General features: G+C 32.6%; 2 protein-coding genes across 4 annotated transcripts in view; both read right to left on the bottom strand.

Annotated features, from left to right (window-relative positions):
• Nucleotides 1–21878: 21878 nt before the first annotated feature.
• LOC147392872 (glutamate receptor 2.7-like) lies at nt 21879–46645 on the bottom strand. 3 transcript variants are annotated; one of them, XM_086456257.1, is made up of 5 exons: nt 33115–33327; nt 24831–26170; nt 24427–24742; nt 23647–24053; nt 21879–22669 (listed from the first exon to the last, which is right to left on the bottom strand). In XM_086456257.1, the coding sequence occupies exons 1-5, from the start codon at nt 33311–33313 to the stop codon at nt 22163–22165; spliced, it is 2769 nt and encodes a 922-aa protein (XP_086312383.1). In that variant the 5' UTR covers nt 33314–33327; the 3' UTR covers nt 21879–22162. The 3 variants fall into 3 exon arrangements, with proteins under 3 accessions (XP_086312383.1, XP_086312385.1, XP_086312384.1); XM_086456259.1 differs by lacking the exon at nt 33115–33327 and adding an exon at nt 46416–46645 and having other exon boundaries at nt 21882–22669; XM_086456258.1 differs by lacking the exon at nt 33115–33327 and adding an exon at nt 29437–29632 and having other exon boundaries at nt 21882–22669.
• A 23059-nt stretch (nt 46646–69704) lies between these two features.
• LOC147392871 (glutamate receptor 2.2-like) overlaps nt 69705–72089 on the bottom strand; it is a 2593-nt gene continuing 208 nt past the window's right edge. Inside the window, 3 exon segments of the mRNA XM_086456433.1 lie at nt 69705–70150; nt 70512–70844; nt 70891–72089. The exon segment at nt 70891–72089 is cut by the window's right edge and continues 31 nt beyond it. Coding sequence (XP_086312559.1) covers nt 69705–70150; nt 70512–70844; nt 70891–72089 — 1978 coding nt within the window.

The following is a 72089-nucleotide window of genomic DNA, read 5'->3' as shown; positions in this document are numbered from 1 at the left end:
AATGTACTTTCAAATTGATGATGTATCCCTTGCTTTTGGACTTCCATGGAAGATTATTGTAAAACAATCGAAACACCATCATTTTCAATCTTTGCCAAGAACTCTTGATTTTTCTCCAAAAATCCATTATCTTAAATTTTTAAGGCAAAATGTTATATCATCATTTCGAACCATAAGATAAAGTTTCTATTTCTCTTATGATCAAATCTCAAGAGCAATGTAGGATTTTGGGGGAGAAGACAATAGCTTAGGGCTTTTTCCCATGGTTGAAGACGAGTTGAAAGAGGTTAATAGAATTTATTTGTATTTTTTAGCATCCTAGAGGTTGAAGACAATGGGTTTTGGAAAATAAAAATCTAGGATTTTTGTCATGAGATTGGAGATCAGGATGTTTTGGTCACTTTATATTTATATTTCAAGTAAGAGCAAAGTCAAGAGGATGTGTTCTCTCTAAATTTAACTAAAACCCAAAGGGTACCTCAAAATTATCGTTTAAGATTTGGTTCGATTTGAGGTCCCTAGCAGTGTATATTTTTTGAGTTGTGCTAGTGTAACATCGCGTGGGGGACATTGGCTGACGTGGATGGGTGCTAGAACCATAGATGCTTTTCATGAAAAAACGTGTGAGATCTCGATGAAAACATCTATGATTCTGTGCACATCAATGTCTCCCACGATGTCCCTCACAATGTTACCTCAGCATTACTCTTTTTTTTTTTTTTTTTTGTCTTCTTTAAAACTTAAAGAAAGAAAGTTTTTTTCTTTTTTAAAGGGTTGTCCAGTTATAGCTTATTTCAATTGTAATATGATAACCTTTAAATATAAATGGGTGTTAGTGTTGTTCCTTGTGATAGAAGATGTAGTTATCAATAAAGAATAGAGATTTCAAGACATTGGGATCTGTCTCCCCCCATATATACTGTTATTTGTCTCATCTTTTCTTTCTCACCTCTTTTCTCTCCACAATCTAAAAAAAAATTCATTTTCTTCCTTGCTTGTCATTTTCATGTTATGTAATAAAAATGAATTTTGTTTCATTTTTAATGTATTTTTTGTTGAGCTTTGCTAGTGTTGTCAACGGGGTGGTTTTGGTTCAACTTATTACTTATCTAGAATCAGAACTGTCATAGTTTCCTTATTCATCTACTTTTTATCGATTCATGTTCTAAAATAAGTAGAATCAAAATCAGAATTATCAAGAACCATAAATACCTACCGGTCTCATTCTCAAGAACGACTTAAGGCAAAGTCAACTCGAGTGATTGTAGGATTTCATCATCTTTACATACAAATCCATTTTTAGCCACAAAATATATTTTAAAAAATTGAGAATAGACCCACAAATTATTGCAATGCTTATCCTTTCCCATATAAAACACAACACATTATCTATAAAAAAAAAAAACCAATAACATAATTACAATTTATCATTTAATATTTTTTTTTCAAAAACTAAAATCATCATGGAGATTACTTACTTTAAGCTCAAATACATAGTTTGTATGGAAACTTACAGAAATTTGTGCAATATCTATTATTTTAAAATGTAGGAAGCCTTTGGCCATCTATGATATAAAAACAAATTACAAAACAACTCAATCATTATTATGTGAAAAAGCTCATATTTGACGGTCTTAGCCCGTCAAATTTTGAGAAATTTGACAGACCCTCCTGTCAAATATGTTTGTTAAATATTTTCTTGTAAAAATTTATTTTTTGACGGTCCTAAACTATCAAATTATTGGAGAATGAACTTAAAAAATATATATATATAAAAAAATCCATAGAGTATGACTGTCGAATTTGGAGGTTTAACAAACAATAACACTATCCTCTAATTCGCCAATCACAATAAACTAAATAATAATAAAAAAAATCAGAAAAATAAAAAACAAAAGAAAAATCATAAAACAAGTTCCAATTATGGTACTCACGAGTACCTACCAGGTTGAACATAATTGGTTGAAATTCCTTTCGGTCCAGTTCCTTCTGTTCATGCTTTTAAAAAATTATATGTATTCTTTTGCTAAAGTCGTCTAAGATTTCTTATTAATTAGGAAAGGGGAATACGGTTTTCTCTATTCTTATTTTTGCTAGTGATCTCTATGACTGTAAACTTGAAAGAATAGTGTGATAGGATTTTGATCTAATCCGTGGACATAGGGATGTTGCTGAAACACGTAAATCCTTGTGTTTTGTGTGCAATTTTTATGCTTTCTGTTGTTTTAATTTTTTACAAAAAATCTAGCTTTAAATAAAAATAAAGGATATTTGTGAGGGTATAATTACGTATAACCATGTGGAATAATTGTGTGGCCTCTTCGACATCAACAAGATCACTAGGTGGGTGAATGGTTCAATCGAGTGACCCATACGCCATCTTAAACTGACTCCTAGATAGGATTCAGTCTAAGTGGCGCGTGTAAAAGTCCAAAGCACTTGACCTGATATGGCAATGTTCATTAAGGAAAAATCACAAAATTAGTAATTAGAGAAGGAGATTGGACCTTGGATGGAGGGTTTTCTAACGTCTCCAAGATCCTAATTTGAGAAGAATCCTTGAATCAAATTAGGAGGTTAGCACAAGAAAGAATTGTGATACACAAAATCAGTGAAATGAAGATAGAAAGATCCTAATTCAAGTAGGATATGAGAATGCATGCCGTATTGTCAAGAAGAAAGCTATAATTATAAATGTGAGAAGAATTCTAAAAATCTATATATAAAGGCCTTAAACTCTAGTAAAGGAATTTTTCTCATGTTCCAATTTTGCCCCTTAATTGTCAGAGGGTATTAATCGAGGAAACCCTCCCATATTTGAGATTTCTTGGGGGAACAAGAGGGAGATCAACCTGGAGATATGAGTTTGGGAGTGAGGTAATTTGTTTTTGCATACAATAAATAAAGGTAAAATTTTCTTGATTGATTTGTTAAGTTCCAACTAACAAAATACCGAAAATTTGATTTAAACAACAAAACATTGAAAATTTGAGGATTAGAGTATAGTTGAATAAGCTTGTGGTCCGGATCTTGAGGTGTGCAGAGTTCTGGAAAATCATCATACACATACTATGTCTTAAAATAAAATATCATATAATGACAGGAAAGCTCATAGCATCTCATTTGAGTATGAGTTCTGAGAATATGACTTGCCAGGTGGCATACTCAATCAACTCCCTAACGTGACAAGTTCAGGAACTATATATATATATGCCTCGGGATATACGTATGCCCTTCCCCATAAAAAAATGTATCCCAAGAAGTATAGATCTACAGGATCCCGAACTTTTCACTTTAGGGAGTCGATTGAGTATGCCACCTGACGAGTCAAATTATCACGACTCTTTTAGTATTGTTCTTGCACTTCAATTTCTATTAAGAAGTTTCTGGATTACTATGTTTAAGATGGAGACAAGAGAAAAAGTCACTTTTTATGGAGGTGGGCATGTCCTAGTTCTTGGAATCCCATGTCTACATGAATTTTCAATGTGATATAATTTCCTAATTCTTATTAAATTCAAATGTTCGAGCAAATTTGTAATAGATTCCTAATGGGTCATGATTAATCCAAATAGTCCCTGATAATGAAGACCACGATCAAATAATTGAAAAAAAAGAAGAAGAAAGAGCTTACTTTTCTATATCTAGATCCTAAAATGGAGTTACAATGGTATATATAAAAGAAGAAAGAACAAACAAAATCTAGTTCTATTCTAATTTTATTATAATTGGCGTACTTTAGGGGTGTCAATGGGTACCCCTTTAATTGAAATCGAAATTGGAACCGAAAACCCCAAGTTTGGATCTCTTTTTATTGGAACCAAATAGAGCCGGGTCTAAAAGCGAATCGAACCGATAGGAATCAGAACCGTTAGGTTCTATCCAATGGGTATCCGTGGGTATCCGAAACGGATTTATTATATCATTTCTTTCCATACTATAAATGATTTAAGGTATTTTTTAATTCAAAATAAATGCATGCTATATAAAATTCTTCAATTTTTCATCTAAATTATTGATTGGAGCTTAAAATGAGTTATTCTTCTAAAAATTTATTACTTTGAACAAAGATGACTTTCTATTTTTGAAAAAAGTCATTAATTTGTGTCTTTAGTATAACAAATTATAACTAAATTAATAATTTTGTTGATAATAATGTTAATTTTTTGAAAGAAAATCTATTTTATAATGATTTTTTTTTCTCATTCGATTCTTGAGAACCGAAACCGATGGGTACTAGTGATTTTTGGCGGTTGTTCATGTTTCATTTATTTTGAAACCAGATCCAAAACCGACAAGAACCAGAATCGAACTAAATATAATGGTTATAGTTCTAAGTCCCTTAGGAACTGAATCGGAACTGATCCATTGATACCCCTAATGTACTTACTAAAAATAGTAAATACTATTTATAGTAAATCTAAAAATGGTAAAATACTAATTACTTTGTATTTAAATTAAGAATCTTAATCACATAAAAACTCTCTTCTATCATAATTTTAGAATTAGGATAAAATTAGAGTTATTAGTGGTCAAAGATTCTATGAATAGAAAGTTCAACTTTGACTTTGATTTCTAAAGGGTAAACGACGTCGAAATGCTTTTGTAGGTTATGCTCATGTGAAATGAGCACCTAGGCATTTGGTTGCGTAGCTCTCTGAGTCATCTTTCTAATGTCTTTGAAATTGTCGAATTTCGAGTCCGTATGGCAAAATTATGTCAAATTTACTATAAACTATGCATGTAGATCCCTATGGATCAATGATGCATGGCCGTATATTTTGTTGTTCAATATCAATTTTGAATAACTTCATCAAAGATGTAGATGATTTATTGATAAGTTTTTGTGAATTATGAAGTGGTTTATATACGATTTTTCATTTGCTCTTTTTAAAATTATTTTTCTTTATGACCATTATTTGTAAATAAGATTCTTTTAGGGTTCTTTGAAGGTCGAAGTATCACAATTTAGCACTATAGATCTTTGGTTTGTACCTCTCATATATCCATGACCATATATACTACACTTTATGAAACTTTACTTTCTATGTTCTTGATCCATTCGGCATGAAAACAATTCACAACCATTGGAGATCAATCCCCAACTATTGGCTCAATTTTTCTCACAAATTTTTAGGCTTAGTAAGGTTCAAGATTCCAAGGATTGGTTTATATAGAAAAATCTAATAATACTTCTAATATAACACAAAAAATTATTAATCTTAGTTAATTTTTTTATGGATTAATCTTAGTTAATTAATAACTAGGTTTGGTTATTATACAAGTTCTAATTAATTTAATTAGAGCATATGAGATAGTCTCTCGTGAGTGATTTTTTGCTCATAGAATTTCTCATCATAGTGCTCATGACTCTTTAGCACATGCCGCATCAAGTTTAACGAGAGTAATTTTGTAAATTGGGGATGCCATTCAATACACAGTCTCATGTAGTGGGTGAGTTCCTGATTTTGTAGGCACTGTGAGCAAGAATTCTTTCCCCTATTCACTCCTCTTACCCATATTTCGGGAGATATAGAGAGAAAACCAACCCCAATGAACTTCCAAAATCCTTGTGCATTATAATTTCCCCCATTTCCACTGCTTTTTGCATTGTACTCAACATTGTGCTGACTTGGTATTATTTCTAGAATCATAGATTTTTCTCCATAAATCTGGAAGAAAAAATCTATGGTTTGGAGGATATTGCCATGTTAGCACGTTGTCGAGCGCAACCAGTTTAAAGTAACCCTATTAGTATATTACCATCCTACCCATTTACCTTTGTACCACTTATCTTATTAATGACATAATTCAACAATAATAAATAATTAGAGGACTCTAAACAGTTGAATATTTTTAAGCAAGAAATAGTTTGGAGGACTCAAAAAAATGGAGGAAAAAAATATAGAGAAAAAAAAGAAAACAAATGTGGTATTTATTTAATTTTTAAGTAAATAATTTTTTTTTTATTATCTATTTTAAAAATGAGATGTACTTAATTGAAAACACGGTATTTTTTAATAAATATTAGTTTTGCACTAGAGAAGAGAAAATCACCACAACCACTACCCTTTTAACAATAGGTAGGCGTGGAGCTTGGTTTCCTAGGAATACGATACATGGTGTTTACACTCCTAATTATTCGATAGAGTTGTGATAATCTGACTCCTACACATGGCATACTCAAAATACTCTCTTGACGTGGCATATGCTAGAATCATATATATTTTTAGCTCGGGATACACATCTACACATCCTCATAAATATGTGCAGTTGTGTATCTTGACGCAAAAAAATATATGGTCCTTGCATATGCCACATCAGGAGAGTATTTTGAGTATGTCACATGGGGGAGTCAGAAAATCATTACTCTATTCAATAAGGTACCATTCAATAATAATTAAAAAAGAATTCTATTTTTATTTATTTATTAATGCCTCCATCTGAATGAATAGATCCATTATAAAAGAAAATTTAACTTTTGAAGGTATTTTCCCAACATTCTTTTGATTCATTAGGTGAATGTAGAATTTCAAGTTTCAACTCTGTTTAGGTAGACAATGCTCATCGGATACTCGATGACATGCACATGGCAGGAATGTTTAGTACTGCATCCGTTGATGGGCCTGTATGGTGCATACGCACATGTGGTTTACCTTTGTTTGCCTTTCTTTGGTGGCCCACAAACCACATGCTACAACTCTAGACTCTCGATTGTGATTGATTGAAGGCTGTTTAATCAAAAGAGATAGACTAGCCTGACTAACCTAGTAAGATCTAAAATCTTACTAAGGGTCGTTGAGCCCACATGGATTGTCACAATCCAACACCACAGCCTTCTTGCTAGATTTCATGGGGAAAGTGAGATTCAAAAAAAAAAAAAAGTATTTTTTAAACTTGATCCTAGGTGTTGAAAATGGACGACAACTGAACTCTTAAATTTAAAATTAAAGTTCAACAATGAAAAATAACTATTTTCTAAAAAAAGAATATATAAATAATGATTAAGTTCTTAGAATTTTATCCTCTACAACATTATTGCATCTGATCACGTTTTTTGATGCCACAAGGTGATGTAGTCAAGAAAATTTTCTAACTTAGTGAGTAAAGTGTTTTCCTTATAAAAAAAAGGCCGAGTGTTTTATTGAAGAATAATGTTGAAGTGACCTTTGGCCGAAACCTGATATCGCACTTCTTGACGTGAAAGTTTATGGGAGCCATAGATGCTTTTCATCGACATACACTTTCACGCCAAGAAGTGTGATATTAGGGTCTAGCTTGAGATCACTCTAGCACGATGATTCGATGAAAAGCATCTATGGCTCCCATACATTTTCACATCAAGAAGTGCGATATGAGGTTCTAGCTTGCGATCACTCCAACACAACTCTTTATTGAAATTACCGACCCAATCCCATTATTGAAATATTTACCAAAATGATCATATATTGTTTTTGGTATTTATTTATTTTTGAGCAAAAGGGATATATGCCTATAGACATTAACCTCGAATTGGTTAATTGAATTTATCTTTATACTCCATATTTCAACCTTAAGGCTATGTTCGGATTGAGAGAAGTGGAGAGAAGAGAAACTTAGTAAGAAAAGAGAAGAGAAGAGAGGAGAAGAGAAGATAAGATAAGAGAAACTCTTCTCCTTCGGACCCTTGCTCTTCCCCCCAGCTACTTATTACCTTGCTAAAATTTCTTCTTATATCTTATACTTGTACCAGTAAGTCAGTACGGTGGACTGTGAGTCTTGGAGCTCGGCAGGTCGGAGAAAATCCCTGTTGCTGATAGTTCCTTAAGCCCTTCTGTGATCCGATGAATCAGATCTTGACTCGCTTCTCAAAGAGAAATAGTGTTTCTATAGTGACCGTAGTAGCCGTGTCATATTACATTGACCCTCACTAGAAAAAGAGTATATTTCATCTATGCGGAGGTATGTGCTAAAGAACTAAACTCATGAAATTTCTCTCCACCAGATTTGAATTGACAAGAGAGAACTTGGGACAACTTTGAAATTTTAAAAATATCTTAAAAGAGATCTAGGGACATAAATTTTTTTTCTCCTCTTCTCTCTAATTCTGTTCTCTTCTCTCCCCACTTAACAATCCAAACAAGAGAAATGAAGAGAGACTCCTTTATTTTCACGTCTTATCTCCATTTCTCTCAATCAAAACACATTTTAGTAAATAGTTTTGGTTTTTTTTCAGAATTTCAAAAGAAAACATGATCTATCATTTGAGCTTCACAAGGAGGCTAAAGAGATAAAATCATAAATGTGATCATATAGTGGATATCATCATTTTGGTAAAACTAAATAAATATTAAAATTGATATACGATTCCTTTGATAAATAATTCAAAAACATGAATTCTTTTGTGTTACAATCACTTAGTTTTTTTAGAGCTAGGGTAGTAACAAGTGGATATGGGATAGTCTTGGCTGTATGGTTTCAAAAATCGATTTTGACATCTAGTCATGTATATGGACGATGCCGAGTTGTCTTAAATAAGATAAACCATTTAAATAAGTGGAAATTATATATATATATATATATATATATATATATATTATATATATATATATATATATATATATATATATATATATATATATATAGAGAGAGAGAGAGAGAGAGGAGAGAGAGAGAGGCAATCTTAGGGGGACAACGTTGGGATACGGATTGGGATGATATTTTGTGATGATGGTCTCTAAGGTGAGGAGGTAATCCTCACAAAAAAATCAGCCCAATCATAAACTTCTAACCCTGTCAAAAGTGATTTACAAATTAACGATAAAAATAGTCGGTCTACAATTCTTCATATTGGGATGATTTTTTGTAAGCCATATAGGACAAATTGTGTCTCCCAACATTTTCCCCCTAAGATTGTTTGCCAAACGCTACCCTATATATATAAGTTAGAAGTTTTGGAATGTGCTGAGTTTTTGTAAGGATGATCTTTATGGTGAGGAGATCATATTCACAAAAAATAGGTCCATTATGAAACTTCTAACCCCATCAAAGTGGTTTACAATAATTGACGGTCCACGATTCTTCAACTTGTAAATTGGGATTAAAAGTTTTAGAATGGGCTAATTTTTTGTGAGGATGATCTTCTCAACATAGATATCTCCCTAAAAAAATCATCCCATTTCGAACTTCTAACCCATATAATAAAAAATGTTTGGCACAATGTTTGACTCTTTTTCAGGCCTCTGAACACAACATAAAAAAATGCCATCTTTGACGGCCCAAGGCCATCAAATGTCATAAACTTCGACGGACCAAAGCGTGAAAATTTTCATTGTTGAATTTTCATTTTCGACAGACCAAAACCGTCAAATTAATAGAAGATGGGAGAAATTCAACGGTTCTAAGCTGTTGAATCAGAAAACATAATTTTTTTTAACAGTCATGGACCGTCAAAATTCGATTACTAAAATTCGTGGGCCTTGGCCATCGAATTTTCCTGTCAAAATTTTCAATTTTCACATAGTGAAATGCTTCCCCATTTATATATATACACATATACTAAAGTTTGTCCGTGTCGTAGGTACAAGCATCCTCTTTGGGGTTAAGGGGGTAAAAGAGAACAATAATAAAATTGAAAGGATATTGTTAAAATATCTATAAGGTTGAAGGGGTAAAAAAGTAAAGATAATAAAGTTAGAGGGGTATTATTGAAAAATGAAAAGGGGGAGAGGGAGGGGGGAGAGTAAAGACAATAAAATTGAAGAATGTAAACTCACTTAACCCATACACATCCATACCTTTTTGCCAAGTGTCACTATATCATTCACCCTCCCAAAATCAAAATACCTACCCCCTTTTACATAATCATTCTTCCAACTAACACCCATACCCCTTAACCTCACTTAACATTCAACCCATATAAGTAATCCATTTCAACCCCTTTTTATCAATGTTACCCTCCCCTAATCACAAATTCTTTACACGTCATTTACAAATCTCAAGTCATTTACCATCATTTTTTATTTTCACCCCCTTTTATCCCTAAAGAATCTATAAAAGCGTACCCTTCTCTCACAAACCTACCAAGGCTTGAACCCCCTATCAAGCTTCAACTCTCTCAATCTCCCTAAAACCTTTATAAACCCTTACTCAATTCTCCAAAAATCTAATAAAAATATATCATCAAGAATAATTCCACCAAGAACTTAAGAAGAAGAAAAGAATGAAGAATATAAGCTTCAAGGTAAGGTGTAATAAAACCATGTAATTACCCCCATGTCTTCCATTTTCATCTCTTTTTCTTATTTCTCCTCATTTTTTTTGGGTCTTAGAAGTCTATTTTTATTAAAAAAGTAAGATTTGTAGGCCTAGACACAATGAGGCCTTCTCATAATGAGGTGACCTCCATGTTTTAGTCCAAAATAAAACCCTTTGAAGTTTGAGGGTATGAATTTTCTTTCCCTACTAATTTTCCCTTAAGAATGTATAAAAATGAAAAATGACTATTTTTAAAGGTTACCACCTATGATGGAAGGAATAGGGTGTCTAATATCTATCCTATCCCTTTACATGGACCCTCTTACCTATATTTTAGGTAGACCAACACCCTTATCCATACGAGAGTCACTATAAATAAAAATAAATTTTCGAAACTATTTTTTGGATGCCCATTCACACCATTTTCTAAAAAAGAATGGTGGGAACTTCAAATTCAAGTAGTAGATATCTTTTTAAACGAAAATCCTATGTCTATAGGAGGTGCGCATTTTTTTATTTTTAACGTTGCATTTATAATAAAATGACTTTACAAAGTTTTATTTATTTATTTTTTGCGTATAAATTATAGAGAGGTTTATAATGTCGATTTTTGCAAAAGTCGAAGTACAAAGCCAATTTTTTTTTTTTTTTTTGCACAAACTCTATAAAGGTATAGAACGACAAAATTTTTCACAAATTGACGTTATACAAACATTAATATTTATCAATTAACTATATAAAACTTTTCTGTGGTTTCAAATAAGTTTTTCTGTGCTCTGACCCTAACCCTAATTGCATATTGCAAATCATGAAGAAAATAATTCTTTTTTATCATTTCTTTGTGATCATATTGGCATGGAAGGGTTTAGGAAATTGTGACAGTAAACTTCAGTTTGATAAATGAAGAAGGATGAAAAACAATGTGCAAAAGCAACCACTGTGTTGCTGAAGTTCCAATTTCAAGTTATAGAAGAAGAAACTGTTTAAGGATATGCAAACCTACAAATAATTACTGAAGTTTGTGGGTAATAAAGAATGTAGGATATTTCTGGATTAATGTTGATGCCAAGAAAACGCAAAAAAGAAGAAGATATAGTTTTGATTTTTATAAAAGTGGACGTTATATGGTGATGGTAATTTCGATATTTTATATTTTATTATAACGTTGGTTTTTAGTAAAACCAACGTTATGGATATATTTATAACGACGATTTTAATCGAATTGACGTTATATTGCTTTTTAAAAATTAACTCATTCTGTCACTTTCATTATGTTCATCTTAAGTTCTTTATCTCAAGGTCTTATATGTCTACCTCTTGATGTTTCTCATTCTACTAAACTCTCTCATTCTCCCTTTCCAACTCTCTCAAAACTGTTAAAATAAATGTTAATAAATGATGATTAATATTTGTTTAAAATTGATTCAAATAAAATTAATTTGGTTTATTTTAAAATGATATTTGAAAGTTACTTTATGGTTGGTGTACTTTTTGTTAAAAGAAAAGTAAGTATTTTTTAAAAAGAGCATTTCTATTGGTTGATAACTTTTCACATGGATTGGAATTTGTAAAAGTTCTTTTGGCTCCTTTTTTCAAATTTTTATAAATCCCACATTGCCTTTTAAAATGTTTTGGAGGGATTTTTAAACCTATAAATAAGAACCTATTCTCAACTCTTTCTTCATTCCAAAGACTCTCTCCTTGAGAGCTCCTAATGGCTTCAAGCTATATGAAAATTTAATAATTCTTTTTTATTTTATTAATATATATATAAAATAAGAAAGAAAGAAAAGAAAGAAAGAAAGAGAGAGAAAAATTAAATATTTAATAGGGCCGTCCAATTTTGGATAGGCACCAAGGTCGAACCGAAAGGTGTCGAAGGGGCTTAAGGGTGCTTAACGGACTCCTTGATTCGAATAGGTGCCTAGTGGTTCCAATGGGTTTCATACTTATTGAGATTCAAAAACCATTTACGAATGGGTGTGATTTTTAAAATTGATATATATTTATGGAGATTAATTCTGTTAAAAAAATAACTAATTTTAAAAAAAATTTCTACAAAAAGAGGCATTCGTGTATCCGAGATTCTGAGTGACAGATTTTCTCAAAATAATGCAAATTTTGAGAAAATATACAGTTGTGTTAGAACTGGGCTCTGTTGTATCCTGAAGATAAGTTCGCCAACAACCCATCTGCATCTTCGTGTTTAATCGGAGTGGGGGCGTCTATTGTCTATAAGACAACGTAGATTACTACATGTCTCAGAGCAATACAATTTAAGTTCAAGTTCTATTATTCTAACAATTTATAGACAACAGATTATTGCTCTAATGGCACAAAACATCAAGTTTATGAATCAAGACCTTGTAAAACTTGATCGTTTTGATGGGTCAAATTTCAAACGATGGCAACAGAAGGTGTACTTTATGCTCTGTCAATTTAAGGTCGCTTATGTGTTTACAACAGCATGTCCAACTATTTCAACGGATGCAACTTCTGAACAAATCGACGCTCAACGAAAATGGCAAGATGATTATCTGGATTGTCGAGATCATGTATTCAATGCAATGACTAACAGATTGTTCAACTCGTTTTGCAAGTACACAACTGCTAAAGAATTATAGGATTCACTAGAGAAGAAGTATTTAACCGAAGATGCGGGTACAAAAACTTTTTTAGTTTCTAAATACTTCGATTTTAAAATGGTAGAAAATAAACCTATTCTTGAACAAGTTCAAGAGTTGCAATTTATTGTTACTGAGATGGAGGAAGAAAATATTAAACTTCCAGAAAGTTTCCAAGTGGGTGCAATAATCTCTAAATTACCACCCAGTTGGAAAGACTATAGAAAAATCATGTCTCATAATAAAAATTTGCAAACTCTAGATGAGATTTTCAAAGGTTTAAAAATAGAATAAGAAAATAAGATCAGAGATAAAAAGGATGATCGCTCTGAATCAATTAAGGCTCATATAGTTGAGTCTGTAATTCAAGAAAAGAAAAAATACAACAAGCCTTTTACCAATAGAAAATCATTTAAGAAATTTATCAAGAAAAATGGTCATGGTCAGTTTAAAAAGAATGAAGGCGACTGTTATGTGTGTGGGAAAAAAGGACATTTTGCAAGAGATTGTAGAAAACGTCAAGGTAAAAAACCGAAAATCGAATCTAACATGGTAGGAGATGTAGTGGTTGCCGTTGTATCCGAAGTAAATATGATTGAAACAAAAGGACATTGGTGGATCGACTCAGGTGCAATACGGCATGTGTCATTTGATAGATCTGCTTTCAAATCATACAAAGTTCAAGATGAAGGACAACTTTACATAGAAAATTCTTCTACCATCAAGATTGCGGGATCTGGTACTGTGGAACTCAAACTCACTTCTGGAAAGACTCTCTTGTTGAAGGATGTTCTATATGCTCCAAAAATTAGGAAAAATTTAATTTCTGCTTGTATGTTAGACAAAAATAGGTTCAAGTTAGTCCTTCATTCTGGAAAACTGATCTTGACCAAAGATGATATTTTCATTGGTAAAAGGTATGTTGTAAACAATATGATTAAGTTGACTGTAATCAATGAAAGTTCTTTTACTTATATTGTTGAATCTTTTGATTTGTGGCATGCTAGATTAGGACATTTAAATTCTCAAGCTATAAAAAATATGATGAATTTAAACTTAGTACCTAAATTTAATAAAGAAAATGATGATAAATGTCATATATGTATTCAGTCTAAAATAGTAAAGAAATCACATCGTAGTATAGAGAGAACTTCTACTATGTTAGAATTAATCCATTCAGATTTATGTGAATTAAATGGGATATTAACTAGAGGTGGTAAAAGATATTTTATCACTTTTATTGATGATTTAGTAGATATTGTTATATATATTTGTTAAGAAACAAAAATGATGATTTTGAAGCTTTTAAATTATATAAAGCAGAAGTAGAAAATCAATTAGAAAAGAAAATTAAAATTTTAAGAAGTGATAGAGGAGGGGAATATTTTGATAACGATTTTACTGTTTATTGTGAAAATTTTGGAATTATACATGAAACTTCTACCCCTAGAACACCTCAACAAAACGGTGTAGCGGAACATAAAAATTAGACATTAATAGAAATGATAAATTCTGATTTGGCTATGAATTTATGGGGTGAAGCTTTGTATTCTGCATGTCATATTTTAAATTGAGTACCGTATTATAAAGTGAACAAAACACCACTTTGAAAAAATAGAAAATCGAATTTAAAATATTTGAGAGTATGGGGTTGTTTAGCCTATGTTAGAAAATCAGATGATAAGATTAAAAAATTAGGTTTTAGAATATATAAGTGTGCTTTCATAGGATATGCTCAAAATAGTAAAGCTTATCGATTTTTAAACTTAGATGATAATGTTATTATCGAATCTGTAGAAGCACAATTTTTTGAAAATCTTCAACATAAAGATAATGTTTCTGATTTAAAAAATAAAACCCATTCTGAACAAGTGTTAGGAAAAAGACAAGAAAATGGAGAACTATAACTTAGGAAAAGTAAGAGACAAAGAAATGATCCACATTATAATTTTGGTCCAGATTTTTACACCTATGTTTTAGAAGCAGATCCTAAGACTTATAAAGAAGCTGTAACATCTTTAGATAGTGTGTTTTGGAAAGAAGTATGGATGATGAAATATAATTTATTAAATCTAATAGAACCTGGGATTTAGTATCTTTACCTCCAGGTTGTAAAGGTATAGGACATAAGTGGATTTTTAAAAAGAAACTAAAACCAGATGGTAGTATAGAAGAATTTAAAGCAATATTAGTAGCCAAAGGTTTTAGGCAAAAAGAAGGAATAGACTATTTTGATACATTTTCTCCTGTTGCTCGATTAACCTCTATTAGAGTTCTTTTAGCATTAGCATCTATTCATAACTTATATATACATCAAATGGATGTAAAAATTGCATTTTTAAATGGTGATTTAGATGAAAAAATTTACCTAGAACAACTAGAAGATTATGTAGAATCAAATAAAAGTAATTTGGTTTGTAAATTGAATAAATCTTTATATGGTCTTAAACAATCACCAAAACAGTAGCATGATAAATTTGATAAAAAAATTAAAGAATTTAATTTTAAATCAAATGAATGTGATAAATGTATTTATAGTAAGGTTATAAATCAAAGTTATGTGATTGTATCATTGTATGTAGATGATATGTTAATTTTTGGTACAGATATTGATATAATTGTAGAAACTAAAAATAATCTTAAATCATCTTTTGATATGAAAGACATTGGAGAGGTAGACTTTATTCTTGGAATAAAAATCATAAAAGAAGATAAAACCATTAGTTTATCTCAAGCACATTATGTTGAAAAAATATTGAAAACATATAATATGTTTGACTATTCACCTTCTCCTACTCCTTGTGATTCAAGTAAGAAATTATTTAAGAATATGGGTAGAGCGGAATCTCAATTAGAATATTCTAAAATAGTTGGTAGCCTTATGTATTTAATGCAATGTACAAGACCTGATATAGCTTTTATAGTGGGGGTATTGAGTAGATTTACAAGTAACCCAGGACCTAAACATTGGGAAGCAATTAGAAGGGTCCTGAAATATTTAAAAGGTACTTAAAATTATTGTTTACAATATAATAGTAAACCTGAACTAGTAGAAGGGTTCTCAGATGTTACATGAAACTCTGATTCTCATGATTTAAAATCTACAAGTGGTTGGATTTATACTTTAGCAGGATGAGCGATATCGTGGGGGTCAAAGAAACAAACTTGTATTTCTGCTTCAAGTATGGAATCAGAATACATAACATTATCGGTTGCGATAAAAGAAGCAGAATGGCTTCGAAGTTTTATTAAATTTATTCCATTAACTCTTATTCTAGATTATGCAATTACTATTTATTGTGATAATAAAGCTGTGTTAGCTATTTCAGGAAACAAAAAATATAAGGGTAAATCAAGGCATATAGGCCTTAGATATAACATTGTTCGACAGATGTTGACAGATGGGGTGATCGTGCTTGAGTACGTACCAACTTCAGAAATGCTAGCGGATCCGTTAATAAAAGCACTACCTAGAGAGGTAGTTTTGAGAACATCGAGGGGGATGGGCCTAAGACCTATATCCATAAAAACAGAGTAGTGGAACCTCAACTTAGTAGATTTGGAGATCCCATTTTTTAAGTTCAAAGAGATAAGAAGCTACTTTACTATCTTTGTAAGTGCACATAATATTTATATTAGCTATCCCTATGATGTTATTTAGTGCACATATCTTGTAATGTGAAAAGGATGAGTTAAACTCTTAATGAATTTGTAGGCTATTTTAAGCTTGGGTGTTAAAGAAGTTACAAGAGCACTAATGACAAATTCACCTATATGAGTATACAAGTTTAACTACTTTAAACAGAGAATTGGTCATCTCTCTGAAATACTCATGAAAATCAGGATTTAAGCGCTTGACTGCAAAACGATATTCTTTGTCACTAATGAGTTAGATTATAATAAGTGTATATATAATTCCAGTTTATTACATAGAATTTAAGTTCAAAGCTATAAGCTACTTAAATATCTTATAAACTTTGAATTATATATATAAGCTAAAGGTTCAAACCGTTAGGTACCTATGGTTATACTTATTATGATCATTCTGATACACATTCAGTTTGCTTCTATTAATTAATTTTTTTTTTAATCAAGTGAGGGATTGTTAAAATAAATGTTAATAAATGATGATTAATATTTATTTAAAATTGATTCAAATAAAATTAATTTGGTTTATTTTAAAATGATATTTGAAAGTTACTTTATGGTTGGTGTACTTTTTGTTAAAAGAAAAGTAAGTATTTTTTAAAAAGAGCATTTCTATTGGTTGATAACTTTTCACATGGATTGGAATTTGTAAAAGTTCTTTTGGCTCCTTTTTTCAAATTTTTATAAATCCCACATTGTTTTTTAAAATGTTTTGGAGGGATTTTTAAACTTATAAATAAGAACCTATTCTCAACTCTTTCTTCATTCCAAAGACTCTCTCTTGAGAGCTCCTAATGGCTTCAAGCTATATGGAAATTTAATAATTCTTTTTTATTTTATTAATAGATATATATATATATATATATATATATATAATAAGAAAGAAAGAAAAGAAAGAAAGAGAGAGAGAGAAAAATTAAATATTTAATAGGGCCGTCCAATTTTGGATAGGCACCAAGGCCGAACCGAAAGGTGTCGAAAGGGCTTAAGGGTGCTTAATGGATTCCTTGATCCGAACAGGTGCCTAGTGGTTCCAATGGGTTTCATACCTATTGAGATTCAAAAATCATTTACAAATGGGTGTGATTTTTAAAATTGATATATATTTATGGAGATTAATTCTATTAAAAAAAAAAAAACTAATTTTAAAAAAAAATTCTACAAAAAGAGGCATTCGTGTATCCGAGATTCTGAGTGACAGATTTTCTCAAAATAGTGCAAATTTTGAGAAAATATACAGTTGTGTTAGAACTGGGTTCTGTTGTATCCTGAAGACAAGTTCGCCAGCAACCCATCTGCATCTTCGTGTTTAATCGGAGTGGGGGCGTCTGTTGTCTATAAGACAACGTAGATTACAACGTGCCTCAGAGCAATACAATTTAAGTTCAAGTTCTATTATTCTAACAAAAACACTTTCTAAAGAACTCATATCTCTAATCTTCTCCATCTTTCTCGAAACACTCTCCACAAAAACTCATATCTCCCACTCCCCCTCTCTCATTCAGCCTTTGAATCTCTCTCAATCTCAACTTCCTCTCTTGAACTCGATTAACTCAAATTTGTGGGTGGTGCCACATCTACTTTGAACACTCGTTGCAGGTACGATCTCTCTTTCTCTCTTAAATCTATGATAATAGGAAGAAAAACTTTAAATGGGAGCCCTAACTTTCTTTGTCTTTCTCTGACTTCGTTTTAGGATAAATCAATCAAAAGAGATTTCTAACCAACTGTTGTGGTGATTAGGTATCTTTAACAGGTTCGTTGAGTTTTTTTTATAAATTTTTTTAATTTGAGTTATTTTCTGATTTTAATGTTGTAGACGTAACATGATATACTGATATATGTTTCAATGGAAGACGCATTAATGGAACCCTTATATTTTTGTTGGTTTCTGACTGCTTAATTTCATTTGTTCTCCATTTTTTTCTCTTTTTAATGGAAGACACATATGCATGGTTTGTGAACCTATAAATGATTGACTTATATAGCTAAGAGCCTTAGAGTATACTTAATATGCTTCATATCCTTAGAAACTAATATTTTGAAATCAACGTATATAAATTTAAGTTTATAGGTTTCTATTTATGCATTTTTGTTGTGGTGGTGGTGGTGTTGGTGTTTATGGTGGTGGTAACATGTTTCTATTTTTTTGCATTTTTATTTGTTTATGTTTCTATAAGTAGCATGTATGTTTCTATTTCATTCTGTCATATACGGACAGGGCACAACCTAGAGAAAAAAAAAACAAAAATAATTATATAAAAAATTTTAGATATAATGTCGATTTTTTATGAAACCAATGCTATATATTTATTATTTACAATATATATTATTATTGACTTACATTTGACGACGACATATAAAAGATCGACGTTATTTCAAACATATAATGTCGGCTTATAACCGATGTTATAACCCTGTATTTAAGACGTCAATATATTTAACGTCAGTTTTTTAACCGATGTTAGAGACAACTTTAAAAAACAATAATTTGATTTTTCCCTTAATTCGATTCAGGTTCAGATTTATTTAAATAACATTATTAAATTATTATTCAATATTTCAATATTTATAAAAATTCGTTAATTTTATTTTAACTAACAAAATTTTAGAGAGATACGTTGAGTTTAGTACCACATCAAACACTCATTGCTTTGTCTCTTTTCGCCTATAAGCTCTTGGGCCTCTCAACTCATTGTCAATTGGTTTTGAATTGAACCTCCAAATTTATCGTGATATTAGAGCAAGCCTTTCACTCTTGTTCTCTCTCCTTATAAGTTCTTGGGCCTCTCCACTAATGTCAATTGGTTTTGAGTTTTGAGTTAGACCCCCCAAGCATTTCAAGAAATCTTAATGACATTTGGGGAATTTAAAATTGATCCAAACTTGGTTGGGTCTAGTTTCGAATTCAGGCTCAATCTCTGGGTCAGTTTCAATTTAGGTTTTGGGTTCAAATGCATATCCCTAATTTGAACACAGGAGTGGCTAGTGGGATTGATGGTGATTAACCCTCTACAACCATTTAAAACAAAGGTTTGTGAGGTGTCAGAAGAAGCTAGGAAGAAAAGTGAAGGTGGGAAGTCCTCGTAGACTTGGTAGGTTTACCAAAGAAACAAAGAAAAAGTCCAAGTCAGAAGTGGAGACCCCTTACCAACCTCAAAAGCCAAAGTCAATCCCAGGGTAACGATTGTACAACTAACTCTTCATTACATATCAACGTCTACTATATAGGGATTTGCTGTGTTTATAAATTACAATTTTAATCTTTTCAACCAACAGAAAGTAGACACGTGGCATATGAATGTTGATTTGTTAACTTGCAAAAATTCACATTACACGTGGAAGCTTATTTGTGGTTGATTCAAACTTTTCATGCACTCTGCTACGAACGCACTTCATCAAACAGACGGTTCAGAACTCGAGATATAAAAAATAAAATGTTCTTAGAGATCTGTCCCTATATTTTAGAGAGACATTTTTCTTGGGAATTTCTAGCATCTTAACGGTCCGTTGAAGCTAGTGTTTTCTTAGTTATTTATATTGGAAGATGCTGAAATAACATTAAAATTGACATCGATTGCTCACATTGCTGACATGGATGTATTGAAATCATAGATGCTTTTCACCAAGATACGAGTGAAAAATAACTATGGCTATGTGTGCACCTCCACATTGGTAATATGAGAATCGAAGTCAATTTTAATGTTACTCCAACACGATTCATTTGAATTTGATGATTGATATTTATTCTATCTGTTGGTATTTGTTTACTATTAGAAAATGACTCATAAAAAATCACAAAATCCTAACCATAAAAAAAAATGACATGCAATGATTGGGATTTATTTATGGGATATGTGACATATTGTTGAGATGAGCAATTCTTTTTAGAGTTTAAAAACGAGTCCTAATAATATTACTTACTAGGTGGCATGCTTAATCGACTCCCTGACGTGGACAAGTTCGGAAATTGTAGATCTGTACGCCTCAAGATATATGACTCCCTTGGGATACATTTTTTTTTTTTTAATGGGAAAGTGTGTTCGATGTAGATTATGATAAAATAAAGAACAAAATAAAGACCTTGGCAAGGAAACGTCGATCCACAGAGACAACATTAATCCATTATTCCTTTTACTTCAAACCCAATTTAATTTTACGTAACCGATTAATTTTAGATAATAAATTATCTACAATAAAACACTAAAAGAAAATAGTTAAAATATTATGAAGAACTGTACATCGGTCTGATCCACCATTGCAAGTCCTGTTAATAATTTTTAGATGTCCTTTATTTCTCTCGATCCACTAAACAAAGTTAATGTTTGTGGATTGAAAAATCGATCAGTTATATTATGAATGAAATAAAAAATATGTAATAAATTATTAAGTCAAAATTGTAAGAGAAATATTGTAGTTTCTTTGCCAGGCATGATTTATTTTGAACTGATCAAAATATAAACCATTAAAATAGTTAGAATAATCAACATTCCAACCGATAAGTTTTATTTAAGAATTTTCACAATAAACAATAAAACATAAATATGGGAACAATAAAAAAGTGCTAACAGAATCTTGCTCAAGTTTCCTCGACCTATCTAATAGAAAGTTTAATCGATAGTCATTGCAAGAACAATAAAACAAAAATAAAAGAAAGAAAACATAAAAGTGAGATAGTAGAGATAATAGAAATAAAAGTCTTCTTTATTGCTTCTTGATTCTGAAAAGAAAAACACTAAGTAAAGCTACTAAAAAATTTAGATATACTTTGGATATCCCTATTTTACCGATATCCTTTAAAGTCAAGGATTCTTTGATAATCAGAATGAATTACATTATAACTTAAAGATTTATATTGCAATAAAGGTTGATCCTAAATAAAAACAAACTCAAGATAAGGAAAATTAATTTGATATTCATTTTATGATAATAATACACCTTATTTCATTGAATCATAATCTAATATTCTAATATCATCCCTCAAATTTATGGTCATCAACGATTATCCAAGAGTTTACTGGAACCAATAATCTCAAGGAATGTTTTTTTTTTTTTTACTTTGGTGGGCCACACATACCAATCACCCTACATGTGTACATCAATTAAAAATAATAACTTTATTGTCAAGTATTTATCACAAGAGTTGCATGGTGATTTTCTACCCAAGAGAGTGGATAGATCACATTGTTAAATGTGTAGAAGTGGAGTAGAAAATAGCTCAATTCAAATGGACTTCAATTGAGCCATGATCAATTTAGACTAGATCAATACATGACTGATTTTACTCCGAAAATGATTATAAATGATCTTCCAATAGACTATTAAATCTTTGTGCTTTTGTTTTTATTTGTTAATGTCCTTGTAAATATTCCATATCACATCTATGCATGTTCCCAACACTTCATCATTAATAGAATGATGATACATCCTTAGAATTTTTGGCAGAAAAAAAACGAGCACTGTGGACAAAGTTTAAATTACTAAACTTTGGTAATAAGTAACAGCCATCAAATAATTTCAAGTAATTGCAATCCTTGAAAAGGTCATTTAGTTCATTCTCTGAAACAAAATGTTACATAGCAATTGTTACACTAATACACAAATTATGGATCAATTTGACAATGTTGCATGTAATATCTATAATCAATTAAATCTCAACCTCTTTCATCAATTGTATGACCTTGGATGGTTAATATTTCTGGGTTTGATTTGCCAAAATCGGTGGAGGGTGATCCGTGGTCTTCCAAGGGAGTGAACGTTCCTTCTGTCGGTTCAACACTCATAACCTCTATGTTGGGCAGATTTTGGAGTTCGGTTTTCCTTAAAGTTTGAGAAGACAGATCTTTTTTGTTGAATTGTCTTGCCATGATACAAATTTTTTGCCATATTGATGTTCCGGGATCAATGTCTCTCCATATATGCTTATGGTTGTAAAAGAAAACAACAAAGTATATAAGTAAGGCTAACATTGAAGAGGTACCAATTATGAGAAAGAGACCCCAAAAACTATCTAAAGTGAGACTATGTGAAGGTCCCACGTCTGAACAACTTGTATTCTGTCCAAACCATGTGTTCACAATTTGTTTCATTTTATCTCCCTTTGTTACATCTACAATTGCCCTCGAAACATCGCGTACTAGAGGAGAACCTTTTGGGAAGGCCTGCAAAAATTATAAAAATTTTATCAAATCGACCTAAGATTTAAATACATCATTACTTAAATATGGGAAACTCTTATCATCCAATGCAAGCATTATAAGTTATTAACCTCAAATTTCTTGTTTTTTTAACCCATAAATAGCCCTTAAAAGGAAATTCTATTTTGTCTTCCATTAATGAAAAAAGCAAGGACTTTATTATCGTTGTGTGATGATATTTTTTTAAATATCATAAAATCATATAAAGTTGTTTAAAAAACCCTTTGTAAAACTCCTTTCATTTTATTATTAAAAGACCAGGAAAAAAAGTTACATTTCAATGATTACGTTGGAGAAAACAATGATTGTATGGGACATTAGCATCCCCCATATTTACGTACCTATATTTATATGTTATAAATTTGGGGGTTAAACTCAAAACCAATTGGCAAAGAGTGGAGAGGTCCAAGATCTTATGAAGAGAGAGACAAGGTAATTTGTGTCTAATGTGGGACTAAACTAAACATGCCCCTGCGTGTGTGAGCCAAATTGGGCTAAAGCATGTGGAGATATGAATTGGGTGATGTAAAGAAGAGAAAGGCCTACTCTGATACCATAGTAAATTTGGGGTCCGACTCAAAACCAATTGGCTATGAGTAGAGAGGCCCAGGATCTTACAAGGAGAGAGACAAGGCAATTTGTGTCCAATGTGGGACTAAACTCAACAATATGGATTGGAATCTGTAGCCTCATGGAAAAAAATAAAAAAATTATAAACAAACATGCAATCCCAATCCTTAAGATGCAAAATCCAGTCGTCGAGATATTTCACAAGGATAGATGATTATTCATAGATTATAGATGTGTGTTTTATCTTGACAGTTGGATTTCGTGTTTTAAGGAAGGGATTGTATGTTTGTGTGAGTTTTTTATTTTATGAGTCAATGGATTCCAATCCTATTTATGTACAGGTGGTGGTGGTCATAGAGAGAGAGACTTACAAAGCCAAATCCATTGCTCTGATACGTGGATCCAACTATAGTATACTTTGAGCAATATTTGGTGAGGAGGAGCTTTATGTAGGGGATTTCATCAAACACAGCGGCAACACCACCATTTTGACTCCCTTTTGATAAAGCTTCGTCGTACTCTTCTGGGGAAACATAGGCCTTGAGCTTAGATTCATCAAACTCCATTTGTTTCAAGATCTCAAACACGAATGAACGTCGTTGGTAGCCAACGAATTCGTGAGCCTTTTTAAGTTGTTTGATGTCAGTGATTGTTGGCCGAAGTTGTTGAACCGTCAACATTGATGTTAAACTTGCTGTGTAACACGAGTTGAGTACGAGCACAAAAAAAATCCATAAGATCACCACAAACCTAGCCAAGTTGCTCACTACCTTCTCCCCTGCACTCATCAAAACAATTATTGAATTATCAAAAAATAGGTATGGAGGTGAGCTTTAGGCTCTAAAATTTGTAACAATGTACCCATCAGCTTAATTCATTAAACTCCATGAAAGATGATAGAGATGCTGAACTAATTGGAAGGCTGCCTCATTTATGAAAAAAACTTGCTAATAAACAATGTGGGATCTATATGTATTACCCATGAAATATTTCATAAATTGGTCTAATGGTGTGATAATGTATTACACCAGACTATATTATGTCGAAAGACAGTTCCATATAACATTGGTTCTTTTGAACCGCCGACTCCTCGAAGTCTATTGAAACCTACATATAGTTTGTAAATTATAAAGAGATGGAAGAAATATTACTATGGGCATAAACAAGTGTCGAGAAAGAGAACCATAACATCACGCCCAACTGATTAGTTGTTGGCCCCCTAAATTCATCATTTACTCGGTGTTCAAGGACCCAAATCACAAAACCAGTGAAAATAAAGAAGGCCCCAACTGTTAACCAAAGATTCCAGGTTAAAGGCTTCAAGAAACTCCATGCATTGTTCTTAATCTCACGATGTTTGACAGGCACGAGCATTGCAATCCCAGTCTCGGTATATGGTACTGTAAAATCTACATACAAGGATCGGTTGGCTATAATCGTTGTATCTCCAACGACGGCATCAAATCTCTGTTTAGCAAGCAAAAGTATTCCCTTTTAAACACAAAGATAAAAAACTCACTCAAAAATACTAATTGAAAAGTATATTTGAACTCACATGAAGATACACTTGATAAACCAAATCGTTGTAAGTCCCAGCAGTTGTGCCATCAGCCTTCTGGAATGGGATGAACTTGTAAGGGACGGTGTATGGTAATGCATCCATAACAGCATTGAACACATCTATGCAGTACCCAGTGAACATCATTGAGTTGGTTGTATGGTCCCTTGTCATCACCTGCACAAATTCATTAAAACCATCCTTCACTGGAACTCCAATCCTCAATTTTTTCCCATTTGTGGGAATTACCCAACCCTTCGGCACATCTGTAGAATCTCCAGGCCATATGATGGCTCCGAGATTGGCTTTAAAATCCGAGTAAATATTTCTACTAGTCATGTTCAATCTCCTCAAAAGTCCGGATGTTGGAGTCCAAACACCGATCTCTCTCCCCCCATTGCCAATCACATTAAGTATCTGGAAGGTAAACGATTGTAATTGTCCATCGACGAGATTGAATTCCCCACTCAAGCCTTTAAATCTAGTATTTGAAATTGCTTGCAAAAGTTCAGGACCTCTCTTAGAGACTCCCATCGTTTCAAGATCATTCGAGTTGTTGTTGACTTTTGGCTTCACAAAGTGGGAGTTTCCACACCCAACTTTCTCTACTGCCAGTGCTAATGCCCAAACTGTATCATATGCCCATAGCCCAAAAAGGCTTAATTTGGCTCTTTTGATGTTTGGATTCTCTTGGAGGAACTTCTTTTTCCATCTAACTCTGAAACTTTTAAGTTCTTTCGATTGAGGAATGTAAGGCTTTACACCCAAAACACCTTGCATCAAATCAATAACAGAAGAATCCATGGTACTTAAAAGATTAGTTAGTCCATCTGTGATGATCCAAGAGTACCCATTGCTCATCATTCCAACCTCTTTTGCCTTTAAGAAAAGACGTGAACCAAGAGAGATTGTCATGTGTACAATATAGACTCTAGTCTGCATTGTCATCAACTTGTAAAGCTCATTAAGTATTTGATCATCTGTGGCTGAAAGAGGAATGACACTTCTGTAGGGAACTTGGGTATTGATATTTTGGAAGGAATCAGTTAGATAAGGTATAATTCCATTTCCATAATCTGTGTCTTCGTAGATGGGTATGGCTTCCCTCCATCCAAAAGCTTGAACAATGGCAGCAATGGCTTTTACTTGAGCGGAGTCGTTTTGAGCTGTTCGAATGAAGTAAGGAGTTCGAGCAGAAGAAAGAAATGGACTTGTTGCAGAGAAAGAAACAATGGGCACTTGTGTTTTACTTCCAAGATCAACCATGAAGTTGGCCTGTGCTGATGAGACTGGTCCTATGATGGCTTGCACTTCTACATTTTTTAACAGGTCTAGAGCTGTATTTGAAGAAAGAAAAGCGAAATCAAGGATTTCGAATACAATGTAATTTGGCTTTCCATGCAATATCGAACAGACACTTTAGTAAAATTTTCATTGTTTTTGAAGATTCAAGTTATTTTTAAATATATTCTAATAAAATGTCTCATTTCAAAAAAAATCTATATTATGAACTAGCTCAATTGTCATCAAACAATGAATTCGTATTTTAATAATCTCAAGGGACAAATTTGCTATTTTTTTTGGGACCGACTAGTTGCACACCATCCATTACCAATTGCATGCCATCAATTAAAAATTCCCATTTGCACTCCAATTGGATGATTACCCAAAAATAGTTTAAAACAAATATTGCACTCCTTTTTTTTTTTTTTTTTTTTGGTTCTTCCTTAGCTATGCTCAAATAAATTATTGCTAGTTCAGTAATTTTTGCAAGAAATATTTTTTCGTTTCGGAACCATGTTTTCGAAATTACATTCTCTTGAAATACACAAGTTCAGATTAAATTTTAAATAATGATTAAAAAAATCAATGACTTAATAAAGTTGAGTCAAAGAGAACTCAAACAATATCAATCACAAAACACGATCAAAGTAGAGCACGAGCAAAGAATACAAAACTACAAGTTAAAATAAAGCTTAAACCCTAAAAGGTTAGGGCCGTGTGGATACAGGAGCCATAAGTACTTAAAACATAGGTACTCCCAGAAGTATTTTTTGAAGTACTCTCTGAAGTAGCTGGATACGTGTTGTACGTTTGGATGTAGGATCTGAGAAGTACTGTCAGAAGTACTTCTCACAGAGTTTTGTGTTTGGAAAATATTTTGGATTATATCAAAATGACTAGAATGCCCTTATATAATAATTATTGTTTTAACGTCATAACTCAATAACTTCTGCTAAAAAAAGTAACAATTACTGTTTTTATTAAATAAGAACATTATAACATCATTTTAAACTCAAATATACTTATTCTTATTTAAAAAAAATTCGATAGAATTCCCCTAAATATTGGACATATGAAAAATAAAACCTGTATAAAAAACATGACAACTATCATATAATAAAACATGTATCATCATACATAAAACCATATGTAATAGTCACACCAAACATGCTAACAAACAAAGTAGATCTAAATCACCATATAATTTATCTCTTCATGTTGTTAGAGCAAAGTCGACACTCATACCCCGACTTATTCTCAAACCTTAACTTGGTGAATATGCTGACACTCAACAACACATGCATTTTAGGTCACAATTATGTCATATTTAAAGAAAATAGCTGTTTATGTCCTTGATCTACATCCAAGAAGCCCTTTGGATATTTGTAAACTGCCTGTGATTTAGAAGTTTTTGGGCTTGTCACAGAGTCAAGTTCACTTTGTAAGTTCAACTACATAATTGATGAATTGTAACTAACTATTTTCCTCTAGGTCATGTTTCATTTACAACGCCCTACCCAAACTATTTGTAGCTGGCAGCATGAATCCTTACTCTCCATTCAATTCTATCTTTGTGGGAAATCGAAACTGTCTATATCTCAAATAAAGATCAAGGAGAAATCCTTTCTCTCAATGGATACAAATAGAAAATGAAACTTCCTATTTATCATTTTTTTGATTTTTTATCCAGTGTTAAATATTGTCAATTTTTAAAAAAAATTGCAATTCTAAGAATTTGTGATTTAGTCCCAACTTACTTGCGATGTTTTGAGAATGCATTTGTATATTACATTTTTTATGAAATTTTGTTTAATATGGGAAAATACATTTTTATGATATGAATTATGAAATTTTGTTTAATACATGTTATATATGAGAGCTTCTATTGCCACACCAACTTTTGCTAACGCCACCACAATGTGTGTTCTAATTCTTTAGTGATTTCATATGAATTGGGGTGGCGTTAACAAAAGTTGGTGTGGCAATAGAATCCATCGTTTTATATATTTTTATATTTTCCATAATTAATTATGAACATTTTTTTCCTGAATTTTTGCAGACTTTTCCCCCGTTTTTCTGAATTTTTCCCTGGCTAAAATTTTCATGAATCTCAACTTCACTATGATTTTAGCTGAGAAACAACCTTACTGGTTGTGACACAAAGCATTGTCCTGTTAAGTCACTCAGCTTAACACTGATTTATCTTTTTGCTTCCTTTTAGAAATTGTTATACGGGCAACCTCATAGCTTGAGTTAATGGGATTATCCAAGCACAATGTTGATCATTCAAGGCAGTGCTCAGTGTTAAAGAATCAGAATTTCATTATGGACTGAATGACTAAATTACATATGGTGGGCTCAGCATGTTCACCTAATAGTCTTAGGAACAGTTGTCTCAAGGTTCTGTGGATGATAACCCTTTCAGAGTCTCTTAGTTTTGTTTCATTTTTGAGTTTATAGTGTTTTATCCTTGATTTAATGTTGTCGTGGCATCTGTAATTTTGAACCTTCTCGGGCTAACTTAAACAGTTCCATATCTGTACAATATTGGATACGAAGAACATGATTCTACTGCTAATATGAGTGTTCACGAGCTTCAGTTACTTTCTTGTGTACAATGTATAACATGCAAACACAAACAGTACTAGAAATGCAAGGTATGTGTCTCATGAAAATAAAAATGTATTCACTCGGGCAAATTACAAAGCACATGTGAGTATCATTCAGAACTAAAAAGTGGGTATCTCATCTACAGAATGTTAAATAGCCAAGATTCAAATCACTCAAATTAGATGATCGCATTTCAGCATTAAAACCAAAACCCTTGCTGAAATTCCCAAAGGAGGCTTCAGATTGACTCAACTCAACCAAAAATTAAATAAATAAATAAGTAAATTCAACCTCATCCATGAGCAAGCAATATTCAACCACTCTAATTAGTTACACAACATACCAGCTCAAACATGCAAGTAATGAACTACAAAGCAGGAACCCACTTCACCTCAAAACATTTTTGAAAAAAAAAAAAACACTTCACAAGAAAACAAACAAAGAAATAGGGAGATTTCCATCAACAAAAAGAGATTGAAATCAAAGAACCAGATCAATGAATCTGATTCCAAGCTAAACCCCAAACCAAAAACTAAAAAACACAAATCCTTAAAACTGTTAAAAAAGGTTAGAGAATCAGCTATAGAAGAAACACCCAATTGATAGATACAAAATTGGACTCAATTCATTTGAAGCAGATAGAATTCAAGATCTTTCAACTTTTACAAACAGATTGCGTTTGATAAATCTGAAACAACACCAAAAATACCTTAAGGGTTCTGTCGAGGGTTTCAAAGATTAGAAATTCAGGGAGAACTCGCCGCCGCAGTCTCCCGAGGGAAAAGACACTGTCGGAGGGTTCTGTCGTTCTGTCGAGGTTCCAAACGAGAGAGGGTTTTGTTGAGTTTCTAAACGAGAGAGGGTCTGCCATTCTGTCGAGGTTCAATTGAAGTTCCAACTTCCAAACAAGAGAGGGTGTGAGGTTTATGTTTATATTTCGTGGGGTCGAAAACCTGTTAAGGGTAATATTGGAACCGCACAAAAAAATTTGACCTGTCCGTAAAAATGAAATTGGGAAGCATCAATTTCGATATTTCTTGTAAAAATATTATTTTGATTCTTTTAAAAAAATTATTCTTTCAAAAAGCATTGAATGTCCAACAGAGTAAGTGCTTTTGACTCCTTGTCAGAATTAGAAATACTTAAAGAAATCAATCCAAACAGACTCTTAAGTGTCGGAGTGCAAATAATAGGTTAAAATAGAAGTTATAAAAATATTTAAAAAATAAAGAATTTTTTAGGTTGGTGTGCGATGTATAATTAGTGGAGTGCAACTAGTTGGTCCTTTTTTTTTTTTTTTTTTTAATAACTTAGAAACGAGATTTCTGTTTCTTATAAATGCCATAATTTTTAATCTAAACATTTATTTGACTATTATTTATACGTTTGTTAGGTGGAACAATGCCATACTATCATACCTTGATCCTGGCATATGTTTTTGCCTTATCGGTAACTCACACTAATATACTCTAAAAGTATATATAGCATTAGTCATTTGGATGCCTTACTAAAAAATTATGGTGTTTTTAAAAGTCACAGACTAGAAATATTTTAAATGTTTCACAACTTTTGATCCTAGCTAGCCTGATGTTTTTAAAAGTCACGAGCTAGAAAATTTTAAAATTTCTTAACTTTTGATCTTAGCATGTTTTACTATCTATTATAAATTTTTTTTGGGTAGTTCGACCAATTCGACCAAATAAGCCAAACAAAATATTTACATTACCATTTTGACAAGCAACTATTATTAGTTGCATAATTCTAACTTTTTTTTTATTATTATAATGAAAAGTTAATTTATTACTATATCCCTATTTTTTAAAAAAAAAGAGAGATGGAAAATGGAACTTCTATGCTTACTAATGTAGTAAGACTCCCCACCCTCACCAACATTTTTTAGCATGCCAAGTGGAGGAAAAAATTGGCTATAGCTGATTTCTATGGCTCGCTTGTTCTCAACGCGGTGCACCCAATGGTGTTAGTAAGCCACGGTGTATGGGAATACCGTGACTATATGAACCTAACTCAAAAAAATAAAATAAATGATGATGTTCATTACCCTCATTTGATAACAATAATCCATACTTCCAAAGGAAGGGTACACCAAGGAAAGATATTACAAAACTAAGAGGGCGTTTGGTTTGGATTATAGAACTTAATTCTTGATTTGAATTGTAGAACTTGATTCTTGATTCTGTTATAGATTGTAAAAATCAGATTGTGCAAACTATTTTCAAAATCTAGAATCTCATTTGGCTAAATGTTTTTTAAAACCTGATTTTGCAATCGAAAATCATAATCTCAATTGGCTAACATTGTTTCCGGAAATTAATTTTATTTAAAACTCTACCAAATTATATTTTTCTAAAATAATGGGATAAAAATGTATAAAAAAATATGTTAAAATGCATCCTTAAGCTTTGCCTCCTCATTTCGTAAATTTTCAATCTCGACATTTGAACATGAATCATCGAGATCAACATTCAAATTTTCAAGATCAACGATTGTGACCTTGTTCCAATAGTTGATTTGGACATTTCAACATGAATCATCGAGATAAGATGTTGACCTAACGTTTGAGTCGTCAATCTTGACCATTCTTTACAAGAAAACTCTAAGCTGATTAACACATTCAAAGTCCCCCTTCCATACGAACATTTCTTGGTGTTCCTTATAGACATAAAACTCTAAGCTGGCTGACATTGTCAAATTCCCCATTCTAAGGTAATATTTACCTTTTTCCATGCTGGGTTTTTTCCATATGGCGCATTCAGAAGTGTTGGTATGGGTAAGAGGGTGACTATTTTACTTAGACCAGTCTAACTCGAAAAATAAATGATGATGATTTAAATGCCCTCGTTCATTAACAAAACCAAGTGAAAAATACATCCTTTACCTTTGCTATTACAATGAGAGAAGGTGGAGTAGAAGTGTTTCGACAACAAAATTTGGGTGGTCATAAATGCCCCCACTTTTATATTTCAATTAAATATAATCAAAGTCATTCTGGTAAAAAATAAAGAAAATTGCAACCCGCGTTTGTTTAGTTTTCAAAATTACAAAAGTATCATTTTTTACAATCTATTCTTTAATAACCCTTAAACCAATATTTTAAATTACAAATGAAGTCTTTTTATACATCTGTGTTTGCACATGCCACCAAGTAGTTTTTAAATAGAATTGTCCTAGAGTGACTGTATAGGACACTACGTTAGACACCGAATTGACATGGAGGTGTGCACAACACCGTGCATAGATGCTTTTCACTCGTATATATTGAGGAAAAGCATCTATGGCTACATGCACACCTCCACGTTAGCTCAGTGTCTAATGAAATGTCCTGTGTATTTTCCTTTTAAATAACAAGGAAGGAAGGAACAACAATAACAAATTATTGTTTCTTGAAAATCGAGATTCAATTTGACTTGATCAGGTAGGCCTAGAGTGGATGGGATAACTCTTTGATTTGACTCAAAAAATAAATTAAAACGCGTTATGTGGAACCAACTATATTTTGGGAAGGAAATAAATGTTGAGAGGAGAGAGAGGAGAGAGAGGAGAGAGAGAATGCAATAGGTATTTGATAGGGGTGCAACTTGGTCTGGTTCAAACCGAGAACCGAACCAAACTAAGAGTTTTGGATTGGATTGGTTTGTAATGAACTTCGGTTCAGTTCCGACTTAACAAAATAGAGAATCGACCAATTTGGTTTGGTTCTTGGTTCATGCCTTATAAGAATTGAACCAAAGAGAGATAAATCTTTATATTAATAAAATTAAAAATAAATATTATTAATCTATTTAATAAATTATACCTATTTTTATGGATAAATTGATTATTTTTTTATAGATAGATTAATGACATTTTTTTTGGATGAATGAGATTAATGACTTTCTTTAATTGATGAAAAAACTATTAACCGTTTTTTTTTAATGGATTCATGATTTTTTTTTATTGATGGATAGATAAATGACTCATTATATGAGATTTTATATTTTTATCTATTTATTTTTATTAAAATATGTTGATTCAATTAGGTTGTTAAGATATTGGCATCCATAGAATCGAGCTAAACCAAATTGACCTTAGCTCGGTTCGGGTTGATTTGATTATATGGAAATTTGGTTCATTTAATGGAATCGATCTAAGTCGGTTGATTCCAATTTGGCTTCATACCGAACCAAATCGAATCAAGTTGCACCCCTAGTATTTAATTTAAAAAGTGGAGGGAGGGTTATGTAGTATTTAATTTTTTTAAAAATGATTTTGGCTCCCTTAGTTCAATAAGGAAGGTTTTGAAATAAAAATGCAACCAAAAGTCTGGCCTGTTAATCTCACTTAAAGTTAAAATTAAAAGTATAAAAAAAAAATAGTAAAAAAAAAATACCTGCAGAAGCAGCGCCAACGACATCTTTCTTTGAGTCCCTAGTTTGGAGAACCAATCTTGTTTTGTAGAAACTGTGAGTAGTGTAGAAGTCAGAGAGTGCCAAGGACATGCAGCTTAAACCATTCCTTCCCACTGAACTTTCCTTATCAAGGACCACTCCAACATTAAACTCCAACCGAGGTGTGTGTTGATGAGCCATGACCAACAAACTACTGAAGAGATCTTCCAAAGAGAGTAAGAAGAAGAAAGAAGAGAGAAGAAAGAATTTGGTTCGAGTTCTTCATGTGGGCTGAGAAGAAAAAATTCAGTTAGTTATGTTTGGTGAGAAGAGAAAAGGGGGCCGCAAGAAGGATGGTTTTCTCATAATGCCTAAAATGCTCTTATATATACATCTATGGAGAGAGAGAGGACTAATATTTGATCTGGTGAAATTTTGAATGCAACGTGATGGACGGGTTTTAAAGGGTAATGCTGGGGTGACACGTATTCTCCCACCCTTTCGCTAAATGGGCCAGTTGATTCGGGCTGGCCCTGGCATTAGTTTGGAGATTTTTTAGAATAAAAGCAGAAAAAATCTAATTATAAATAAAAATAATTGATAATATAAAAGAATTTTTTATTTAACTTTCAAGTTTACTTAAAGACCAATACAAGACTAAATCAAATAAACTAAGTAATAAATAAGAATTTGAATAAGTACATCATTTTTTGTAGGGGCGAGGAATTGCATCCTAATAAATTGAGTACATCCCAATTAGGTTAAAACTCGCCAACTTATCAATCATTTGTATTTAGATCTCACCAACTTATAAAGAAAAAAATTTATAATTCGTTGTGCATTGCCACATCAGTGCAGAGTTGAGTACAATGTCGAAAGAAGTTTGTTTAGAACAACTTTTTTTTTTTTATTATCGATTCCAAACATTTTTCATTATTATGGGCAGAAAGTTTCGGAATGGGATGATCTCTATGGTGAGAAGATCATCTTTACTAAAAATCAAAAATTTTCTTATCATATAAGACAAAACTTTATCTAACGAAACACTCTATATGTATGTACATACAAGTACATCAAATAAATTAAGTAATAAATGAGTGTAAAAGCAAATTAATTACCAGTTACTGTGAAAAAAACACTTACCGTTTTGACAATAACTGTTATTTACCAAAAATGTATTTTACAATTTTCAATGCACTTGATTTTAAATAATAGTGATCATGATAGTGTGATAAGGACTTTAATATATTTTTTTTTCAGGAAGAAGGATCAATAATCATTGGCCACTATTAAGTTTTCTTCTCTAGCAAGAAACGCGTGAGTCATAGAAAAGGAGATCATTCATATTTTTTAGAGTGCCAATGACTCAGTCATTGGACATTAAATGCAGAAGACTAAGAAGAAGCACGGGAGTCGTAGAGAAGAAGGTGGTCATGCAGGCATATTTTTCAACATTTCCATTTATCTTATTAAGGACATAGATATATAATTTGGCTCTTTGGTCTTATTATATTAATTCGTTTTTGGTCTCATTCATGATTTTTAAACTCGGTATTTCATCTCATCTCGTTCAGTTCTAATACCGAGTTGACTCGGATGATACATCTCGTCTCATTCAACATTGAGACAATGGTTTTTAACCATTTAAAAAATCTGAAAAATTCTGAAAAAATTCAGAAATGATTCTTATTAAAAAAATGAAACAAAAAAAAAATATATATAAAATTAAAAAAAAAATCTCGTTTGTTATTAGTCGAATGAGCATATAAATTAGAGCAACTTGGTAATATAAAACTTTCTTGAACCAATGTTCTCATGAAATTCTTTGATTAACTTTCCCTTCAATCTTTTGCTTCAATCTCCATAATAGGATCATATGATATGTAAGATGTTTGTTTTAATAGATAGTTCCACTAGTCAGATTCAACATTCACGTAAATTATATTAAAAAAGGCAAAGTAAATGACTTATATATGAAAATCTTAGTAATGGACGGGAAGAAGGATAATATCTATAGCTCACCTTGGTTCTTTGGTTCCAAGAAGAAATATAGCCACAAAACAGCACCCAACAGAAATTGATAAATATGCAATCCAACTTAACTCGTTTGTCTCGGTTGACTCGGACGAGATTTTCAAAATCTCGTCCGATACATCTCGTTTAACTCGCGAGTTAAACATTTTCTGCGTTGTCTCGTTCGTTTCGCCCGAGATATTCAAAAATATCGTCTGAGACGACTCGCTTATCTCACGATACACGGTCGTCTCATAACACTTTGTAAGTTGATCTCGTTGGACTCCGATACCGAGTTAACTCAGGCAATACGTCTCGGTCTCAGATGAGTTTAAAAACCATTGTCTCTTTAGAGCAACTCCGTTCATGCTTTAAAACTCCAAATATGGAGGCTCGAACAATCGAACCAAATTCCAACTGTGCTCTCATTTGAAGAAAGTGCATTTAAATCACTATTCTTTACTTCATATTTTGCAAGATTTATATGCAACTTTTTATAAATACCAATTTTGGCCTCCTCTTTTCATGTAGCATGATTTAAATGTCACTTTTGTCTTTTATAAGTTTTAAATTCTTTTCATGTAATATTTTAAAAATCAAACCAAATCAATTAATCGATCAAATTCGATGGAAATTTCTCAAAAATTATATTTGATTGTGAATCACCAATTTTACAAGATTTTCTTGCATATGAAAATAAATTAAGGTATATATATATATATATGTTATTAAACATAATATGATCCAACCAAATTGAATAATGGTCTGACCGCGGTCCAAACAATTTGAATAATGCTTGATTATTATTATTATTAATTATATTTTTTTGGATTTCGAATTTTAAATGAGCCTAATCATAATTGTAAACAACTGTAAAATTTGTTTGAACAAGTATTATAATGTTTTGTAATGTTAGGATTATAATTTGAGACAAACCTTTGTAATGTTTGGAGGGCATGTTAATTTTTAATTGGAGTGTGATAAATAATTTAAGAAATTGGGGGTGCAATAAGTTAAAGTTTGGGTGCCAATAGCAATTCTTTTTTCTCTCTTACTTGGAGTGCAATAAGTAAAATCTGGAGTGCCAATAGTAATACTTATATTTTTTTAATTTTTAAATATGTTTGAATAGTATTTTAAAATAATGAACAGTGATTTGAAGTTGGAACAGTTGGTGTAGTAAAAAAGGCTTCGAGTCTTTATTTTGAAATATTTGAAGGCATTTTTAAAACTCTTGGTCGGAGTTGCTCTTAGAATTATAATTGTCCACATTTGCCACTTGTCAATTAAAGTCCATCGTTCATCCAATAGTTTTACCCATGCTAGTCAAAAAACGAAATTTCTTGATTAGATCACATAGTGGAATGATCCAATACCACATTATTGTAGAGGAAGACATTCATAATTGAAAAAAATTTCATTTGAATAGTATTTTAAAACAATGAATGGTGATTTGGAGGTGGGACAGTTGGTGTAGAAAAAAAGGCTTGGAGTCCTTATTTTGAAATAGATGTCAATTTGAAAGCATTTTTAAAACTCCCGGTTGGAGTTACTCTTAGAGCTATAATTGTCCACAATTGCCACGTGTCAATTAAAGTCCATCGTTCATTCTATAGTTTTACCCATACTAGTCAAAGAACGAAATTTCTTGATTAGATCACATTGTAGAGGAAGAAATTCATAACCGAAAATAATTACAAAATTTTTTTTTATCACCGTTGAATTTTAATTTTAAATTTGAGTGCTAAGTAGTTGTTAATGTTCAAAACCTTGAATCAAGCTTGAAAAAAATTTATTTTGTGAGCATGAGTTTTTTCATGAAATCAAGAAGGTTGCATTGCCAATATGATAATCCATGTGACACCACAAATATTTTTAAAATTTGTAATCTTAAAATTAAAATTTGTCGATAGATGGATATAGAAAGAGACAGAGAGATAGGGATAGAGAAAGAAGGTTCTCGGAAAGAGGAGGAGAAGAAAATATCTCCATCGTTTAATAGTCGAGTGATTTTTCTCTATACTGATATACTTTGCGATAGAGGGAGAGCCACATCACCAATTCACAAATATCTCCATCGTTTAAAAATTAGAGGTTATGGACCGTTCATTTGAAAAGCCTTTATCAGACTTCAAAATTTGTCCTTTTTCTCAATTTTTCTTTTATTTAATCTGATCTAAACCATGATTTACACAAAGGTGATGAATTAGATTTTGTTTTCAAGATGTAAAATCTCTACCACTTAAAACTACGGAGAAAACCCACTAAAAGGATCTGTTCCATTTCTTACGGATATCATAAGAAATGGGTCCGATGAGTACCAGACTAGTACATTTAAGTCTTTACTATTATAATTGAGAGAAGAAAGAATAAAAGTGATTTGACACCAAAATTTGAATTCTAAAAATGCCGTCACTTTGATATTTAATCCTAATATACTAAGAGTCATTTTAATAAATAAAAAAAATCATGAACATTGAAATTGTGCATCCTTACATTCATATTAATGTAACTTCATTATTGGATTATTATTTGAGTCGTGATAGTATGACTCACCAGGTGGCATATTATGTAGACAAGTTCGAGAACCATAGATCTATAAGCTTCGGAATACATGATTGCATTTCCTCATAAAAAAGTGTATCCTGAGACGTACAGATCTATGATTCCTGAACTTGTCCATATCAAGACTCTTATTATTTTCTTGAGGTACAAAAGTGTGATTAAACTGTTTAATCTACTTAATTGAATAAAATCAAACTTTAAACGTTAAGTGGATACTAGTCAACAGCATCGGCTTTTAGTCAAGGGAGGGGTACGTAGTCCAAACAATGACTGAGGGCTGAGCTTAGTTGAGCTCTAACTTGGCCGTAACGAGTCCATGCTGGACTTGGAGTTGATTTTCAAATTCTATAAGGTATAAATCCATGCACTTAATTAAAATCATTTGGAATCATTTGATAATATTGCTGTCACCAAAATAGAGTTATAATATCTACCGTTGTTAAAAAATAAAAGGGGACAATTATATTATGACACCGTTATGTTTTGAATAAACAGCATAAGTAATCTTATTATATGGTGTAATTTCAAGATCAAATCACTTAAAATGTTTATTTATGACATAATGGTGTGGTGATATCATTATTGTAAAAACAAATAGTTAGAGATGAAAGTAAATAATTTATTTATGATGTATTTTAGTTATTTTCGATTATAAAATCATACATTTATCTATACATTATATACACATATAACATATAATAACTGGCTGGATTTGGGCATCATTAGGCCCTAACCTGGCTGAGAGTTAATTGTCAAAAAAAAATAAAATTCGAGGTCTACCCTATCTTTCAGGTGTACTCAAGGCCCTAACCCTTCTCTTCTGAGGTGGGTCGGATGGGGTTAGCAAGTCAAATGGCTCAGTTGACACCTCTAGCTAGGGGTGTAAAACTAAATTATCCTTTTTTTAAGATTAAAAAAACTAATTTTGATGATGATAATCATATTTTGTTTTTCTCATGGCATGTTATAAAAGCAAATTAATTATTAGTTACTGTAAAAAAAATTACCATTTTGAAAATAATTGTTATTTATCAAAATGATATTCCCAAAAAACTAAAAATGAAGAACTACGGAGACTCATGGAGGAGAGATTATTAGATATTGTCTGGAGTGTTAACCACTTAGTCATCCCAGATTAAATGCAGAAGACCAATAAGAAGCGTGGGAGTCATATTTTTCAATAGTCCTTTCGTCTTATTAAGGAAGGCTGACATAGACTCTTTGGTCTCATTATATTAACTCGTTTTGGCCTCTTTAGAGTTATAATTGTCCACCATTGCCACGTGTCATTTGAGCTCCATCTTCGATTCCATAATTCGACCATGACTAATCAAATAAAAATCACCCCAAAATTTATCATTTTGCAAAGAATTGTGATTTTTTGACTCCCCCTCATTCATAAGTCCAAAGAACTAGCAACCAAGCAAGAGAGTGAACAGACCTGATACTGATTGAAACGTTTATTTAATTGGAAGCCCTCTAGATAGTCCTAATTAATTTAAATTAATTTAGTGAATGTTGAGTTGTTACATCTAACTAACATGATTGGAGTCCGTATCACATGGATACTCATAATTACTACTCACAATATCTGAAAGACTCATTTATGAGAAGAGGGTACTGTGTTGGAGATGCTCTAACTAGGGTGATAAAACTAAATTACGCTTTTTATGATTAAAAAATTAATTATGATGATAATCATATTTTATTTTCTCATGGCATGTTATAAAAGCAAGTTAATTACTAGTTACTTTAAATAAATAAATAAAAGTTACCATTTTGAAAATAATCGTTATTTACCAAAATGGTATATTTTTAAAACAGCCCCCACCCCCCCCCCCCTCCCCTTTTCCGTTCAAAAAAAAAAAAATAAATAAAATTTTTCTTTTCAAAAAAGAAATGCATGAGTCATATGAATTGAGTTCTCGGGTTTGTTCGATCAAATTGCGGTTTCTATAACATATATCTACACTACTCCTCAACGTCATCATTAATAGATCTTCAAGATATATATCCTCATATGTCCCATAAAATCCAATGACGGTGCTCTCGGATAAGTTTTGTAGAATTTTTTTAATTTTTATTTTATTTCTGTTATTGCCATTTTTTTTTACTTTTTGAGATTTTGGAATGTGAAGGCAAAGAGCAATGTGGACTGGAAGAATAGCTTATTCTGTATCTATGTACATCATGATACAAAATAACATAATCTAATACTCTCATAAATATAAGTTAATCCTATTAAACTTATAAAGAGTCCCTCTCTAATCAGTGGTATGACACCTATCAAATAATCTTCGATGCTAAAGTCAAATTCACTACTAAAATTCAACTGGAGTCAATTAGTCTCATATAAACACATTCATCTTCATTTATATTTGTGAGCCTTTCTCTTTTTTTGTAGGCATGTTTCCTCCATGTTTTTTTTTTTTTTTTTTATATTTCTTAATTTGATTCTATATTAATGCCTCTTAGAAGATTCTTTATTGTATTATGTCACGGGAGTATGCACATCTGTAGGAAGATCAATCATAGTCCCTTCGTGTAGAATTATACTCACATAATATAATGTTTTGGTATATCAATGTATGAGTAATACAATACAAAGTTGATTAATCGTCAAAGGTTAAATCCCCATAAGTCCAAGAAGCAGCGCGTGAGTCATAGAGGAAGAGATCATAAATTTTTGAGTCGTGTTATGGTGACATAGGATTTACTATGATTTTTACAATTCTGACGTGGACATGCATACATAACCGTAGATGATTTTTACTCGTGTCGCGAGAAAACACATCTATGGTTATGTGCACATCTCACGTTAGACTTGTGAGAATCGTAGTAAATATTTTATGTCATTTCAGCATTTTTCCAAAATTTTTTGTGTTGATGACTCAACCATAGAGTAGGTGGTGGCCTTGCATACTTTTCAATATTTCTTTTCGTCTTAATAGAGTTGGAGGAAAAAAAATAGTTGGACTAGAGTTTGGTCTTACCCCAAAGGGTTGGTGAGATGGCCAAGGCAAGTCCGAGGTCTTGAGTTCTGATCAAACCCTAAGGGCCACTATCATGGACCTATCCCAAAAGTCACGTGGTGTGCGTATTGGGTGGGGGGGGGGGGGGGGGGGGGAGGGGGGACGGCACGTGATTCAAGAATTAATTGGGTGCAATCAGAGGCTTGGATACCTCACTTTCCAAAAAAAAAAAAAAAAAACAAAAAAAAAAAAAAAAAACAAAACAAATAAATAAATAAGAATGCATGCGGTTAGGTGCGCGGCTGACGTGACTAAAGCACAGAACCGCACATATTTTTTTCTATGTATCCCGATGAAAAAGATCTAAGATTCTATGCCTTTGCTAGGTCAGCCACGTACCCAACCACATCCCGAAACCCAATCGCATCATCATTTAGTCCACATTACTAAAGCCCGTGGGTCCACTCATACGGTCAAATAAAAATATTAAATGTAGTGAGTTGTTATTGGCAACCCAACTTTTACTTATTTTCAATAATTGACTCTCTTTTTTTAGACTTTTCCCAAAACGTGTGAAACTTATGTCCAAATTCTAATTTCGATACACTGTTTATTTTAATTCCCAAAACATGTTTTACCCCTGAATTCGTCACTTTTATAATCAACAAATTTGTTGACAAATTATTAGTAATATCATTGATAAGGTAAAATCACTGGTATTTTATCAACGAATTCGTAGACTATAAAGTGACAAATTCACGAATTTGTAGATTATAAAAGTGACAAATTCATTGTAAAAGCATGTTTTATGAATTAAAATGAACAGTGTACCCAAATCGGAATTTCGTCATATATAGCACACGAAATGGGGATTCACCCTTTTTTTTTTATGTTAATTGGGGTGTAATGAATAAAAGTTGGGGTGCCAATAGCAGCTATCTAAATTTATAAGGATAATTTAGACATACACCTCCACTTCTTGGTGAATATTTGAGATGCCCCCAGCTGCTTTCAAACTATGATGTAACCCTTGACCTCAATCTTCATTGAGAGACTTGTAGAAAATGACTTAAATGCCCTCATCTTCATCCCTAGCAGGAATGACCCTTCATTTTTCTCCCCAAAGCCAATCATCTATCACCTTTAGGTAAAAGTTTTGTACCCTCTTTAACTTTAACATCTATCTCTTTTTTAACTCATGTACAAGATAAGTTTTTTTAGGAAATAGAAATCCATGAATTTTTTTATAGAAAAATCAAGGATTTTTTTTCAAGATGTTGAAGACAGTTGAATATAGATTTTAAAATAAAAGGGCATGAAGATAATGGATTATTTGGATAAAGATCAAGCATTTTGAAAATCGAATTTATGACAACTTGGCGCCTTTTTTAGTTGACTCACTTCAATTGACCTTGGAATGTTCCACTGAGTTTTGGAACTGAGTCACCTTGAAATCCAATTGAGATGAGTTGACTTGAGAAATTATTAAACTATGATAGAGGAAAGTTATGGGTAAGCCATGTGCCATTTTTGTCACAAAAATAAGATACTTTACAAGAATCTAATGACAAGAATTTTTTACGATAAAAAAAGTCAATCCGAGATTTCATAGAATCCCAAATTGAACACCATGTGTGTAGGACCAAAAAAAAAACCTACACTCCATGGGATTAGTTAAGTTGTCAAATCAAGACATTTGGATCCGGTTCAACCCGATCCAAATCCAATTATCTAAATGGTTCAAATATCCAATGGATCCGACCCATCAAAAATTAATACCTCAACCAGTTCAACTACAAAAGGCTCTAACCCCTTTGATCATTAAATAAGATGGTTTGGCATCCATTAGGAGCCAACCCCTTCACTCATTGCATAAGGTGGTTCAACCTCCTTTCGGGGTTAACCATTTCACTCATTAATAGAAGATGGTTCAGCCTTCTTTGAGCCAACCCTTTCACTCGTTACCTCATAGGGTGGTATGACCTCCTCAAGGAGCCAACCTCTTAACCACTTTGTTATAACATGGTTCCACTTTCTCAAAGAGCCAAACTCATATTAATTCATCATAAGATACTCTGGTCTCCTCGATGAGTCAACCCCTTAATATAATGCCCACACAAGGATCAATCTCTTTAGGAGAGTCAATCTTTCTATCAAATATTACAACTTACAATTACTTAAGTACTATCAAGGGAAAAAATTATAATTGAGAGCAATGTTGGCAGAACAAACCTTAGGTATATAACATAACTGAGTCAACTCGAGGAATTGAATAACTACCGAGTTGAAGTAGTCATATTGTAAAAGTCACTCCTCTTGTTAGTTATGAAAGCCAAAAAGAGTGGAGCTTTAAGGCCATTAAGAGCCTAGGAGAGTGGGTCTTTAATTCCATAATGACATCATAGGTTATTAATGCTAGACAACATATACATGCTCTGAATTAATGGGCCAACTATATATATAGGGGGCTTCTCCCACTCAAACCTCACAACACTCTACAACTCTCTACTTCTAAACTTCTTCTCTTTGCTCTGTATTTTCTATCTAGAATTAACTTGATCATTGAAGGCCTTTTGGCTAACACTACATCAGTGTCTTTTTAGTTGAAATCAATGGAGAAAACTATCAGAAAATAAAATTTAATCGAAGAAGACGACTGGAGAAAGTGAAAAAGTCAATGTTCAGGGTCTAGAAAGTTGTTTCTTGGGTCCTATCTATAGAGAATTTAATGGGGAATAATACATAAAATCCTCAATGACCAGGGTCTAAAAAGTTATTTCTTGAGCACTACCTACAGAGAATTTAATGGGGAATAATACATAAAATCCTCGAAATAGACATAATGTGTTGATAGTCCATAATTATTATTTTTTTTAATAAAATTATGATTCTTCGAACTAATTATAGTTATTTATATATAATAGGTCAAAATCGTGAGATTCAAAATGATGAACTAAGATAATTAAAGACATGCATTACAATTCAAGACCCAAGACAAAACAATGGACCGAAAACCAAAGTCATTGGGTTCATAAGTACCACGGTGCGGTGAACACCTTGGACGACAAAGTGATGTAAGTAAACTTTTTCTCGAGATTTGTGTTATGTTGATACGATGTGATTTGTAAAGTAGCAAGCTAGGGTTCAGAGTCCTTGTAAAATACGAAAGTGTTCCAAATTCTAAAGGAACCCTAATCTAGTCTCTATAAATAAGAAACCAAACCATAACCAAATTTCATCTCATCTCCTCTAAGATCATCTTCTTTAGTTATCTTCTAATTTTTAGTTTTTAGGTTTTTAGATTTACTTTTTGTTCAAGCGTTGTAAACAAAAAGAGTACTATGTCAATTTCAAGTCAAGATGAATAAAGGATCATCACTTTTCTTCCCTATTCTCTTCTCTTTTTATTTTTATTATTCTTGTTATGATCTGTGACTAAACCTCCGTTAGAGAGGTCGATGAAGCCTAAACAAGATCATCTTAGAGAATTATTTATTTCAATCATGCTTCAATGTTTTATTGTAATACTAATTTCTTAAGTAGTGGTCATTGGATAGAATGTTATTCTTATGATTTTGATAGTTTAATCTTAGATAAGTTCAAGTTAAACTATGCTTTGTTAGAGATTCGATATTTTACTTTTGATTTCGTCTTATTAAATATTATCATAAAATTTTGGATTAATAGTTAGATTAACAGATTTTATCTTCGGACCCAATAATATTAGCTTTGATAATTGGAGCAAGATAATAAGTAAGCAAATAAATTGATGAGATGACTTATTTTTGTGGATTTTACTGATCTACATCTAAGAAGCCCTTTGGATATTTGTAAACTGCCTGTGATTTAGAAGTTTTTGGGCATGTCACAGAGTCAAGTTCACTTTGTAAGTTCAACTACATAATTGATGAATTGTAACTAACTATTTTCCTCTAGGTCGTTGTCTTCATTTACAATGCCCTACCCAACTATTTGTAGTTGGCAACATGAATCCTTACTCTCCATTCAATTCTATCTTTGTGGGAAATCGAAACTGTCTATAACTCAAATAAAGATCAAGGAGAAATCCTTTCTCTCAATGGATACAAATAGAAAATGAAACTTCCTATTTATCATTTTTTTGATATTATCAATTTTTAAAAAAAGTTGCAATTCTAAGAATTTGTGATTTAGTCCCAACTTACTTGCGATGTTTTGAGAATGCATTTGTATATTACATTTTTTATGAAATTTTGTTTAATATGGGAAAATACATTTTTATGATATGAATTATGAAATTTTGTTTAATACGTGTTATATATGAGAGCTTCTATTGCCACACCAACTTTTGCTAATGCCACCCCAATGTGCGTTCTAATTCTTTAGTGATTTACATATAATTGGGGTGGCGTTAACAAAAGTTGGTGTGGCAATAAAATCCATCGTTTTATATATTTTTATATTTTCCATAATTAATTATGAACATTTTTTTCCTGAATTTTTGCAGACTTTTCCCCCGTTTTTCTGAATTTTTCCCTGACTAAAATTTTCATGAATCTCAACTTCACTATGATTTTAGCTGAGAAACAACCTTACTGGTTGTGACACAAAGCATTGTCCTGTTAAGTCACTCAGCTTAACACTGATTTATCTTTTTGCTTCCTTTTAGAAATTGTTATACGGGCAACCTCATAGCTTGAGTTAATGGGATTATCCAAGCACAATGTTGATCATTCAAGGCAGTGCTTAGTGATAAAGAATCAGAATTTCATTATGGACTGAATGACTAAATTACATATGGTGGGCTCAGCATGTTCACCTAATAGTCTTAGGAACAGTTGTCTCAAGGTTCTGTGGATGATAACCCTTTCAGAGTCTCTTAGTTTTGTTTCATTTTTGAGTTTATAGTGTTTTATCCTTGATTTAATGTTGTCGTGGCATCTGTACTTTTGAACCTTCTCGGGCTAACTTAAACAGTTCCATATCTGTACAATATTGAATACGAAGAACATGATTCTACTGCTAAAATGAGTGTTCACGAGCTTCAGTTACTTTCTTGTGTACAATGTATAACATGCAAACACAAACAGTGCTAGAAATGCATGGTATGTGTCTCATGAAAATAAAAATGTATTCTCTCGGGCAAATTACAAAGCACATGTGAGTATCATTCAGAACTAAAAAGTGGGTATCTCATCTACAGAATGTTAAATAGCCAAGATTCAAATCACTCAAATTAGATGATCGCATTTCAGCTTTAAAACCAAAACGCCTGCTGAAATTCCCAAAGGAGGCTTCAGATTGACTCAACTCAACCAAAAATTAAATAACTAAATAAGTAAATTCAACCTCATCCATGAGCAAGCAATATGCATCCACTCTAATTAGTTACACAACACACCAGCTCAAACATGCAAGTAATGAACTACAAAGCAGGAATCCACTTCACCTCAAAACATTTTTGAAAAAACAAAAAACACTTCACAAGAAAACAAAACAAAGAAATAGGGAGATTTCCATCAACAAAAAGGGATTGGAAATCAAAGAAACCAAATCAATGAATCTGATTCCAAGCTAAACCCCAAACCAAAAACTAAAAAACACAAATCCTTAAAACTGTTAAAAAAAGGTTAGAGAATCAGCTATAGAAGAAATACCCAATTGATAGATACAAAATTGGACTCAATTCATTGAAGAACAGATAGAATTCAAGATCTTTCAACTTTTTACAAAACAGATTGCGTTTGATAAATCTGAAACAACACCAAAAATACCTTGAGGGTTCTGTCGAGGGTTTCAAAGATTAGAAATTCAGGGAGAACTCGCCGCCGCAGTCTCCCGAGGGAGAAGACACTGTCGGAGGGTTCTGTCGTTCTGTCGAGGTTCCAAATGAGAGAGGGTTTTGTTGAGGTTCCAAACGAGAGAGGGTCTGTCATTCTGTCGAGGTTCAAAACGAGTGCTCTGTCGAGGTTCAATTGAAGTTCAAACGAGAGAGGGTGTGAGGTTTATGTCTATGTTTCGTGGGGTCGGGGTTAAAAAACAAAATATAGAGTGTTTACTGTAAAGGGTAATATTGGAACCGCACAAAAAAATTTGACGGAAAAATAGTTCTTCACAAAAACGAAATTGAAAAAAATCAATTTCGGCACTTCTTGTAAAAATACTGTTTTGACTCTTTTAAAATGTTATTCTTTCAAAGCATTGAGGGCCCGTGTGAATGCAGGAGTCAGAAGTACTTAAAACATAAATACTTTCATAAGTACTATTTAGAGTAGGTGAATACTGTTGTGTGTTTAGATGCAGGTTCTGAAAAATACTTTTGATAGAGTTTTGTGTTTAGAAACTATTTTGAATTCTGTTTAAATGATCAAAATGCCCTAATAAGTATCAGTCACTATGCTTAACATTATAACTCAACAAATTATTCTTTAAAAGAAATAAAAGTTATTGTTATCTATAAAAACTAATATAAACACCCAACAATTATAAATAAATAGAAAATATTGTGAGCAAATATATACAACCACTAAAAATATGAAAAAGCTTTCACCACATCAATGGATAGTAAATTTGTGTGTAATTCACATCAATCTTCCAATAAGAAAATTTCAACCATGATTGGAATGCTCATAGATAAATCATTGAGTGAGCAATTGGGGGAGTTAGAAATCCAAATTCAAATGCTACACTAAAAAGCTACCACCACATCAATGGATAGTAATAAAATATTTTAATTGCATTTTTGAGGGTATGCTTGTAATTTTCAAAATTTATGAGAGGCATACTTGTCCCAAATGCTACACCAAAAAGCTACCACCACATCAATGGATAGTAATATAGTGTTACTATAATTGCATTTTTGAGGGTATGCTTGTAATTTTTAAAATTTATGAGGGGTATACTTGTCTCAAATGTTACATCAAAAGGCTACCACCATATCAATGGATAGTAATATAATATTATTTCAATTACCTTTTTGAGGGTAGGTTTGTAATTTTCAAAATTTATGAGGGGGCATACTTGTCTTAATCTTGTCATTTTGACAATGTTTTGTGGCTTTGTGCAAGAGTAGTTTAGAGAAGTAGCATCATTGGTACTCCATGAAAAAGCACTAAAATGACTTCACAGTAAAGTAATTCTTTCCAGGAGTAATTTATCTATACACCTTTAAAGTGCTTCTGACTCCTCGTAAAAGTCAGAAGTACTTAGAAAAGTCAATCCACACAGGCCATCCAATAGAATACGTGCTTCTGACTCTCTACCAAAGCCAGAAACACTTAGAGAAGTCAATCCAAACAATCCTTTAGGTATCGGAGTGCAAACAGTAAATTAAAATAGAGGTTATAAAAATACAAAAAAAATAAAAGGATATTTTAGGTTGGTGTGCGACCTTTAATAAGTGGAGTGCGACTAGTTGGTCCATTTTTTTTTTCTTTTATAACTTATAAACGTGATTTCTGTTTCTTATAAATGCCATAATTTTTAATCCAAACATTTATTTGACTATTATTCATACGTTGGTTAGGTAGAACAATGCCATACTACCATCCTGGCATATGTTTTCCTATTATTATATATGCTTTATCAGTAACTTATACTAATATACTCCAAAACTATATATAGCATTAGTCATATGGATAACTTAATAAAAAGTTATGGCATTTTTAAAAGTCACGGACTAGAAATATTTTCCTCATGTTTTTAAAACTCATGAGCTAGAAAATTTTAAAATTTCTTAACTTTTGATCTTAGCATGTTTTACTATTTATTATAAATATTTTTTGGTACTTCGACCAAATAAGCCTAACAAAATATTTACATTACCGTTTTGACAAGCAACTATTATTATTTGCATAATTCTAACTTTTTTTTTTATTATAATGAAAAGTTAATTTATTACTATACCCCTTTAAAAAAAAAAAAACAGAGATGGAAAATGGAACTTCTATGCTTACTAACGTAGTCAGACTCCCCACCCTCACCAACATTTTTTAGCATGCCAAGTGGAGGAAAAATTGGCTATAGCTGATTTCTATGGCTCGCTTGTTCTCAACGCGGAGCACCCAGTGGTGTTAGTAAGCCAAGGTGTATGGGAGTACCGTGACTATGTGAACCTAACTCCAAAAAATAAATGATGATGTTTAATACCCTCATTTGATAACAATAATCCAAACTTCCAAACGAAGGGTATACCAAGGAAAGATATTACAAAACTAAGAGGGCATTTGCTTTGGATTATAAAACTTGATTCTTGGTTCTGATTATAGATTGTAAAAATCAGATTGTGCAAACTATTTTTCAAAATCTAGAATCTCATTTGGCTAAACTGTTTTTAAAACCTGATTTTACAATCGAAAATCATAATTTCAATTGGCTAACATTGTTTCTGGAAATTAATTTTATTTACAACTCTACCAAATTATATTTTTCTAAAATAATGGGATAAAAATGTTGAAATGCATCCTTAAACTTTGCCTCCTCGTTTCGTAAATTTTCAATCTCGACATTTGAGCATGAATCATCGAGATCAACATTCAAATTTTCAAGATCAACGATTGTGACCTTGTTCCAATTGTTGATTTGGACATTTCAACGTGAATCATCGAGATAAGATGTTGACCTAACGTTTGAGTCGTCAATCTTGACTATTCTTTACAAGAAAACTCTAAGCTGACTAACACATCCAGAGTCCCCCTTCCATACGAACATTTCTTGGTGTTCCTTATACACATAAAATTCTAAGCTGGCTGACATTGTCAAATTCCCCATTCTAAGGTAATATTTACCTTCTTCCATGCCGGGTTTTTTCCATGTGGCGCATTCAGAAGTGTTAGTATGGTAAGAGGATGACTATTTTACTTAAACCAGTCTAACTTGAAAAATAAATGATGATGATTTAAATACCCTCATTTCTTAACAAAACCAAATGAAAAATACATCCTTTACCTTTGCCATTACCATGAGAGAAGGTGGAGTAGAAGTGTTTGGACAACAAAAGTTGGGTGGTCATAAATGCCCCCACTTTTATATTTAAATTTAATATAATCAAAGTCATTCTAGTAAAAAATAACCCGCGTTTGTTTAGTTTTCAAAATTACAAAATATCTTTTTTAAAAAACTATTATTTAATAACCTTTAAATCAATATTTTAAATTACAAATGAGGCTTTTTTATACATCTGTGTTTGCACATGCCACCAAGTAGTTTTTAAATAGAATTGTCCTAGAGTGACTACATAGGACACTGCGTTAGACACTGAATTGACATGGAGGTGTGCACAACACCGTGCATAGATGCTTTTCACTCGTATATATTGAGGAAAAGCATCTATGGCTCCATGCACACCTCCACGTTAGCTCAGTGTCTAATGAAATATCCTATGTATTTTCCTTTTAAATAACAAGGAAGGAAGGAACAACAATAACATATTATTGTTTCTTGAAAATCGAGATTCAAATTGACTTGATCAAATAGGCCCAGAGTGGATGGGATAACTCTTTGATTTAACTCAAAAAATAAATTAAAACGCGTTATGTGGGACCAACTATATTTTGGGGAGAAAATAGGTGTTGAGAGGAGAGAGAGAATGCAATAGGTATTTGATAGGGGTGCAACTTGGTCTGGTTTAAACCAAGAACCGAACCAAACTGAGAGTTTTGGATTGGATTGGTTTGGTTTGATTTGTAATGAACTTCGGTTCAGTTCCAAGTTAAAAATATAGAGAACCGACCAATTTGGTTTGGTTATTGGTTCATGCCTCATAAGAATTGAACCAAACCGAGAGATAAATCTTTATATTAATATAATTACAAATAAATATTATTAATCTATTTAATAAACTTTACCTATTTTATGGATAAATTGATTAGTTTTTTATAGATAGATTAATGACATTTTTTTTTAGATGAATGAGATTAATGACTTTCTTTAATTGATGAAAAAACTATTAACCTTTTTTTTTTAATGGAATCATGATTTTTTTTTATTGATGGATAGATAAATGACTCATTATATGAGATTTCATATTTATATCTATTTAATTTTGTTAAAATATGTTGATTCAATTAGGTTGTTAAGATATTGGCAATCCATAGAATTGAGCTAAACCAAATTGACCTTAGCTCGGTTTGGGTTGATTTGATTATATGGCAATTTGGTTCATTTAATGGAATTGATCTAAGTCAGTTTGGTTCCGATTTGGCTTCATACCGAACCAAATCGAATCAAGTTGCACCCCTAGTATTTGATTTAAAAAATGGAGGGTATTATAAGTATTTAATTTTTTTTAAAAATGATTTTGACTCTCTTAATTCGATAAGGAAGGTTTTGTAATAAAAATGCAGCCAATTAAGTCTGGCCAGTTAATCTCACTTAAGGTTAAAATTAAAAGGTATAAAAAAAAAAAAAAGTAAAATACCTGCAGAAGCAGCGCCAACGACATCTTTCTTTGAGTCCCTAGTTTGGAGAACCAATCTTGTTTTGTAGAAACTGTGAGTAGTGTAGAAGTCAGAGAGTGCCAAGGACATGCAGCTTAACCATTCCTTTCCCACTGATCCTTCCATATCAAGGACCACTCCAACATTAAACTCCAACCAAGGTGTGTGTTGATGAGCCATGACCAACAAACTACTGAAGAAGATCTTCCAAGAGAGTAAGAAGAAGAAGAAGAAGAAGAAGAAGTGAGAAGAAAGAATTTGGTTCGAGTTCTTCATGTGGGCTGAGAAGAAAGAAATTCAGTTATGTTTGGTGAGAAGAGAAAAGGGGCCGCAAGAACGATGATTTTCTCATGCCTAAAATGCTCTTATATATACATCTATGTTGAGAGAGAGAGAGATGCCTACTATTTTCCTTGATTGTGTGAAATATTGAATTTAACGTGAAGGACGGGACTTGGTGTTTTACCAGTGATTGTTTGATCACATACCAACAAGTTTTGACAAGCACACTGATAATGTAAGTAATAAAATGGAAATTTCTCTCCACCCCGCGTCTACAACCCAGGAATCTTTATTTTTAGATTTCAAGTCTTTTTGTGGGATCCACATGGATTATTATATTGGCAATCCAATATTATCTTCCAGATTTCATGAAAAATCTCATGGTAAAAAAAAACAAAAATTTCGAACTTTATTAATGGTATTGAAAATGGATGGCTATCGAGCATCCAAATTTAAAATTAAAATATAATGGTGAAAAATAATAATAATTATTTTTTTGTTTTGAAATTCATAGAATTTCACTCTCTGCAACACTTTCGTATTGGATCATATTTTTGAATTCGACAAGATGATCTTATTAGAAAATTTTGATTTTTTACCATGGGTAGGAGAGAAAAATTCTCTTATTATTACTTATATATCAAAGTCACATGCCAAAACGGTGTTAATCTGTGAGCAGATTTCTTTCTCTTATTATATACCAAAATGGCGTAAGTAATAAGGACATTTCTTTCTCCTGCCCACACATCCACTACTTAGAAATATTTGTTTTTAGATTTCAAATCTTAAAAAATATTGTGGGATACACAAATTATCATATTGCCAATCGAACACCACAACTTTCTAGATTTCATGAAAAACTTCTTGGTAAAAAAAAAAAAAAAAAAAAACAAGCATCCAAATCTAAAATAAAAATACAACATTGAAAAATAGCTTTTTTAATTTCTTTTTTTGTTTTGAAATTGATAGAATTTCATCATCTGAAACACTTTTGTATTAGATTTTATTTTTAAATGCGGCAAGATGATTTTATCAAGAAATTTCAATTTTTTACCATGGGCAGGAGAGAGAAAAATTCTCTTATTATTACATACAAATCAGAGCCACATGTCAAAATGGTGTTGGTTTGTGAGAAACAATCACTCGTGTTTTACCCTCCTAAGTAATTGTTTGCTCACAGACCAACGCCATGTTGACATGTGGCATTGATATGTAAGTGATAATAAGAGAATTTCTCTCTCTCTTGCCCATGGTAAAAAAATTGAAATTTCCTAATAAGATAACTAGATGATGAAATTCTATCAATTTCAAAACAAAAAATATATATATAAAAAAAAGTTATTTTTTACCGTTGTATTTTCATTTTAAGTTTGGGTGCTTAGTAGCTACCCATTTTCAACACCATTGATCAAGTTTGAAAAAATATGGTTTTTATTTTTTATTTTTTTGTTCATTTTTTTTTTACCATGAAGTTTTTCATGAAATCTAGAAGGTTGTTATGTTCAATTATGGGAAATGTTCAGCACCAAATATATTGGCAAAACATTTTTCAAAACATGGGTTAGAGATTTTGGAATGGGCTGATTTTTGGTGAGGATGATCTCTATGGTGAGGAGATCATCATTACAAAAAATCAGCCCATTCCAAAACTTCTAACCCCACCAAAAATGGTTTACAAAAAATGGACGGTCCACGATTTTTCAACTTGTAAACATGGGACTAGAAGTTTTGGAATGGGCTGATTTTTGGTGAGGATGATCTCCTCACCGTAGAGATCATCCTCACAAAAAATCAGTCCATTTCAAAACTTCTAACCCATGTAGGACAAAAATGGTTGGCTAAATTGTTGGCCAAATGTTTGGTGCTGAATGGGACCCCATATATATATGAAAGCGGTTCAACAGCCCTAAAGTTGCCAAACATTTTTCAAAAGATGGGTTAGAAGTTTTGGAATGAGTTGATTTTTTGTGAGAATGATCTCTATGATGAGGAGATCATCCTTTCCAAAAATCAGCTCATTTTGAAATTTCTAACTCTAGTTTACAAATTGAAGAATCGTGGACCGTTTAATTTTTGTAAATCACTTTTGACGGGATTAGAAGTTTTGGAATAGGCTGATTTTTGGTGAGGATGATCTCCTCATCATAGAGATCATCCTCACAAAAAAATCAGCTTATTCCAAAACTTTTAACCCATGTTTTAAAAAATGTTTAGCAAACTTTAGGGTTGTTAAACTATATATATGTCAGGATTTGTGTACACATATATTTACAATGTGTTTTGTCGTATGTGGGCTAAAAGTTTCGAATTGAGCTGATTTTTAGTGAGGATGATCTCTATGACGAGGAGATCATCCTCACAAAAAATTAGCTAATTTTAAAACTTCTAACCCCATATTTATGAATTGAAGAATCGTGGACCATCAATTTTTTGTAAACCACTTTTGACGAGGTTAAAAGTTTCAGATTGAACTTATTTTTGGTGAGGATGATCTCCTCTTCATAGAGATCATCCTCATTAAAAATTAGCTCAATCCGAAACTTTTAGCTCACATAGCATGTAGATGTATGGGTAGATATAGGTGTACATGGATCCTGATCCATCCACACACACACACACACACACACAACACACACACACACACACACGTACATATACATATAGATGAGTAAATCAAATAAATTGAGTAAAAAATTAGTGTAAAAGCAAATTAATTACTAGTTATTGTAAAATAAAAAAGCTTACCGTTTTGACAATAATTGTTATTTACCAAAAGGGTATTTTACAATTTTCAAAAATGTACTTAATTACATTGACCTTAATTGTTTTTCCATAAAGAACAATCAATAATCATTCATTAGTACTATTAAGTTTTCTTTTCCAACAAGAAACGCATGAGTAATAGAGGGGGATGTTTGATTGCACATGGAAAATAGGGTGGAAAATCAATTTCCACAGAAAATGACATTTTCAAGTGTTTGATTGCACATGGAAATGAAAATTCATTTTCCACTTCAATCAAAAAGTCCACCAAAACATGGATTTCACTTTCCCACCCATATGGGTAGGAAAGTGAAATCCACCAAAAATTTTCATCCCCAATTCTTCCACACTCATATCTTCTTCTTCCCTATCATCATCACTACCATCACAATAACCTCGTCGCCGTTACCATCTTCGTCACCGTCACCGTCACCATCGTCGTTGTCGTCACCGTCATCACCATCTCTGGTCACTTTTTTTTTTCTCTTTCTCTCTCTCCTTCTTCATCCCTCATCTCCTCCGCTTCCACCATCACCATGCTCTTCCCTCTTCTTCCTCACTTACCTCTGCCGCCACCTTTGTCACCGCTACCATGACATCCTCCCCCCTCCCTCTTCCTTTTCATCTTCATCTTCTTCTTCCTCTTCCTCTTTCCCTCCTCTCATCTTTTTTCTCCTCCTCTCCTTCTTCTTCTTCTTCTTCTTCTTCTTTTTCCTCATATAATTTTTCCATGATTTTATCCAAGTATAATCAAACAATAGAATTTGATTTTCCAACCCTACCTATTTTCCAGAACTATTTTTCCATGGATTTCAAATTCCATGGGAAGTCACTTTCCATGCAATCAAACATAGAGGGGAATCATTCACATTTTCTAGAGTGTCAATTACTTAGTAATTCAACATTAAATGCAGAAGACCAAGAAAAAACACAGGAGTCAAAGAAAAGGTTGTCATGTGTATGCATACTTTTCAAGAGGGTCATGATCTACCTAAAAAACAGGTAGACAACGATGATTAGCAGGTCCTGCGTACACACATATCTACTCATATATCTACAATGTGTTTTGTCTTATGTGTGCTAAAATTTTCAGATTGAATTGATTTTTGATGAAGATGATCTCTATGATGAGGAGATCATCCTCACCAAAAATCAGCTAATTTTAAAACTTCTAACCCTATGTTTATGAGTTGAAAATCGTGGACCGTTCATTTTTTGTAAATCACTTTTGATGAGGTCAAAATTTTCGGATTGAACTGATTTTTGGTGAGGATGATCTTCTCATTATAGAGATTTCCTCACCAAAAATTAGCTTAATCTGAAAGTTTTAGCCCACATAAGACAAAATACATTGCAGATATATGAGAAAATATATGTGTACATGGATCCTAACCCTTTTCAATATTTCCTTTTGTCTTATTAAGGACTAAAGTATATAATTTGGCTCTTTGATCTCATTATATTAAGAGTAAGAATCGTGATAATCGGATTACCCCACGTGGCACACTCAATCGACTCTCTTGACATGACAAGTTTAGAAACCGTAGATCTTTATGACTCAAGATACAAAACTGCACTTGCCCATTAAAAAATGTGTATCCCAAGGGAACCATGTATCCCGAGGTGTACAAATATATGGTCCCCAAACTTATCAAGTCAGGAGAGTCAGATTATCATGACTTTAAGAATAATGATGAATGCACACAATTTAGGTACGTGATTGACATGGCAAGGGCATAAAACCGCACATCTTTTTCCTGTGTATGCCGATGAGAAAGATCTTTGGTTCTATGCCCTTGTCACATCAATCGCGTACCAAAACCGAGTGCATTCAACAGGACTCTTATATTAACTCATTTTTGGCCTCTTTAGAGCTATAATTGTCCACAATTGCTACATGTCATTTAAAGTCCATCGTCCACTCTATAGTTTTACCGTTACTAGTCAAATAAAAATCAACCAAAAACTCACCGTTTTGAAAATAATAGTTACTTTCTAAAATGGTATTTTATTGTTTTGATAAATATTTCAAAAACTGTATTTGCACTGATCATATTTTAATACTGCTCAATGACTTAATTTTTTTTCCCTTAAAAAAAGACCATGATCATTAATCAGTATTAAGTTTCTTTTTAAAAGTAAAAAAAGGACCAATAATCACCGGTCAACTATCATTAATCACTATTAAGAAGATTTTTGATCAACAATCAAATTCTTGAGTAGCTCAAACTAGATCGTTGATCAGCGATCACTTGGGCGGGGGCGGGGGCGGGGGCGGGGGCGGGGGGGGGGGGGGAGAGATTTTTTTTAAGAATCCGGAGAGTATGCACCTAGGGTGCAGGATTGAAACTCTCCTCCCCCTTGGGTGCATATGATCTAGATGTTTTTTTTTATTTTTTATGTTGATAATGTCGTAGGCACAACGTGAAAAAAAAACCTAGACCGTTGACTTATCGTCTAGGATTAGATCTCCAGAAGTCCTAGAACAAGTCATAGAGGAAGAGATCAGAGTGTTGATCACGAACAATCAGAGGAGAATAAGCACAAAAGATCAAGAAGAGGAAGAAGGTGGGGATGCATACTTTTCAATATTTCCCGAGTCTTGTTAGAGTAGTAAGACTAACATAATTGACTAGACTTTGTTCTTATTACATTCACTCGATGTTCATCGTTGAGTCCATGGTTTCAACAATAGTTGGTGGATCATTAATTCAAGTCCAACAAAATTTTTAAATTTGTAAGGATAATATAGACATACCCCTCATGTTTTAATTTAGTGGATATTTAGAAGCCCACGCCTGTTTTCAAACTAATGACTAACCTTTGACCTCAATCGTCACTGAGAGACTAACGAATAGAAAATGATGACTAAAACACGTAAATCCTTGTGTTTTCTTTGAATTTTTTATGCTCTCCGTTGTTTTATGTTTTACAAAAAGATCTAGCTTTAAATATTAAAAAAAAAAAAAAGGGGATAATTGTGGGGGTGTAATTGCGTATAAGCAAGTGGAATAATTGATGTGGCCTTTTAAGCTGACTCCTAGATAGGATTCATTCTAAGTGGTGCATGTAAAAGTCTAAAGCACTCGACATTATATGACTGAGAGATTAGTTCATTAAGGAAAAATCACAAAAATAGTAAGAGAAAGAGATTGGATTTCAAGGCCTACAAGATCCTAACTAGAGAAAAATGTTTGAATCAAATTAATAGGAGGTTAGCACAAGAAAAAATGTGATAAACAAAATCAGCGAAATGAAGATAGAAAGATCCTAGTACAAGTAGGATATGAGAATGCATGCAGTATTATCAAGAAGAAAGCTACCAATGCAAGAAGAATTTTAAAAATCCATAACTAAAGGCATCAACACACTAGTAATTAAAGGACTTTTTTCTCATAGTCCGATTAGCCCCTTGATCATCAGAGGGTCTTAATCTATGAAACCCTCCAATATTTGAGATTTTTTTTGTAGGAATAGGAGGGAGATCAACCTCGAGATATGAATTTGGAAGTGAGGTAATTTGTTTTCACATACAGTAATATTAAATCAATAAATAAATGTAAAATTTTCTTGATTGATTTGTTAGGTTCCAACTAACAAAATATTGAAAATTTGATTTAACAACAAAATATTGAAAATTCGAGGATTAGAGTATAGTTGAATAAGCTTGTGGTCCGGATCTTGAGGTGTGTAGAGTTTTGGAACATCATCATACACAAACTAACATATTACTTCTTAAAATAAAATATCACATAATGACAAGAAAGCCCTTAGCTTCTCCTTTGAGTAGGAGTTCTGTGAATATGATTCACCATGTGCAATACTCAATCAACTCCCCGACGTGACATGCTTGGGAACTATGGATCTGTATGCTTTGGGATACACGACCTCACTTCCCTAAAAAAAAGTGTAGCTCGATACTTATAGATCTACGGTTCCTAAACTTTTCACGTCAAGGAGTCGATTGAGTATGCCACCTAGCGAGTCATATGATCATGACTCTTTTGATATTGTTCTTGTACTTTAATTTCTATTAAGAAGTTACTGGATTACTTTGTTTAAGAAGGAGACAAAAGAAAAAGTCACCTTTTATGGAGGTGGACATGTCTTAGTTCTTGGAATCCCATGTCTACATGAATTGTCAATGTGATTTGATTTGCTTATTCTTATTAAATTCAAATAATCAAGCCAATTTGTAATAAATTCCTAACGGGTCATGATTAATCCAAACAATCCTCGATAATGAAAAACAAGATCAAAGAATTGAAGAAGAAGAAGAAGAGCTTACATTCTATATCTCTTTCCCAAAATGGAGTTACAATGGCATTTATAAAACAAGAAAGAACAAATTTTAATTGGCGTACTTACTAAAAAATATTAAATACTATTTATAGTAAGTCTAAAAATAATAAAAATACTAATTACTTCATAATTGAATTCAGAATTCTAATTTAATAACACTCATATGTCACAACGTTAGAATCATAATTGAATTAGAGTTATTCGCGATAAAAAATTCTATAAATAGAAAATCCAACTTTGACTATGATTTCTGAGGGGTAAACGATGTCAAAATATTTTCATAGGGTATGTGTATGTGAAATGAACGTCTGGGCATTTGGTTACGTAACCCTCTGAGTCATCTTTCCAACATCTTTAAAATCGTCGAATTTCGAGTCCGTATGACAAAATTATGTCAAATTTACTAAAGACTAGGCATGTAGATCCCCATGGATCAATGATGCATGTCCATATATTTTGCCTTTTGTTCGATATCGATTTTTAATAACTTCATCACAGATGTAGATAATTAATTGATGAGTTGTTGTGAATTATGAAGTGATTTAGATATGGTCTTTCATTTGCTCTTTTTTAAATTATCTTTATGTATGGCCATTATTTGTAAATAAGATTCTTTTAGGGTTCTTTGAAGGCAAAGTATCACAATTTAGCACTATGGATCTTTAGTTTGTACCTCTCATATATCCATTACCATATATACTACACGTTTTGAAACATTTCTTTCTATGTTCTTGATCCATTCGGCATGAAAACAATTCAACCATTGGTAATTAATCCCCAACTATTGGCTCAATTTTTCTCACAAATTTTTTAGGCTTAGTAAGGTTCAAGATTCCTTGGATTGATCACCCAATTGACTTATATAGAAAAATCTAATAATACTTCTAATATAGCACAAGCCATTATTAATCCTAGTTAATTTTTCTATGGGTTAATCTTAGTTAATTAATAACTAAGTTTAGTTATTATATAAGTTCTAATTAATCCAATTAAAGCATATGAGATGGTCTCTCTTGACTGATTTTTTGCTCAGAGAATTTCTCGTCATAATGCTTATAGATAGGGGTGGAGCCAAGACTTTGCTCTTGTGGGGGCAACCAAGGGTAGAAAAAAAAATTGTTTTGGGGGCAACTAAGAGTGGAAAAAAATTGTGGGGGTAATAGTAGTAAATTTCTTTATGCGTCGCTAAAATCTATCGAAATAGCACATTAATCCATAGAATTTGAAAACTCTTGTGGGGGCAAGTGCCCCCACAACACCCACTCTAAATCCACCCCTGCTCACAGATTATGTGGCATGTGCCACATCAAGCTTAATGAGGGTAATTTTTTAAATTGGGGATGCCATTCAATACATGTGGCCTCATGTGGTTGGTGGGTTCCGGATTCTATAAGCACTGTGAGCAAAATTTCTCTCCCCTATTTACTCCCTTTAACTATATTTCAGGAGAAAAAGAGTTTTAACCATCCCCAATGGACTTCCAAAATCCTTGTGTGTTCGAACTGTAAATGATGATAAAATAAAAAATAAAAGAAAACATTGGCAAGCAAGGGTCGAACCATAGAGACAACGTTAATCCAAAGTAATTCTTTACTTCCAATCTAATTTAATTTTAACAAGTGATTTAAAAACAATTTGCAAAATATGATTTATCTAAAAGAAACTACTAAAATAGAATAAACTTAAAAATATGAGAGAGAAAAGTATATATCAATTGGATCCACCCTCACAAACTTTATCAGTGAATTCTGATTTTCTATTTATCTCAATCCACTAAACAAAACTAATGTTTGTGGATCAGAAAATCAAGTAGTTATAATATAAACAAAATCAAAAGTATGAAATAGTTTAGGCCGAGATGATTAAGTAAATATTATTCTCTTTAGAGCATGGTTCTTCTTGAACTTATCAAAGAAAGAGACTATCAAAACTTTGAAAATAATTAATATTCAACATAATAATAAATACCTACGCTATCACAATAAGACTATTAAATCATTATGAGAACCGTAAAATACTAACAAATCTTGCTCAGGCTTCCTCAACCGATCTACCGGAGATTTAGCCAATAGTCATCGCAAGAACAATAAAGCAAGAAATAAAATAAAGAAAACATGGAGAGAAAAGAGAGAAAAAAGAGATAAGTTATCTTTATTGCTTGACTTCAATTGGTAGAGCCTCCTTACAACTTTCATAAAACTCTGAAAAGAAAGAAAATAAACACTAATCTAATTCTCTAAAATCCAGCCTTCTCAACTCTTGGTCTGGTTTTCTATTTATAGAGAGACCAGATTAAGATTTTCTATAAAAATTAGGCTTTCGGAGACATTCCATATTTATAAAAAATACTAAAAATAATCTACTGCGAATGGTATCCAACCGTCAAGCTTCAGTACAAATCTCGAGGTTTGACTTTCTTAATTGATCGCGCTATTGCAGTTGACCATGGCACCGCCGTGAAGTTCTGGTCAATTGACTTGACTTTTAGTCTATGGTCTTCTTTTGGATCCTGGATCATAGTGGTAACTTTGATTTTTACTGATTCATCTTGAAACTTTATGAATAATTCCTGTTACACGTAAATAACAGTAATTAGTTCCGAATTACATAATCAAATAGAAAACACAAATTATTATGAACTAACAATGAACTTGTATGCAATTAGAGGGTTTAGTGTATAATTTACTGATACTATGTAATTAGGACTCTATAAATGACTTTCTAGACCTTGATCATTGTGCATCATATTTTTCCTCATTTCCACCCAATATATATATTTTCACATGTAGATGTGGGGAAGGATCTTTTCCAAGTTCAATATCTGAAAACCTATTGGTAGCTGAAGCTCCGAGATGCAATGGGTGAAATGTAGGTTCTCTATAAATGTAGAAATTATGAGAGTATGTTTATGTGCTTTCTTATATCATCTATGATTTGAGAGATGCAGGCAAATTTTCCAAATGAATACCACCCAGCCGTGGAGATTTTAAAACAAATAGAAGATGATATTGCGCTAAGCTTCTCAAGCCAGAATCTTAAGTTCCCAATAACCTGGAGACTAGAGCTGTTTTGAGGGCTTGGAATATTGAGGGATCCTTTCAACAAAACCACCATGTAATTTGTTCCTGGAAGGCTCTGAACAAGGCCATTGGCTTGTGAATACTGATGGCACATTTTGTGGTAGTTAAGGGGGGCAAGGTGCAGTGATTAGAGACTCAAGAGGGGAGGTTTTGGCAGCATGGTTAGATAGGTTTGAAGGTAAATCAGCATTATGGCACGAACTACGAGCAATCCTACATGGGATGCAATTTGCCCTCAACTTCAACTGTACTTCTATAAGGATGGCTTCAAACTCTATTACAACTATTAAAAATTGTAGAGAGAAATTTCCTGCTCTTGGAGAGTGCTGAACTTAATTAACTAAGTCTGGAAGAAAACTTGTCGAGTTATTACATCGACTTTGTGTTTGTCTAAAGAGAATGTAATAGAGTAGCTGCCTATCTAACCTTTATGGCAGGGACCAACGATGAGAGGACTATGCTCCCTAATGGTACCTATGGATCTTATGAACATTGTAAAGGAGGATGCTCAAGGGAGTGTCTATGTAAGGATGTAATCTATTTTTTTTTTCTAATAATCCTTGTTGGATCCGCCTTAACCCCCATTTACCGAAAAAAAAAAAAAAGAGTTCGTCCATGCCGAACATCCTCTTTGGGGGTTAAGAGGGTAAAAAAGGAAAAAATAATAAAATTGGAAAGGTATTATTAAAATATCTTTGAGGTTGAAGTGGTAAAAGAGAAACGAATATAAAGTTAAATGTGTATTATTTAAAATGGAAAAGGGGTAGGGGAGGAGAAAAACAATAAAGTAGGTCATTGTAGCTGAAACGACGTTTATCCCTCACAAGTGGGCTCCACTATTGTGTTTTATTATATAGACTAAAGTTTACCTGTGTTTATGACACAAACATCCTTTTTGGGGGTAAATGAGGAAAAATAATAAAATTGGAGAGGTCTTATTAAAAAATCTTTAGGGTTGAAGGGGTAAATTAGAAAATATATTAAAGTTAGAAAGATAATGGTAGAGTAATGGTAATAATGTTAAAAGAGTAAGAGGAAAGCAATCCAGTAGAGTCATTATAGTTGGATGAGATGTTTATTCTCTAAAAGTGGGTCCTACCAAATATATATATATATATGTGCTAGAAGTTTTGGAATGGACTGATTTTTTGTGAAGATGATCAATTCACCATAGAAATCATCCTACAAAAATCAATCCATTCTGAAACTTTAACCCATATGTTGAAAAATATTTGGTACAATGTTTAGATCTCTTTCGAGCCTTTGAACACTTCCTTATATATATATATTAGAGTTTGTCTGTACCGTACATACGAGCAGCCTCTTTGTGGGTAAATGGGGTAAAAGAGGAAAAATAATAAAATTGAAAGGGTATTATTAAAATATCTTTGAGGTTGAAGTGGCAAAAGAATAAACATAATAAAGTAAGAGGGCTATTTTTGATAAATGAAAATGGGTAGGGAAGGAGGAGGGTAAAGACAATAAAATTGAAGGGATGAGGAAAATAATAAAGTAGGTCATTGTAATTGAGGAGACATTCATTCCCCACAAGTGGGTTCCACCATTATGTTTTATTATATAAATTAGAGTTTGTTTGTGTATACGGCACATGCATCATATTTAGGGATAAATTAGGAAAAATAATAAAATTGAAGGATTTTATTAAAAAATCGTTAAGGTTGAAGGGGTAAATGAGAAAATATATTAAAGTTAGAAGGGTATTATTGAAAAAAGAAATGAGTGATGGAGAAGAAGAGTAATGACAATAAATTTAAAAAGGTAGGAGGAAAGCAATACAATATAGTCACTGCAATTGGATGAAATGTTTATCCCCCACAAGTGGGCCCTACCATTGTGTTTTATTAAATACTAGAGTTCGCTCGTGCCTGTGGCACAGGCATCCTCTCTAGGGGTTGAAGGGGTAAAAGAGGAGAAATAATAAAATTGGACTGGTATTATTAGAAAATCCTTGGAGTTGAAGGGATAAAAGAGGAAAAATAGTAAAATTAGAAAGGTATTATTGAAAATGGAAAAATGTGGAGGAAGATGAGAGTAAAGACAAAGTTGAAGGGGGAGGAAAAAAGGTAATTGTGGGGTCTTTCTCACATATGTACGTTAATATAGCAAGTATTGAGGGCATATTTAAAGTTTGAATAAATTTAAATATGCCCTCAATATTAAGTATTCCGTCGCAAATCATTTACATTGCATTGCAAATCATTTGCAAACACAAGTGATTTGTAGTGTCTCAAGCAGGGTCTTGGACTCAATTGAAATCCTTAATTGGAGTTATTATCATCAACAATTACCACGTGTTATTTAAGGTTCATCGTTGAGTCAATTTTTGAAAGGGACCAACTAGTTTCACACCAATATATAGTTGTTGGTTGCGCCCCAAACTTTAAAAATTCCCGCTTTTTATAACCTCGACTTAAACCTACTTATTGCACTTCATTAAAGTAACTCTTAAGGTTTAGGTTTTATTTATCCTCCACCGGCATCTTCTTCTTTGCTCGTACACTATTTTTCTTGTGATTGATTTTACTTGTGTTCTCTTTGACACCTATTGAGGGTACTAGTTTTTCTTGGATTTCTATAATTTCCGATCACTTCAAAGTGTTGATAAGAATTCCAACAAGTTTCTTTAACCTCATGTTAAAATCATCAACAAGAGTCCTCCCTTGGTTTATCAATTTGAAGGTGATTTCAAGGATTTGTGATGCTAGTAAACATACTAGACTACCCAAAAATTATTGAACAAACACTAATTATGTGGGCAAGGTTGAGGAAAAATAATAAGAAGAAATAAAGACAAAAAAAAAAAAAAAGAGTGTAATATTTTTTATTTATTTATGTAGTGCAAAGGGGATGTTTAAATGATGGAATGTAATTAGTAATAGGTGGTGTGCAACTAGTTGATTCCTTTTTGAAAAGCCACGTGTCATTTACTAGCCCACCCATCCTTCTCTTGCCATGAATCCAATGACGTGAGATCAGTATCGAGATTTAAACACGTGAAGAACAACGTTTGATAGTCAAACCCAACATCATTGGAGCAAAGTGAATTACGACCTATCATATTAAATGGCTACTGGATTCCAAAAGCATGAGTCCACCAATCCGTATTGTTTAAATCATGAATCATCAAGATCATTATGTACGCAATTAAATACAGTAACATGATGTTATCATTTTGAGCTAAACTCGAAACCAAATAGAAAATTTCCATCTTGTGTTCGGGTTAAGCAGTTAGGGCCCAATTAGAAATCGATCCAAATCCAAAATCTTGATTTTTCCCTTAATTTGATTCAAATTCAGATTTATTTAAATAACATTTTTATCCATTATTCAATACTTTAATATTTATAAAATTCAGGATCAGTTCCAATTCGGGTTTTGGGTTCAAATGCTCATCCCTACTTTGGTCTTTGAACATAGAAGGGGGTAGTGGAATATACGGTGATTAACCCTCTACATCCATTTAATAGGATAGCTTCTGAACTACCGAATCAAAAGCAGATAAGAGTGGGACCAATAATAGAGGTTGAAAAACAGAGGGTTGTGAGGTGGACGAAGAAGCAAGGAAGCCGAGTGAAGGTAGGTGGGAACTGGGAAGTCCTCGTAGACTTGGCTGGTTCACAAGAAACCAAGAAAAAGTCAAAGTCATCAAAATCTAAAGTCAATCTCAGCGTAACGATCATACAACTAATTACTACATGTATTACATATCAACGTCTACTGTATGGAGATTTGATGCGTTAACAAATTGGAATCTTAATTTATTCAACCAACAGAAAGTGGCCACGTGTCCTATAAAAAGGTTGATTCGTTGACAGAAAAAAAAAAAAATTGGCATTACACGTGGAAGCTTACGCGGTTGATTCAAACTTTTCATGTACGCTGTTACAAACGCTTTCCATCAAAGAGACAGCTGAGATGAGATAAAAAAATAAAATTTACTTTGGGATCTGACTCTATTTTTTACAGATCAATATCTTTTCTTTTTTAGATATGCTTTTTTCTTAGGAATTTCTAACATCTCAAACTTGGGTTGAAGTTAGGGGTGTCAATGGGTCGGTTGGTTTCGATTTGATTCTTAAGGAACTTAGAATCATAATTATTACATTAGTTTGATTCCGATTTTTGTTGATTTCGAATCTGATTTCAAAATAAATGAAATCGAAACTGTCAAAAATCACGGGTACCCAATAATTTTGATAGAAAAAAATATTTCAAATCATTATCATTAAAAAAATTTATTTCAAAATTATTAACATATTATCAACAAAATAATTAACTTAGTTATAATTTGTTATAGTTAATAAACAAATTATTATTATTTTTTCAAAAATAGAATTTAATCTTTGTCAAAAGTAATAATTTTTAAGAAGAGTAACTCGTTTTAAGTTTCAATCGATAACTTATATGAAAAATTGAAGAATTTTATATGACATGTATTTTTTTTTGAAATAAAAAATGCCTTAAACATCTATAATATGAAAATAAATGACAAAATAAATCAGTTTCGGGTGCCTATTAGATAGAACCTAATGATTTCGATTCCGATTCCTATTGGTTTGGTTCCATTTTAAACCCGATTCTAATTGGTTCCAATAAAAAATGAAATCGAGGTATTTGGTTTCGATTCCTGTTCGATTTCAATTAAATGGGTGACACAAGATTTACTGTGATTCTCACAATTCTGACGTGAACATGCATACATAATTGTACGTATCATGAGTAAAAACCATTTACGATTATGTATGCATGTCCACGTCAGAATTGTGAGAATCACAGTAAATAAACTGTGCCATTCCAGTATTTTCCTTACATATAAACGTCTACTATATAGGGATTTGATGGGTTAACAAATTACAATCTTAATCTTTTCAACCAACAGAAAGTAGACACGTGGCAATGAATGTTGAGTTTGTTAACCACAAAAATTCACATTACACGTGGAAGGTTATGTGTGGTGATTCAAACTTTTCATGCACTCTGCTAAAACGCACTTCATCAAACGGACGGTTGAGAACTCGAGATATAAAAAATAAAATGTTGTTAGAGATCTGTCCCTATATTCTAGAGAGACATTTTTCTTGGGAATTTCTAGCATCTCAACCGTCAGTTGAAGTTAGTGTTTTCCTAGTTATTTATATTGGAAGACGCTGAAGTATTTTTTTTAACATTAAAATTGACATCGATTCTCACTGATGTGGATATATTGGAATCATAGATGCTTTTCACCAAGATACAAGTCAAAAGCATCTATGCCAATGTGTGCACCTCCACATCAGGACTGTGAGAATCGAAGTTACTTTTAATGTTATACCAGCACGATTCATTTGTATTTGATGATTGATATTTTATTCTATGTGTTGATATCTATTTACTATTATAAAATGACTCATAAAAAATCACAAAATCATGACCATAAAAAAAATGACGTCCAATGATTGGGATTTAATTTGTTTATGTGATATGTGATGTATTGTTAAGATGCACAATTCTTTTTAGAGTTTAAAAACGAGTCCTAATAATATTACTCACTAGATGGCATACTCAATCGACTACCTAACGTGGACAAGTTTGGGAACCGTTGATTTGTATGCCTCAGGATATATGGCTCCCTCGGGATACACTTTTTTTGAATGGGGAAGTGCAATCGTGTATTCTGAGGGGTACAGATCTATGATTCTCAACTTTTCACGGTAGGGAATCGATTGAGTATGCCACCTGCTGAGTCATATTATTGCGACTCTTTAAGAAAAAGAGTAAAATGTATAAGATCGAAAAAAAGAGAGAGACAGAGATCTCTCTTGTAGAGAAGAGGGAGATTTGCTTGTCTAGTTTTCAAGACGTTTCTTGTAGAGCCAAGGATTCCTTGATAATCAAATTGAATTACATTATAACTTAAAGATTTATATTGCAATAAAGGATGATCCTAAGTAAAAACAAACTCAAAATAAAGAAAATTAATTTAATATTCATTTTATGATAATAATACACCTTATTTCTTAGAATCATAATCTAATAATCTAATATCATTCCTCAAATTTATGGTGATCAACGATTATACGAGAGTTTACTAAAACCAATAATCTCTAGGAATGTATTTTTTTGCCTACTTTTGCGGGTTAAACATACCAACCACCTTACACATGTATAACAGTTAAATAGAGTGACTTTATTATCAAATATTTATCACAAATGAGATGAAGAGTTGCATAAGGATTTTCTACCTAAGAGAGAGGATGGATCACATTGTTAAATGTGTGGAAGTGGAGTTGGAAATAGCTCAATTCAAATGGACTTCAATTGAGCCGTGATCAATTTAGACTAGACCAAAACATGAAGGATTTTACTCCGAAAATGATTATAAATGATCTTCCAATAGACTATTAAATCTTTGTGCTTTTGTTTTTATTTGTTAATTTCCTGGTAAATATTCCATATCACATCTATGCATGTTCCCAACACTTCATCATTAACAGACTGATGATACATCCTTAGAATTTTTTGCAGAAAAACGAGCACTGTGGACAAAGTGATGGGCGATAAATTAGTTTTACACACAAATTATTAAACTTTGGTATTAACTAACACACATCAAATAGTTTCAAGTAATTGCAATCCTTGAAGAAGCCATTTAGTTCATTCTCTAAAAGAAAATGTTACATACAAATTGTTACATTGACACACAAATTATGGATCAATTTGACAATGTTGCATGTAATATCTAAAATCAATTAAATCTCAACCTCTTTCATCAGTTATATAACCTTGGATGGTTAATATTTCTGGGTTTGAATTGCCAAAATCTGTGGAGGGTGATCCATGGTCTTCCAAGGGAGTGAACGTTCCTTCTGTCGCTTCAACACTCATAACCTCTATGTTGGGCTGATTTTGGAGTTCGGTTTTCCCTAAAGTTTGAGAAGACAAATCTTTTTGATCGAATTGTCTTGCCATGATACAAATTTTTTGCCATATCGATGTTTTGGGATCAATGTCTCTCCATATATGCTTATGGTTGTAAAAGAAAACAGCAAAGTATATAAGTAAGGCTAACATTGAAGAGGTACCAATTATGAGAAAGAGACCCCAAAAACTATCTAGAGTGAGACTATATGAAGATCCCATGTCTGAACAACTTGTATTCTGTCCAAACCATGTGTTCACAATTTGTTTCATTTTATCTCCCTTCATTACATCTAAAATTGCCCTCGAAACATCGTGTACTAGAGGAGAACCTTTTGGGAAGGCCTGCAAAAATTATAGAAATTTTATCGAATTGACCTAAGATTTAAATACATCCATACTTAAATATGGGAACCGCTTACCACCCTACACAACCATTATAAGTTACTAACCTCAAATTTCTTATTTTTCCCCCCATAAATAGCTCTTAAAAGGAAATTCTTTTTTGTGTTCCATTAATATAAAAAAAAAAGGACTTTATCATCATTGTGTGATGATATTTTTTTAAATATCATAAAATCATATAAAGTTGTTGAAAAAAACTTTGTAAAACCCCTTTCTTTTATTTAAAAGACCAGGAAAAAAAAAATTACATTTCGATGATTATGTTGGAGAAAACAAGTTATGGAGGCTTTCCAATACCCAATGATTGTATGGTACATTAGCATCCCCCCATATTTACGTACCTATATTTATATGTGATCAATTTGGAGGTTTAACTCAAAACCAATTGGCAATGAATGGAGAGGGCCCGGATATTATAAAGAAAGACAAGGCAATTTGTGTCCGATGTGGGATTAAACTCAACATGCCCCTGCATGTGTGGGCCAGACTGGGCCAAAACACATGGAGGAGAGAAAGGCCCACTCTAATACCATGGCAAATTTGGGGTTCAACTCAAAATCAATTGGCAATGAGTAGAGAGGCCAAGATCTTATAAGAAGAGAGATGAGGCAATTTGTGTCCGATGTGGGACTTAACTCAACAATATGATTTGGAATCTGTAGCCTCATGAAAAAAATATAAAATATATAAATAAATGTGCAATCCCAATCGTTAAGATGCAAAATCCAGTCATTGAGATATTTCACAAGAATAGATCATTCATAGATCATAGATGTGTGTTTTATCTTGACAGTTGGATTCTGTGTTTTAAGGAAGGGATTGTATGTTTGTGTGAGTTTTATTTTATGAGTCTATGGATTCCAATCCTATTTATGTACTAGTGGTGGTGGTCAGAGAGAGAAGGAGAGAGACTTACAAAGCCAAATCCATTGCTCTGATACGTGGATCCAACTATTGTATACTTCCAGCAATATTTGGCAAGGAGGAGCTTTATGTAAGGGATTTCATCAAAAACAGCGGCAACACCACCATTTTGACTCCCTTTTGATAAAGCTTCATCGTACTCTTCTGGGGAAACATAGGCCTTGAGCTTAGATTCATCAAACTCCATTTGTTTCAAGAGTCCAAACACGAATGAACCTTGTTGGTAGCCAACGAATTCGTGAGCCTTTTTAAGCTGTTCAATGTCAGTGATCGTCGGCCGAAGTTGTTGAACTGTCAACATTGATGTTAAACTTGCTGTGTAACACGAGTTGAGTACAAGCACAAAAAAAATCCATAAGATCACCACAAACCTAGCCAAGTTGCTCACCACCTTCTCCCCTGCACTCATCAAAATAGTTGATGAATTATCAAAAAAATAGGTATGGAGATGTGCTTTAGGCCTCTAAAATTTGTTACAATGTACCCATCAGCTTAAGTCTTTAAACCCCATGGAAGATAGTAGAGATTCTGAACTTATTGGAAGGCTACCCATCAGACGGAGCCTAACTATCATCTATGAAAAAAACTTGCTAACAAATTCTAAAAATTGGTCTAATGGTGTGATAATGTATTACACCAGACTATATTATGTCGAAAGATAGTTAAATATAACATGGGTTCTTTTGAACTGCTGACTCCTCGAACTCTATTGAAACCTACATATAGTTTGTAAATTATAAAGAGATGGAAGAAATATTACTATGGGCATAAACAAGTGTCGAGAAAGAGAACCAGAACATCACGCCCAACTGATTAGTTGTTGGCCCCCTAAATTCATCATTTACTCGGTGTTCAAGGACCCAAATCACAAAACCAGTGAAAATAAAGAAGGCCCCGACTGTTAACCAAAGATTCCAGGTTAAAGGCTTCAAGAAACTCCATGCATTGTTCCTAATCTCACGATGTTTGACAGGCACGAGCATTGCTATCCCTGTCTCAGTATATGGTATTGTAAAATCTACATACAAGGATCGGTTGGCTATAATCGTTGTATCTCCAACGACGGCATCAATTCTCTGTTTAGCAAGCAAAAGTATTCCCTTTTAAACACAAAGATTAAAAACTCACTCAATAACAATCGAAAAAAATATTTGAACTCACACGAAGATACACTTGATAAACCAAATCGTTGTAAGTCCCAGCAGTTGTGCCATCAGCCTTCTGGAATGGTATGAACTCGTAAGGGATGGTGTATGGTAATGCATTCATAACAGCATTGAACACATCTATGCAGTACCCAGTGAACATCATTGAGTTGGTTGAATGGTCCCTTGTCATCAGCTTCACAAATTCAGTAAAACCATCCTTCACCGGAACTCCAATCCTCAATTTTTTCCCATTTGTGGGAATTACCCAACCCTTCGGCACATCTGTAGAATCTCCGGGCCATATGATCGCTCCGAGATTGGCTTTAAAATCCGAGTACATATTTCTACTAGTTGTGTTCAATCTCCTCAAAATTCCGGATGTTGGAGTCCAAACACCGATCTCTCTCCCCCCATCGCCAATTACATTAAGTATCTGGAAGGTAAATGATTGTAATTGTCCATCGACGAGAATGAATTCCCCACTCAAGCCTTTAAATCTAGTATTTGAAATTGCTTGCAAAAGTTCAGGACCTGTCTTAGAGACTCCCATCGTTTCAAGATCAGTCGAGTTGTTGTTGACTTTTGGCTTCACAAAGTGGTAGTTTCCACGCCCAACTTTCTCTGCTGCCAGTGCTAATGCCCAAACTGTATCATACGCCCATAGCCCAAAAAGGCTTAATTCGGCTCTTTTAATGTTTGGGTTCTCTTGGAGGAACTTGTTTTTCCATCTAACTCTGAAACTTTCAAGTTCTTTCGATTGAGGAATGTAAGGACTTACACCCAATACTCCTTGCATCAAATCAATAACAGAAGAATCCATGGTACTTAAAAGATTAGTTAGTCCGTCTGTGATGATCCAAGAGTACCCATTGCTCATCATTCCAACCTCTTTTGCCTTTAAGAAAAGACGTGAACCAAGAGAGATTGTCATGTGTACAATATAGACTCTAGTCTGCATTGTCATCAACTTGTAAAGCTCATTAAGAATTTGATCATCTGTGGCTGAAAGAGGAATGACACTTCTGTAGGGAACTTGGGTATTGATATTTTGGAAGGAATCAGTTAGATAAGGTATAATCCCATTTCCATAATCTGTGTCTTCGTAGATGGGTATAGCTTCTCTCCATCCAAACGCTTGAACAATGGCAGCAATGGCTTTTACTTGAGCGGCGTCATTTTGAGCGGTTCGA

The sequence above is a fragment of the Akebia trifoliata genome, chromosome 10 (genome assembly GCF_017979445.1).
Source record: "Akebia trifoliata isolate Shusen 1 chromosome 10, ASM1797944v1, whole genome shotgun sequence".
Taxonomy (NCBI): domain Eukaryota; kingdom Viridiplantae; phylum Streptophyta; class Magnoliopsida; order Ranunculales; family Lardizabalaceae; genus Akebia; species Akebia trifoliata.
This window is presented reverse-complemented; position numbering and strand designations above follow the sequence as displayed.

What these genes read in the sequence shown, in the direction of transcription:
- LOC147392872 (XM_086456257.1), bottom strand. Translation starts at nt 33,313, where the DNA reads ATGGCTCATCAACACACACCTCGGTTGGAGTTTAATGTTGGAGTGGTC. An exon ending in GACACTTGTTTATGCCCATA is followed by an intron (nt 24,054 to 24,426) that starts GTAATATTTCTT and finishes TGATGAGTGCAG; the next exon opens with GGGAGAAGGTAGTGAGCAAC. An exon ending in AGAGCAATGGATTTGGCTTT is followed by an intron (nt 22,670 to 23,646) that starts GTAAGTCTCTCT and finishes TAATTTTTGCAG; the next exon opens with GCCTTCCCAAAAGGTTCTCC.